At 38.4% G+C, this 62,614-nt stretch overlaps 3 protein-coding genes across 4 annotated transcripts; 2 read left to right on the top strand and 1 right to left on the bottom strand.

Moving 5' to 3' along the window:
- The first annotated feature begins 5,418 nt into the window (after positions 1–5,418).
- Positions 5,419–17,235, top strand: pcnx4 (pecanex 4). The gene is made up of 11 exons (XM_061743068.1): positions 5,419–5,559; positions 9,252–10,026; positions 10,148–10,327; positions 11,386–11,924; positions 12,035–12,135; positions 12,322–12,444; positions 12,670–13,030; positions 14,592–14,695; positions 14,780–15,870; positions 15,967–16,153; positions 16,324–17,235. Exons 2-11 carry the CDS (start codon positions 9,329–9,331, stop codon positions 16,573–16,575), a joined length of 3,636 nt encoding a protein of 1,211 aa, XP_061599052.1. The 5' UTR covers positions 5,419–5,559; positions 9,252–9,328; the 3' UTR covers positions 16,576–17,235.
- Positions 17,236–17,389: 154 nt separating this feature from the next.
- On the bottom strand, positions 17,390–21,930 carry dhrs7 (dehydrogenase/reductase (SDR family) member 7). Its single transcript, XM_061743069.1, has 7 exons — positions 21,745–21,930; positions 19,426–19,578; positions 19,076–19,182; positions 18,606–18,845; positions 18,398–18,520; positions 18,093–18,308; positions 17,390–17,531 (listed from the first exon to the last, which is right to left on the bottom strand). Exons 1-7 carry the CDS (start codon positions 21,872–21,874, stop codon positions 17,490–17,492), a joined length of 1,011 nt encoding a protein of 336 aa, XP_061599053.1. The 5' UTR covers positions 21,875–21,930; the 3' UTR covers positions 17,390–17,489.
- A 10,398-nt stretch (positions 21,931–32,328) lies between these two features.
- Positions 32,329–58,770, top strand: ppm1aa (protein phosphatase, Mg2+/Mn2+ dependent, 1Aa). Of its 2 annotated transcripts, none has more exons than XM_061744113.1 (6): positions 32,329–32,598; positions 34,754–35,607; positions 35,703–35,820; positions 38,431–38,542; positions 38,643–38,700; positions 57,664–58,770. In XM_061744113.1, exons 2-6 carry the CDS (start codon positions 34,771–34,773, stop codon positions 57,697–57,699), a joined length of 1,161 nt encoding a protein of 386 aa, XP_061600097.1. In that variant the 5' UTR covers positions 32,329–32,598; positions 34,754–34,770; the 3' UTR covers positions 57,700–58,770. The 2 variants fall into 2 exon arrangements, with proteins under 2 accessions (XP_061600097.1, XP_061600098.1); XM_061744114.1 differs by lacking the exon at positions 57,664–58,770 and adding an exon at positions 45,847–47,849.
- Positions 58,771–62,614: the final 3,844 nt, after the last annotated feature.

The following is a 62,614-nucleotide window of genomic DNA, read 5'->3' as shown; positions in this document are numbered from 1 at the left end:
TTAAGGTGAGCTTGACTATATAGCGAGTACCTCTCAACCTCACAGAAGTTAAGGCTCCATTCTCCACAGAGAAGTTACATTCCAGTCAGTGTGGAACCTGAGGATCAATACGTCAAGGCAATGCCTTCGGATGTTGCCCTATAGAGTGGTGAGCTCACAAGAGGGTGAACCCATGTTGCTCATTCAGACTGAGTCCAATTGGGCTCCACATGTAAAAGGCCAGGGGCCTCATTTATAAAGCTTGCTTGCGCACCAAACAGGGCTTGAAAGATGCGCACGCCACCTTCTACGCAAAGATTGGGATTTAAAAAAAAAAAAACTAACCGAAAAATGTGTGTATCTTTAAGCCAACCCTGACCCTCGCGCACGAACATTTGGAAGATATGGGGAACTGGCAACGCAGGCGGTGAGGTGGTGAAATGAAGCCAGATTCATGTCATACTTTTAATGTCATCACATATCAGACTTATAGATCCATGTACACTCAGGCCGAGGTAGGACAACTCGGCAGAAAATACTACCGTACGATCCCTGTTTCTTTTATCTCAGTTTCTTTTTTTGCAAAGGCTTTTTCATGCAAAAAGACGATTTACCAGCAGGAAGTCAGAATGTGCTTCACATAGATCTATGTGTACGGCGCTTTGGCGGAAGAAAAAAAAAGAAGTCAAATCACGCTTCCACATAGATAAATGCAGGTAGGATGATTTGACAGATGAAAATATCCCGTCAAATCACACTACCACATAGATAAATGTTGATTATGTGGAAGCGTGGTCTATGTGGAAGCGTGATCTGACGGGGTATTTTCATCTGTCAAATCATCCTACCGGCACGGCGTGTCCACGGTACAGGACACGCCGTGCCGGTGTCGTGCCAAAAAGAGATTACCTGCCAGAATCTGATTTCTCCCCTGAAAATGGGTCTTTTTACCTGCCAAAAATTGATTGAAGGCCAAATACAGTTAATGAAAAGTTGTTTTTGCCTAAATATGACTTGATCTCATTCTTGAGCTTCATAATCTGAAAATCTGACGTTTTAGCGCTATCGCTCAACGGGCTGCTATGCGCGCTCCCACGGCCAGAATTAGATTCTCGCAGGCAATCACTTTTTACTACTGTGACCACCAAATAATGTCGTTTTCCTGGCCTCCACCTCATCCACAACATCTCGATCTCAGTCTCCGTGAAATTTAGTGGCACGGTTGCCTGGCTCGACACGTCTCATTCATCCTGATGCACAGCAGAAACAGATTGCAGGCAGGCGCTGCGCATGCTCAGCAGGCTCATTAATATGCAAATACAGTCATGAAGTACTTTGCATTGCCCATTCATGGTAAAAAGTGGGCGTGTAGAGGGCGGGGTATGAGGCAAATTCACATGCGCAACCTTCCAGCTGGACTGTGATTTATAAAGCGAACATTGCGTGCAGATGTGCGTGCACACGGTTTTATAAATCAGGATTTTTTTGTGCGCACGCCATTTTCGGCTTTTGGGCGGACGTGCACTTTTAGTATGGATCCTACACACTCTTTTATAAATGAGGCCCCTGGCCACTAGTCACTCGCTGACGAGCCCCTCCCAGAGGCCTAGCGCCAGGGTGGGGCCCCAGTAACCTGAGTTTGGGCGACGCATATGTGGCTCCTTGATTTTTATCCTGCCATTTTATCCTGTTTGTCATAGAAATGCACTTAGTTTGACCTGTTCTCTAGGACAATTTTGACTTGGGGGATAACACTGGTCTTGGGATCATTCAGGCACACACACCCTCTCCACCACAAGAAAGTAGTGAGTCAAAGAGGATGGAGCCTTGTCAATTTTCACCCTAAAATTTGAACCAGATTGATATACAGACTGTTTAATGGATATTGTCATCTCCCTGATCTTTTACCTTACATGCAACACCATATCATCAGCAATTGTGGGAATGTGCTTGTTTTCTTCAGGCTGTCATTTTCATACAGTAGTCAACTTTCGAAATGGATCGAAACATACATGTTATATGTTATGTTATGTTAATATCTGTCCGTCTCTTAGGTAAACTTTGTTGAAATGCTTTGATCCTCTTCAAATGTTGACTCCTTGAGTTGGATCTGTATCAGATAAAGGTTCAGGCATCATCTCCATGCCAAATGCACATTTGTGATTCATTACTGAGCACCTCTTTCCTCTAATGAACAGCAGTCTGCTTCTTCTTAGCCCAGAGTAACCTCCTTTGTTGCCTTTTAGTGTTAATGTGTATTTACACTTTAGAAGTTTCCCTTCTAAAGTTACATTTTTGACACAGCTGATTGGGATCAACCAACTTATTTATGTAATTTATTTGAGCTATGTTTTACAATGATGTTAAGCTGTTCAGTATATTGTGTAACATTTTTAATTTTCTTTTACATTTTTAGTTTATTCATCCATTTTTTGATGTCTAGCAAATAGCAGAATTAACATAACCTGGGACTGGATATTTCATGTTTTTTTGGTTTTTAATGCTGAAAAGCTTTCTTCATTGTCACTATTTAGTTCTTGTCTGTACAACTTAATTGTTTCCCTTTTAATTCTTTCATTTCTAGAGGAGAGTATAACAGTTAGTCGGTTATTTTGAGTGTAAAGATATGCTCTTTGATCTAAAATATCAATGTAACAGTAGCCATAGGTGCATTTTACTGAAGAATATCACAACAGAGCCTAAGATTAGGGGAGTAAATATGACCACTAGGTGTCCTTAGAGCTCTGTTCAAACTCCCAATCAACAATGAATGAATCTTACTCTGTTTGTTGTGATTCATCAGTTTGAGGGTGATATGTGTACATCAGTTTTGTATCTCCTGTCTGTGCTTATCATCCGAGGCAACAGCCAGCTCTATGCAGCAAAAGTGAAAAGCTCTCCTCAAACAAGCTCCTCTAATGCATGTGCTTAACTTCACTTAATTTGTGTTAATTCCCAGCCTTAAGCGGGGCTAATGACTTCACAAGTGAGTGTACTGCCATTACCTTGCACTGCCTGACAGCAAATGGCAGCTGATGGACTCAGGACAGATTTGGTGGCTCAGTGTGAGTGCTCTAATGCATTGCAGAGGATAATTACACATTCCATATTTGTATGCAGCATGTGCTCAATGGATGTTACAAATATAACTATTTCTAATCCTATTGTGGGTGGTGTAAGCTTATAGGGAGCATACCACTTCACAAAGTATGTTGCATATCTGCATTTCTGTCAGTATTTCTAACATTAAAATGACATTAGCATAAAAATGTGAATAATTCATCACCTTTGAGTGAACCCAGATGCACTTCTCTCTGTGTCTCCCTTCCTCTCCTCACTCGTCCACGTGAGCAGACCACATGGTTTGTAGCTGGTTTAATGGGATGGAATGTGACAGGTTATGTTTTCATCGGCCTGATATGGAGCATGGCTCGGGCAGGAGGGACCGAGATAGAGAAGGAGAGGCAGCAAGAAGGGAGTAGAGGGGGAAGTGAGTCGGTCTCTACAGTTGTAATCCAGATTCATAATTAGAGATGTTTGCGCTTTTTGCAAATCAGTTATAGATGATGCCCCTCCCCTGGTAGAATCCCCAACACACAAACACACAGAAGCAAATGCTCTGTATGGGGCCATTAATTCTGGTCCACTAACCCCCTGCATTTGCTGTGTCTGTGCATTCAGAGCGCCATTAGTCCAAGACTCTGTGAATAATTTCTGAATGGAGCTTTCACTACTATCTACTTAGGTTCAAATTTTAGGAGTGAATAAAAGGGTTGACACCATTGATTGATGTCTCATGTCAAAGTTTAAGCTGCAGATTGTGAAATGCTCACCTAAGTGCTACATGTGAAATAGACTGACAACTTTAAACTCTACAAGCTTTGCACACTTATCAGCTTATATTAGCTTTGGAAGTGCTTTGAAAGAAACTGCAATTTTATCAACATCATGACTTGAGTTGGAATTGTTATTGTAAAAATGAGCTGTTTAACCACTGATGTCTCCCTTCTCCTAGTCATCTATAAAATCTAAATTGATTTGTCTTCAGAAGGTACATATTATGTTCCAAGTTTGGTTTTATCTGCAGACGCACTACCTGCCTTGGCATATTGCTTCATTTGAAGTCTCTCATTGAATTATTGCCATTGCTTGTCATTTTCCTGTAATTTGCTTCCTGTGAAATAAAGAGCGAATGGAGACTGACAAAAAGGATGAAAAAGAAAATGCTTCTATTTTGTGTAGACATTTGAGACAGGACCAAGCCTCACTCAAACATTAAATCTTAACTGCTTTTCATGTCTGGACTTGTGTGTCATTTATCGCATTATTGAACTTGTGTCTCATTCATCAAATTATTTCAATCACACACAGCATATTGCTTGTTTGAAATAATAGACAAATTTAAGAGAAAAGTCAAACAATAGAAAAATACGCAATTTATTTGTAAATTTAACAGAAATCAATTCTCTGCACTTTGTCAGGTCAGCTTTTGGGCAATTTGGTATAATCATTTCCTATTTAATGAAATTTGTATTATTTCTTCTTTTAGATTTAAGTGTTGATAATGTTCAATAAGCAAGACTTTGTCGGAATAACTCAATACATGTTATCATAACAGACAAACTTTTCTGTGGTTATGGTTTGATGTGTGCTTGCAGGAATGGCGCTTGTAAAATCACAAGGAAACACAACCTTGTACCAGCTCCTCACGCCAGTTCCCCCAACTCCAATGAGCAACAATAATAATTTAATCTCCTTTGCTCCAGATTTTTATTTTTATTTATTTTTATATTGCATTTACATAGCATTTATATGGCATTCAAAGAGATCACTTCATTAGCCTTATTTTTACCCTATTTCTTTGAGGTAAATTAAAACATTTTTGAAGGAAGGTACTAAACCAAAATCACTCTCACTCTATTGAAATAATAAATTACTTGCAGGAGGTCTTTTTGTGTTAAGAACATGATAACAAGGATTTGGAATGTAATCATTTTCCTCATCCTATGTGAGGTTATGGGGTCAACTAAGCGCATTAGTATAAAGCTTAAAACATACCGGCAGATGCATACGTAGAAAATTATTTAAGAAATGTAATTATCAATATAAATAGGAATACTCAGTCTATTTTTCAATTATAATAAATTGTTTCGTTAATTAGGTAGGGAAGATTTACATTTAAATTTGTTATCTATGCTAGAAGTGTGTATTTCCTTACTCTGTATTTCTACAACGTAAACAATAAATATGAGCAATAAACGATGAATATATATGAATATGCACCAGACAACAATAAGATGCACTTGTGTTGTTTAGTTTTGTGTGGGTTTTTGCAGAGGCGGGTTCGGTCGCTTAAAGGGGCGGGGCTATGTGATATTGACCAATCACAGCAGTCGCTCGTGTGTCCTCTCTTCTGTGATTGGCTACAAACCTCCCGTGTAAAATACCAATGTCGCTTAGCATTCTAGCCATTAGCCAGCATCTCATGTTTATCCATCCAGTTTCTCTTTAAAACAACTCAACAGCATTGTCCAAAAACAAAACAAAGACCATATTTTGTTGGTCATTCAGCAGTTGATGGTAAGTTTATCTTCCCTCCCACGTCTGCCAAACCGCTCGTATGTATATGTTATTAAAAGCAAGCTAACGGTCTAGCTGTCTTCGTTAGCCTACAACAATAGAGATAACGGAGCTAAAGAGGATAAAATAGTGGCCAGTTCACCATTTAATATTAATACTTGCTTTAGTTATCCGAGGTGGCCTTTTCCTGCCGCTAACCGAGAAGGCGAGCTCTCAAAAGAGCAACAAGCCGCTGTTGCTCTTGTAAACATAGACATGTTATGGTTTTACCAAGAATTAATAAAGTCTTGTTGAATATGAATTCCTTTTAAACATTATTTCAAGTGTGACAACTGATACAAGATGTCATATTCTTGAGTCGCCAAAAGTGTTTATCCAAATGATTGAAACAGAAAAATCAAAGGAGACGATGCTCTGGCTTTACACGTGTCATTGACTTAAACTGTACTGTAATATTACTGGAACAATCACAAATCAGCTGGTTCAGACAATGTTCCCTTCTTACAAGCTCTTATTTTAGATACAAATATGGACTTATAATGTGAATTTATTACGCAATCTTAGCTTGAAATTGTCATCACATCCAAATTCACTGTTGATGTTTTTAAAAAGAGGCTCAAGACCCATCTCTTTAATCAGGCTTTTAACTGACTCATTTAACTCTTTTAAATTTTTTATGCTCACCCTTATTTTTATTGGATCTTACTACTCTGTTTTATATTTAGTTTATCCTTTTTTTTATCATTTATTTTCATTGTTTTATCTTAATGTTTTATCTAAGTATTTTAGTCGTTATTTATGGTCCATTTTATACATTTTACTGTCTTATTCCTTTAGTTTTTAATGTCTTGCTTAATACATTTTATGTTTATGTTTTATGAAAAGCACTTTGTGTTAAATTTTTTGTATGAAAGGTGCTTTACAAATAAAGTTTGATTTGATTTGATTTTAAATTGGATGTAGGGATTTGAATATACAGGACTGTCTCAGAAAATTAGAATATTGTGATTTTCTGTAATGCAATTACAAAAACAAAAATATCATACATTCTGGATTCATTACAAATCAACTGAAATATTGCAAGCCTTTTATTATTTTAATATTGCTGATCATGGCTTACAGTTTAAGAAAACTCAAATATCCCATCTAAAAAAATTTGAATATTCTCGGGAATCTTAATCTTAAGCTGTAAGCCATAATCAGCAATATTAAAATAATAAAAGGCTTGTAATATTTCAGTTGATTTGTAATGAATCCAGAATGTATGACATTTTTTTTTTAATTGCATTACATTTTTTTCTTTTTTTTTTAAATTGTATTTATTAACATACAGTGCAAACAACGACAAAAGACGACATCAGTATGTGTATGTGTGTGTGTAAATAAGATGATGAAAGTAGATACATAAATTGAGTATTAATTTGAGAGTAAACAGATAAATAATTATCATATAGAGTGGTGTAGCACGATATCATATAAATATAGCATAATAATATAGTAATATCCTAATATAACATAATTTTTATAAAATATTATAACATATAACCAAATGATATCACCATACTATAATATATAACAATATAATAATACTATAGTTTAACATCCCATGAGATTTCATAACTTAATATAATTTTATTATTAATTGCATTACAGAAAATAAAGAACTTTATCACAATATTCTAATTTTCTGAGACAGTCCTGTACAATGAACACCCAAAACATTACTCAGAATTAGAATCAGAAAGAAGTTTCTTGCCAAGTAGTTTAACACACACAATTAATTTGTTGTGGTGATTGGTGCAATACGAAAGAACAAATAATATTAAAAGAAAAAATGTTGGTTTTACTATCACCTGCTTAACATTATCGTGGTCATCCTTGTATTCGGAAAAGAGTTCTGAGCCGTCAGGGTCTGGACAGAGAACAGAGAAGGTGCCCTGAAGGGTCTGGTACTGGGATGCTAGCGATAGATCTCTTATGGTTGTGGCCTGAGGTTTGGGATTCCTTCCGACAAATGCAATCTGGTCCCATCAGATTAATCTCCGGGGAGTTTGGCGATCGAATGCACACCTCAGACTCTTTGGTGTGTTTTATTGGGCACTCCCTAAAATAACTGTTGAGGACTCCATTGCTAACCTGCTGGGAGAGGCAACTACTTTGGGGTAATTATGTTGCTATGTTGGGGGGTAAAATTGGTCTGCAAACCTTTTAGGGAGATGGAAAGTAACATTCTTGTGAGTCCCAGGATCAGGTTTTCCCAGCAGAACATTGCATTGCAACAAGATGAGCATTGCTTACTCATGTTTTGGCTGATTGGTTCACATCTCCTTGATATCCAGGACCCCCTTTCAAAGAACCAAATAAAACTGCCTAATCCTATTATCATAAATAAGTTATTCTTTTCACACATTGTTTTTGTTATTCTTAATTTTGCTGAGAATCATTTGCAAACAGTGTGTGTCGAAAACCAGACTACGAATACTTTAGGATCCTATTGTCTTTATTATCACTCCATTCTTTCGGTGTTACATACTTATTTGTATTCAGTTGAGTTCATGCATTGATCTGTTGTACATAATCCAACTTTTAGAAGTGTGTAATAGCTAGTCTTGATCATTGAAAATGGTTCGGGAAGGGTTACAAGTGTATCTTGAGACTTTGGAAGCTTAACATTTTGTTTTGATTTACATTTTAGAATCAACACCCCTTGAAATAATTATGGATTAGCCCAATACTGTCCATAAAACTGTTTAGATCAACTGTTGAATTACATTTATTTAACTGAGGAAAGGTAGTTTTATATTTACTTGTAATAAGGAGTCATAATTCCTGAACCCTTCTTCCAACTTGGTTAGAAAAGGGGGGAGTTTGCTCCAATTAAAGACCGATATTCTTCATAACTGTAGATTGAAAATGCTTTTATAAACACTCATGTCGACAAAAAATTATATCACTGTCAAAATGTTTCCAGGCTAGGCATGGGACGATATGAAAATTTCATATCACGATATTAGTGGACAAAAATATCACGATTACGATATTATCACGATATTAGCGCGTCGCTTATAAAATTCTTAAAATGCAAGGAAAAACACTAACCGTGGATCCACTGGTTCCTTCAGAACATTTATTCTCAAATCATTCTCAACACAGTGACACTTGAGGTAGAGAACAAATAGTGTACTGTAAATGTTATGCATTACAAAGTGTAAACTATAGTACCGGTACTTATTTTAACTTTCTTTTTTTGTAAGAAAATACTTCCCTGAGAGTCGAAAGAAATAAGTGACAAATAGAAATAAGGTGACAAAGTAGAGCCAAATGCACACTGATTGTATTACTCTCTGAAACTTTAACAGTGGCTGGCTGCCTGCTACTTAGTACGGCTCTCTGGAAAAATAATAAAATAAAGGCACTGCTCTGTAGTATACAAAACAAAAGCTGCATGGCCAACACAAAGATTGAGTGAAAATAAAGTGCCACAGAAGTCAAATGCACACGGATTGTACTACTCTCTGAAAAACTATTAAATAAATAATAATAATAAATAATATTAATAAAATACATGAAAAAAATAACACTCGCTTCTACCTGGCTGGTAGCCTTGTGTGACCAAAAAAAAAAAATTGTTGTTTTTTTCATGTTACATTATTGACCCACCATTACCTAACAGATGTTATGTTTTATTGCAGAATCCTCCGATGTGCCTGAGATGATGAATGGAAACCTTTGCTCAGCTGCGTGGAGATGACCTGCCAGCCTTCTGGGAATGGTCAGAATGGGGCCAGATGTGCCCCTTCTTAATGAGTACAAGCAGGAGTTCTTCTGGAAGCGCTTTCCCCAAACAGTTTTGGGTGGTCCACGCTTCAAGTTGGGCTACTGTGCCCCACCATATGTATATGTCAATCAAGCAGTCTTGTTCTTGACACCATGGCTTTTTGGGGGCGTTGGCACCCTGCTCTGCCAGCTGCAGGTACTTCAGGAGTTCCATGCCGCTGTGCTTGCTGGTATGCTCATGTTCACGGCTGCCGCGGGTGTCCAGGCCCTGGCACAGTATGCAGTTCGAAAGAGTGGTACAGTGGAGAGACTTGGTGCCCCCAACATCCTGGCTGATGAAGAAGAAGTCGAATTTACCCATTGTGTCAGCCCGGAAACAGTTCGATTCATTGCTCCAGGGAAGCGTTTTGGTATCAATGTGGTGCTGCATACAGTACTGGCAGGAGTTCTCTGTGGCTTTGGGACATGGTATGTGTTCCTGGGTAGACTGACCGCTCTCTATGGCAGCATTGGCATATCTCTGGTCGTATTTGTCCTTAGTTGGGTAACTCTTTGCATAGCTGAGTATTCCTTGATTGTTAATACGGCTACAGAGACGGCCACATTCCAGGCACAGGACACTTATGAGATCACCCCACTCATCCGGCCTCTCTACATTTTTGTTTTCATCGCTGTGGACCTGGCTAATCGGTGAGTTTAGAAAAAAAAAGTTTAAAAAAAAATATTATTTTTTTCATCACCATTATTATTATTATTTAGAAGATGTGCTTTTTTAATGATATAATAATGTGAATAATTTCATGTGATGTAGGTTCTCAAACTCTGTCCCTGAGCTCCAACTGGCCAGCCAGACTCTCCATGTGCTGTTCCTCTTCCTACCTCTGCTGTGGGCACTAGGTATACTACCTCCCTTAGATGCCCTGCTTCTCTGGGGCATGGAGCAGGCTCTTGTGTTTGGCTTAGGAGGTTCACCTATGTCTAGCAACTTCAGGTACACATTATAATTATTTGATATTGTTAATGGTTTTATACTGATACTGACATAATGTGTTTAAATTTTAATTGTAGTGAACCACACATTAATATCTACATTAGGAATTTCAGTTATTTGGTATGTTGTATGTTCTTATTCTGGTAAAATACTTGAACTACAGCAATGTGCCTTTCGCCTGTAATGAGCTGGGATAGGCTCCATCAGACCCTCATAAGATAAGATTAGATAGTAAGATAAGATAGTCCTTTATTGATCCCCAGAGGGGAAATTCGGGTGTTACAGCAGCTCAAAGTCAAACCTGTTGACCCTGTATAGGATTAAGTGGGTATAGAAGCGGGTACAGAAGATGGATGAATGTAAAGCCAATAATAATCCATACTTTGACTTCTCAGTTGCAGCTTTAAGTGTTTAGCAACAAGTGTACTTTGTACTTTTCTCAGTCATCTAATTTATGGTCATTCACCATAAGGTTAGTTTGTAACATTGCTATTTTTAATTTTTTTCCAGTGTCAGATTAAAAGAGACAGTAATGTCCCATTAAACCCACCCCCCTTTTTTTCTTAAACCTGCAGCTTTTACATGTTATAATCATGCATTCTGTAATATCATGGTTTTATTTTGGAGAAAATGGTTTTTATGAAATTCCGCCATTTTCCCAATATAGATTGATGCATGAAAACGTCACAATTACTTAAAAATTATGCAAAAAAAGGATACAAATTGAAACTCGAATTTCAAAGATTAAAATAAAAATGTCTTACTTAAAATAATCACACATGGAATAACAACCAAATTTGTGGTCAAAAATTGAGGGACAAATTAACTGAAAGGACAAAAAAGTCCCTAATGACCTACAAGGGTTAATTTTAAGTAATATATATTGTTTAAGATGAAATCACAGTTAGTCCAACACCTGGATATTAACATTTTTATTAAGAAACATCATTATTTTTTTTACAGAAATATAAAAAAAACCGAAATTCATATGATGATTTCTTGTTCATTGTGACAGTGAACTGACAACTGACAATTTTTGTATGTCCATTGTTCCACAGGCTGCTGTTGATGTTTTGTTTATCCACCGGCGTAGCTGTATGTAATTACTTCATCCCCTCAACTCTGGGTGTGGTTCTGTTCTCCGTCTCTACGGGATTTCTGTTGAGTCTGGACCTTAGCCAGGTTGACACAGTCTGCAGAGGTTCCAACGCAGCCTTCAGGGACTTTGGACTGTACAGAGGAGGGTCACCACCCCCCCCTCCCAGTTCCTTTGGGTGGATTTTAGGTGGAAGGGAACTACTGGTGTATTCAAGTCTTCTACTTGTGGCAATGGCAGAGGCAGGACTTTTGCATCACTTCCTTGGTTCTGCTCAGTCCCAGAGCTTGGTTGCAGCACTCCAAAGTCCTTTAAGCTACCTTCTTCTTGTAGTCTTCTGCCTCTGCTGGGCTCTAAAGGAGATCCAGGGGGCGTATGTACTTGGAGGGGTGTTCCTAAATCCTCTTTACCCTAAAGGCATGTCCAGTGTGCAAACGTTCAAGCAAAAGAGCAAAGGATTGTACATGGCGGCCACAGTCAGAAGAGCCCTGCTTTATCTTGGTGAGTGACTTAAACCAAATGGTATTATTGGGTCTTTATTTCTTTAATGTTCACCTTTCTGCTGTGAAGGACACTGAGTAGAACCTGCTTTGTTTTTTTTTATATAACAGTTTCTCCATTTGCAATGACGGCTTTCCTCTCGATGGACAAATCTCTACAGTTGCTCGACAGGGTCTCGGTCAGCGTCGGATTCACACGAGCCTTTAGAGTGGTATGCTACATGTAGCTACATGAACATGATATTCAGAAAATATTTGATAGTAAACTTTCAAAATAACGAGGCAGATTAATAATGAGGCCGATACAGATCACAAATCTCACACATGCATATGAAAAACAGATCCTCTTGAGCTATTGAGCTGTAAATAATACGTGAATGCTCCCTGTGGTTTTGCAGGTGTGGCAGAGTTCAGAAGATGCCCTGCTCCAGATGGCAGTGGTGGTCTTAGTGCAGCTTGTTGCTGGAAACAATACACTACCAGGGTGGAGCCACTTGGGAACAGGCATTCAGCTTCTTCTGGTGAGTTCAGCATAAATGAACTATTTCAACCGACTTTCCATGGGCATTACATTTTAGACGTGTACTTTAACTAATCTTCATTGGAATTTTTTGTTTGGTTAGAAAATAGTACTATAATAAAATATATAATGTCAAAAACGGTTGAAATTCAGTTCATTGGACAGATGTAAATTGATGGCATTCGTTTAGCATATCAGTCATCCCATGCCTTTGTTTCTGATGCAGGTGGGCCTCTTAATTGACAGATTGAGCCAGTTTCTGGCCAAACTAAAGTTCACCCTTACCGTGTTGGTGACATCTTGGACAGAGAAGAAACAGCGTCGTCAGTCAGCCGGAACTCTCCTGGCCCTGAACGCATCACTGTCCCCGCTGCTGCTGGCAATGGTGACCCTTTCTGCCCTGCTCTCTGCCCCTTTGCTGCCCCTGTTCACTCTGCCTATCTTCCTTGTGGGGTTTCCCAGGCCTCAGCGTAGTTGGCCTGGCCCAGTGGGCACCGCCTGTCCCTGTCCAGATTCAATCTTCTATCAGCAAATGAGTGGAAGCCTGGCATCTGCACTGAGGATGGCCTTTGCAAGAGGGTCACTTGGTTAGTGCTTCATGCCTTGCATATCTCTCTCTCTTTCTCTCGTCTATAATGCTTTATATAAGTGAACTTTTTGTTTTGTAAACTTTATTCTATTGAGTTAGTGTCAGATTGGGAAATTTCAGATTAATCACTGGCTCATTCCTGATAAGAGCTTATCAAGTATAAAATCGATCAGTTAATGCATTTTTAAATGTCTTTTAAATATTTAGTTTTAGTTTATTCACATACAAATATGACCATAGGTCATGTATTTTTAGTTTTACATAGCAGCTGAAATAATACATTCTAACAAGCTTTCATGTTGTAAATCAATTTTTAATTCTTATGACAAACTGATATTCAAAAAAAAAAAGTAATCCAAAATTATATCCAATATCTGAGTGATTTCGGTGTTGATTTTTCCACGTTTGTTTACACCATGTGTAGTATTCCCCCTCTTTAAATGTTGTTTCTGACTTTGCGAGAGACCCTCTCAACGCAGACTTCTGTTTTCAACGTAGTGACAAAACTTTTCCATGGGTTAAGTTCACTCTATATGGAGATCAAAGAGCATTGAAGCATTGGGTCATACGTTTAAATAATACAAACAACACTGATGCAAGCAGTGATGTTTTTTTCCCCTTTACTGGCAGTAATGCTAGCTTACATCATCATCTTGAGCTTCCGGTGAAGTGACCCCACCCCCCAACAAAAAACCACCAACTCTGATCTGTATTCATTACATTGAAATGGACTGCATCATACTCCTAGGTCAAACTGCTGCCACTGGGATTTTGTTCAGAGGTAAATAGGGAGGGGTAAGTGTGGAAAGTGGTGCAAGTAGAAGCTTCATTTTTATTTCATTTTCAAATTCATGATTCAAAACTGAATAAAAAAACACCAAGGTGATGTAATCACTTGGTCTTATTGTAAGGTTTGGAAGCTGTAGCTGCATTATTTAAGAGTTTCTTGTTAGGTGGATGGCAATAGTTAAAAGATGGCAGTTGGTAGTGTTCCTTTGCTTACACTGGAGGCCATGGAGCAGTGAGCAGGAAAGGAATCTGCCCAATCTGTCACTTCATATCATGAGGTAGCGGCTGGAGCTATTCTGAGATGTCATTATGGGACATGACATTATCCTTGAGCCACGCAACCACGAGTCAACTTAAAACAAAAGCCTCCTTCACCTTGCCGTTCCTGTGCATCTGTGCTGAAATAAAGTCTGTCTTCTGTCACCAGAAATGAAATGCCCGAACTGTATATAAGGCATTCTGTTTTAGAGACTAATGGCAAGCAAAGAACAAAGACAGTTTTAATATTTAGACCGCTGTGCAGTGAGCCAGTTAAAATAGTACAGTGACCTTTCTCTACTGCTGCAATATTACACGTCTTCAAGCAATTCATACAGTAACTATGTCCTCCTCACAGTCAAAGGATGCGCAGCTGTTACAAAATTAAAAGGGTGTGTGTTAAATGGTGTATATAGCTCTTTTTTCCCCCCGTTTCTTCTCTTCAGTTTACATGTCACACTTCCTTGCATGTTAAATGCACTAATAACTCATGATTCGTTCTCCTTTTATAGGTTCTTTAGCCCCAGGCTCTCATTTTCTTGGGCGCTTTCAGGACCGTATGGTTTGGATAATGATCCTGGAGAGAGGATACGGCTACTGCACTGTCAACATCAAGGTACTGTGTCTTTCAGTCTCTCTATTAAGCTTGATCGCACACATTGTGCAGCAAGATTACACAATGTGATGTGCTCTGTTCCAGGGTCTAGAGCTGCAGGAGACATCTTGCCACACGGTGGAGGCACGGAGGGTGGATGAGGTCTTTGAGGCCGCCTTTGAGCGCCCCGAGAGGCTCGACTTTACTCAGGGCTTCAACCTATACTGGGCCAACGCCCTCACACCTTGTGCTGCGCTGGCTGTGCGAGCCTACTCTGACGCCCGCAACGTGCTCTCTGGTATCATTGACTCTCATGAAAACTTGAGGAAACTTCAGGATGACTTCATGAAAGCCCTGATCTGGTTGCTCCTTAAATATTGTGTCCAGAGGCATAAAGGATTTCATTGGAGCAATGAAGAGGGGTCTGGAATTGGAGGCATGAAATCCCAATCTTCCCAGTTAGCCCACACTACTTGTAACCATCCACCCGAGGCTGTCGTTGTAGAATCCAATGTCTCTTCTTTCAGGTTCAGACAGGACAGCTCCAGTTTGACTTCTTTTGGTGACTGGTCAGATGAAGATGACTTATTTGGACCACAAGCAACCAGACGGACTGTGGCGTTAGTGACCGCAGAAGTTCAACCTGGACACTCAGCACTGCAGACGGGGAACTCTCTGCCTGGCTCTGTTGAAATGGACAGTCTTTATGAAAACATGGCTCTCTCCGCCCTGCAGCCGCTGCAGCCTCTGGGACTGGGCATTGGGATGCCAGCTGTAGATAAAGGCCGAAACCCAGAGGTCTTCAAAGAGAGCCCTTATCTGAATTTCAGCTGCCCCCACTCTGAGGTATTTAACCTACCGCCAGGGTGGAGGTCAGCGCCATTCCTCCCATCCCGTTTGCTTTCACTTAGACCTTTATTTCCTGAAGAATGGTTTCAGTTTACCTTGGGCCAGTTTGGACTTGCTGTGCAAGGGGAAGCAGAGGACATAAACAAATCTCTGAAGGAGGATGAGGTTCTGAAAGAACTGCATGTAAAGGTTGCACTTTCATGTCTTATCTCACTTGGGGCAGAGTCGGCCTTCACCAGTCCTAGTTACATCTACAGGGTCTACTGTGGAGACATACCATGGACAGAAGGACTTGACTGGCTGGCCTCAAGTAAAGACCTTTACCAGCTCACACTTAAGGCATTCAGGTGATACTGGGATCTTTAGATTTTGATACATTTTATGAGTAAAACCTATGTGTGCCAGAAGATCCATGAGAGATCTTCCTGTTTTTATGTCCTCAGGTTCAGTTTCAAGCTGTTGTTTGATCAGGCAAGCCTTGGACCAATGGAGTCCCACGAGGAGTTGTTCAGCACTTTAGAGGACTATGAAAGGGACTGGTATATCGGCCTGGTGACGGAAAAAGGCTGGCGTGACAGTGTCCTTCAGGAGAAACCCTTCCTGTTCTCTCTAGGACATGACCTCACTATGGTAATATGAGCTTTCAGATTCCAGGTTACACAATTTTGAGTACATAATGTTGGTACCTAACCTTTCACCTATTATTCATTATTGGCACATTTAGGTCATTGTGATTTTGAGTTCAGTTAATTAGTTCTTGGTAAAAATGTTCCCACTTTTAACGATGTCTATGCCTGCAGGGTACCTACACAGGGCGTGTCCTCTCCCTTCAGGAGCAGCTGGTACAGGTGGGCCGTCTGAACGGAGAGGGGGTTCGTGGCCAGTGGGCAAACCTTTCCTGGGAACTCTTGTATGCTACAAACGATGATGAAGAGCGGTACAGCATCCAAGCTCATCCCTTCATGCTTCGAAACCTAACTGTTCAGGCAGCCGATCCCCCGCTAGGGTACCCCATTTACTCCTCTGCCCCCCTTCATTTCCCCTGCCTCTGACCTGTGGTCCCATCTCACTCCCCACTCTGAAGAGGGAAGCGTTTTACGGTGGGTCAGTTTTCAAGGTTTAAAAGCATATTTGTGTCAAAACCTGAGAACATTTTAAAGAAAGCCTGTCAGTTTTTGTTTTACTTCCTAAACCGTGGACCCAAAAGTAGTGCCAACTTGCTTTCTTTCACAGTAATTGAACTTCTCGGTGCTTCATTTCTCTTACCGTGGAGGAAGGAGTTGTGGCCTCCCCACTTTTAACCCATACAAAACTGTCAATGTGTACCTCTTGCTCAAACAAAACATGAAAAAAAAAACGTAACCAATAATGGGTCCCCATTCAAGTTTATTAATAATCGGGCTTAAACAAAAATTAAAAGTTAGCTACCTTCCCTCTAGAAAAAGAATATGTTGTATACCTCTGGTTTTATTGTACTTTTTAGACTTCATGATATTCGCGTAATGTTTTCTCCCTCCATATCTATTAAAAAAGGGATAAAGGATGTGCCTTTTGGTATGTTTTACTGGACGTATATGCTGTTTGTGGTATTGTTTTGTTTACAATCAACTTGTTTACTGTTTAGAAAAGAAATTGTTCAATTTATCCACAATTTTATTGTACATAATGTTCATTTTTATATGTGTTACTGGTTAAACTTGTAATAAAATAATTTGACAAAAATGTTACTTGTACTGTTCCATTACACTGAGGGTAAAAAATAGTAAGTAGCTTTTATAATGCAATTTCTAAAGTGCAAATGACATTAAGTCATGAAATCTTCGAGGCTTGTGTGTATTCAAAATGGCTGGGTACCAGAAATTGAACAATAAGCAATTATTGAGAGAAAAGTAAGAATCTTCTTTAGAAAATAAAACTCCCCACATTAGGTATATGATAAAAGGTTTTCCTCTTGATGGCGTGACTTTCAGGAGGTCTTTGGTTTTGTGAAGTATGCAGAGTCTGCATCCTGCAAAAGAAAAGGCTGGTTGTCATCTCAGATGTGTTTGGACTACAGGAAATACTTTTAATTTGAGGTTGACAACTGTCAAAGCTTTACGGCAGAGACTATGCAGCAGAATCACCTTTACCACCGCTCGCGCCTTGGACCCCTATGAAGCATATGACGCCACACTGGTGAGCTAGTTAGATAATGACCTTCCTGCATGGCCCTCAGCTGTCACTATCCGGCAGAGAGCACCAGACACTGGTCAGTCAGGACTGTGAGGAATGCTCCATGTCATCCCCTTGCCACCACCTTGTTAGACCCAAGCAAGGTCAACAACAGCTGACACCCCCAACCCCCCCTCGGCTGTTAAGTGACAGTTCCGCCTTTTTCAAGTATTTTGAGTGAACTTATAAAGCAACATTACCCATCTCCAGATTCATTTTAGGTCAGATCATCCCCCAAAATACATTCATATTAAAATCTGATGAAGAAAAAAATGATAATACTAATTTTTCGCTACTACCCTGACTCTCTCGGTTATTTGGCTCATTAACTTAGAGCAGAAAGAATGTATGCACCTACCAATCCAGCTTTGAAATTATGCACCCTTTTCCTGCCCAACAAGTTTGTGACAGTCCAGGCAAATGTGGGCGCGTACTGCCAGGCGTAGTAAAACAGTAGAAAGGGCTGCTGAGCGATCCACATTTCCTTGACACCATTGGCAATTCCCACCAGCATTAAATGCACACAGCGACTTGTTGGCATCTTGTGTTCCTGGTTACCAACTGTGGTCACAGACTTAAAAGGAAAACAATGGTTACTGAAGATGGAAGTTGCTATCATGGGATGTAATTAAAGTAAATCAAAAACCATTAAAAATGCATTACCTTGTTCAGTTCCTCCGTGAAGGCATTGTTGACGATGTGTGACTGCACCGGCCCTGGACACACTGTGCTGATAAGTATTTTTGGAAAGTCTGTCAGCTCAGTTCGAAGGGAATTGAAGAAACCCTGTAGACAATTAAACGTTACACTCAGCAATATGACATACACAGGTAAGACTGCTAATTACACCTGGGAAAAAACTTTTTTTTACCTGAAGAGCATGTTTACTAGCAGAGTATCCTGTTGCCAGGGGTGCCCCAGCGAGGCCAACTACACTGCTTACGGTTACAACACTCCCCCTGCCTCTCTCTGTCATGTGAGGCAGGACCTGCTTGGTTATTGAGACGGTACCAAGGAAGTTGAGCTCCATCAAAGCCTGGTACACGTCAAGCTTGGTCTCCAAGCACAGAGAGCGCTGGCTGCGGCCTCCATTGTTAATGAGGATGTCAATCTATTAATGCATAGAAAAAGAAAAAGAAAACCAGATTTGAAATCTTCATAGATTTGAAATTCCAGTCTCTTTCATTTACCCACCCAAAAACAAAAGAAAACCTTCTGTGTGTAATAAAATGAAATTAAAAATAATAAGTTAAGTACTTTGACTGAGATATTAAAATAGAGATCTTCATATTTTTGTTTTAAGGAATGTTTATGACACAAGAACAACTGCAATGCCCTTACATGCCCAAAGTACTCAATCACAGTTTTCGTTTTTTCCTCATGCAATGTCCTCTCCAACAAATCAAGTGGTAGCACAAGAATGTCCTCATCACCGAGGTTGGAGTTCTCTTGAAGGATAAATAGAAGAAAGAATTAAGCTGGTCACAGCTTAATCAAACTGAATGAAAATGTCATAAACTCACTTAATCCTACGGAGAGTAAATGTTGCTGTACTGTGTTATATTAACTGCACTTGAACTGGATGAAGAGTTGAAGATAAACAGTTTGTGACATGTAAGTAAGGTTTCTTTGGATTGAGCCCATGAATAAATTTGTAAATAACAATAACGAAAAAAAAAACTATTTCTTACCTAAACAATGACTTTTCACTCTCTTTAGTTCTTCCTCACGGCGAGCAGACAGGACTAGACGTGACCCACATCTCGCCAACTGATAGGCCAGCTCCTCTCCAATACCACTGGAGGCTCCAGTGACCCACACCACCAGCCCTTTCAGCTTGGTCTCTAGTCAAAACATTCACAGCAGTCAAGATGTCCTTTAAAATGCACATTTATAATGCTCCACTTTCACTAAGACAGCATATCAAAATTTGAAACTTGCATTTTTTCTGCCATTTGATAATTTCACTCGTCACTCCTACAAATCTAAGGACAGGGGCAAGAAAAGACTAGACTAGATGTTTAATAAGGGCACATTCTGCATGCAATAACCTTCAAAACCCTAAAGTCCCTAGATCTGAAGACGTTGGAAAGAGAATGCACGTACGAGCAAAATAGGCATAGGGTTCACAGAGTTAAAGTAGCAGGAGTCATGAATACATGTTTAACTTCGAAATGAAAAAAAAGCAATAAAAAAGCAATAAATGGTCTTTTATATTTTTTTGTGCAATGCATTCACACTCTTGATGAAATACATATATTTGACCAATATATAATTTCTTTAAATTATTTTCTCTCTGTTGAATGACTAACTTAAATTCCCTGAATACTGAAGATGTCCTGCAAGAAGTTCAACTAAATTAAATCAATCAATCAATCTACAAGATCAAGACACTATAGGTGTCTATAACACTATAGGTGCTGTAGTAAAAAAAAGAAAGTTATTAGTGTGTAAATAGTGTATTCACTGTCTGGGATATAAGTTAGTAAAAAGGCAGAAAAAAATTTATATAATTATAAAGTAGTATTTGTTTATATAACACAAATTATATCGTCATTGCAATTTTCAACATGGATATCACATATTTTCCCAATATTGTGCCGCCTTACATCTAAAACCTGACGTGACGATAAATACATTATTGAAATCGCTAACGATTGTTCATTAAAATTAATGTGGTTGGAACAATAAAATAATCCTGCTGCATCCTTCGCTGCTTCTACCTTCTACTACATTGTGGTGGCGTCAGCCATCTTTTATAGCGTGGTCTGCTGGGGGAGCATCATCTCGATGGCTAACGGGGAAAAAAACTGTTCAACTGCTCAAGAAGGCCAGCTCTGTCCTGGGGTGCCCCCGTGAACCAGTGGAGGTGGTAGGAGAGAGGAGGGTGATGTCTAAGCTGTCATCCATGATGGAGAGAGACTCCCACCCCCTGCAGGACACCTTAAAAGCACTGGAGAGCTCCTTCAGTTACAGACTGCTCCACCCAAAGTGTGTGAAATAAGTTATTGCAGGTCTTTCTTTCTTGCAGCTGTAAGACTCCACAACCAGCAGTGCTCCCAGGAGACCACACACTCACTCAAACAGGTATATCTTAAACATGTGCAATGATGTAAATTATACTGTTTTTTTTTTTTACACTATTTATATATTTTTATATCACTATGCTGGTATCCCTTTTTTCTTTTTTTTTTTCCTATACTGCTGTAATGACAGAAATGTCCCCATTGTGGGACTAATAAAGGAAATCGAATCCAATGTTATGTCAGAACTGAAATCATTTTGCAGAAAATATCCTCTTTGATATCTGAGGTTTTACTAAAACATACAGTATGTAGGTTTTCATCCAACAGACATGAACCACCTTTGACAGTAGTTTGCTTTCTTTTAATGGTACGTGATTTGTATTTCACCTTATTAATTCCAGAGCTGCCTATAGTATAGCTATAACCTTCATACATAAATATGTATTTAATATGCAATTTTGCTTTAATTTAAACATGCGATTACTGTGAATTTAATATCTTTATTCGTCACAGGGGTTTCAGTGCCAGTGATGTGGCTGCAGACTGGACTGGAACCATGGGGAGTCCAGACCATAACCTGACCAGAGCATAAACTCTTAAGGCTTATTTATGGTTCCGCGTTACACCAACGCAGGCCTACGCCGTAGGCTACGCCGTACCTACCCCGTACCTACGGCGTAGGCTCTGCGTAGATTTAAGGCTTTACCCACTAGGGAGGTCACGTGGTTCCGGTCTAGTGTGGAAATCTGTAAATAACAAGGGAGTTTTCAACGAAGTCTGCAGCCACATGCAGACAGGCGAAGAGTGCGAGAGATTAAAGGTCTGCAGCCTATGAAGCCCATGGATATTTACATTTCACAGAACAATAAGTAAACGTATGTGCATGTAAATGTATTTACTTTGCACGGTCCTAATATGTGTTAGACATATTTCTCTCTTTATAAATAAAAGTTTTGGAAGGTCGTTGAGGGCTCTGCAACTCACCTGGCCTGTGTCCCGCCAGACTCGCCCGCAGCAGAGTTAAATCTGCATCCGCGAAAATGAAACACAGGAAGTGAATCAGTAAAAAGAGTGCTGCAACGTACCACAGTGCAGATACAATGCACCAATCCATTTGAGAGAAATGTGTGGACTCTTTAAATCACGGAAAAAGGTGCAATGTGCGACCTACAATCAACAATCAGACAGACAGTGCCCAAACGTAACTTCCTTTGTAAGATTTTCAAAATAAAAGCTGTCCCGTCTGCCTTCCACCTACCTCATTGTCTTCCTGTCTGTCAATTCAACAGTGTGTTTCTTAATCATGTGAAAATGTGAAATTTTCATCTAAGATTAAGGCTTGTAGATGAACACAAATTAAACGTATAATAGACACACTGATGCATATTTCAAGCATGTGTTAAACAAAAAATCTCTCAAAGAAAAATGTACTAGATTTTTTTTCTTTAAATTTATTCGCTCAAAAAACTTTTCATGGCAAAAACTGCCTCCGTCACATATTTGGTGGTTTTTCCACAAATTATTCTGTTGATAACTGTTTTTGAGATGACTTGGTAGAATAATGCATAGCCCTTTTTTCAACACAATCAGGCCAGTAACACTTTCCACTCATACTGTCAAAGCTTTGTTGATCTTATCAGAAAGAAAGTAAAACATGACATGATCACTTACACTGATGCGCTTGAGAGTGGCTCCACAAAAAGATTCAGTTTCCATCAGAACTTATTCCAGAACTTGTTTTAGCTTATAAAGAGTGCCTAAAGACTGATGTCAATCAAAGGCCTTTATTTTAATATATTTTAATCATTTTATTTCCAAATTAAGACACACATGACACCCTGAACAGCACTCTGGATATTTTAGTGAGATTGTGAATCGTTATGGGTTTACTTTACTAATTGCTAATTTTTCTATTTTTCTATTGCTAATTTTCATAAATAATCATAAAACTTACAATCAACATTTTCTTGGCTTGTAAACAGATTAAAACCATCTAGATATTTTCAACATCAATATGTCATCTACTTCCTCGATGCACTATACATAATAAAAATTCATTATTCTGTTCATAATTTCTGAATCAAAGGACAGTTTATCTTTCCATCTGAGATTTCCCATCTCCCAACATTAATCCAACATGACCCGGCCATCATGTTAAAAATGAATTAATATTTTCATTAAATTGTTAAATAGTTAAATTCCTTGCACAGATGAGAGTCTGCTTCAGTACAAGGGCCAATCTCATTTAATTTATACATGCAGTCCTTCGGGAGTACAATATTAACCAGAACCCCAGCATCAATTTCCGTTGCTATGCTGATGATACGCAATTGTATTTGTCTATGAAACCAGGTGAAACTGAACTGCTAGCCAAACTTTAGGCATGACTTAAAGACATTAAAGTCTGGATGTCCACTAACTTTTTACTTCTGAATTCTTATAAAACAGAGGTTATTGTTTTCGGTTCCAAATACCTTGGGAACGGATTACATGATGTTAAAATGGCCTCCAGAACAACTGTGTGAAAACTTGGAGTTATTTTCAATCAGGATTTGTCATTTAAACAGAGCATTCATCAGGTTTGTAAGACAGTGCTTTTATTCATCTCTGTAATATTGCAAAGATTAGGAGCATCCTCTCCCAGAGTTATGCTGAAAAACTCATTCACGCGTTTGTATCTTCTAGACTAGATTACTGTAATCTATTATTAGCAGGATGTCCATGTAATTCTCTGAATATCCTCCAGCTGATCCAAAATGCTGCAGTGCGAGTGCTGACAGGAATCAACAAGAGAGACCACGTCTTTCCATTGTTAGCCTCCCTCCATTGGTTCCCAGTAAAAGTTAGAATCCAATTCAAAATTCTGTTATTTGCATATAAAGTCCTAAACGGCCAAGCTCTGCAAGACTTGATAGTGCCTTATGTTCCTACTAGAGGTCTCTGTTCTCTGAGTGCAGGTTTATTCGTAGTTCCTAGAGTATCCAAATGTAGATTTGTAGGATGCGCCTTCTGCTATCAGGCACCTTTAGTATGGAACTAACTTCCAATTTAGATTGAGGAGGCTGACACCACCTCCACCTTTAAAAACAAACTTAAAACACATTTGTTTAGTAAAGCCTATAGTTACCGTAGTCTGAACGGGCCAGTAGTCATAGCTGCAGCTAGGCGAGACTAAAACAGTTCCTTTTAAAGACAACTTCATCGTAGATATGCTGCTATTGGCCTACGCTGCCGGGGGACCCAACATGATCCACTAAGCGGTCCCCTTCAACCTTTTCCTCCCTTCTTCTTCTCTATCCTTTCTTCAGCTCAATCCACAGTTATTAATTAGAAATATCTCATAAGAATAATTGTGCTCCATTGTTCTTGTAGTTTATTTTGCTAGTGTGCCCTCTCTTTTTCTCTTCTGTACATGTTTACAGGCCAAAGCTTTGAGAGCTTTTGAGACCTGCAGTCCCGTCCTCTGACTATCTCAGTGTTTTACCTCCATCCGTCTATATAGATGTCTCTGTTGGATATCTACTTACATTTTGACCCTCAGTCCCACCGTCTGATCACCTCAATGTCTTCAGGTTTACACCATAGTTGTCTGTGCAGTACATCAACGAACCATGTATCAGTAATATGTACATAGAACTCTTAGTTCTCCAGCTAATGGATAATTAATACAAATATATCTTGTCTTTTGTACCATTGACAATATATCTGTGCCTCCCCTCTCACTGTTCTCCATTCTCTCTTTCCTATGTCCCTTTTCCTGTTCAGCCTGGCAGGCCTTCGGCAGGAGAGTACCCCCTTATGAGCTTGGTCTTGCTCAAGGTTATATTACCTTTTAAAGGGGAGTTTTTCCTTGCTGTACTTGTTTGGCTTCAGGTTTTTCTTTCACTAGGGAAGTGTATATTTGCTATTGTATATGTAATAATTGCTCACGGATCATGCTCTGGGTCTCTGGAAAGTGCATAGAGACAACTATACAATGTATAAATTGTTGTAATGGACATAAAATTGAATTGAATTCTAGTATCTATTTTAAATAAACTACAAGTTCCAACATTTTTGGCCTTGAAGGTAAAGTATATCTTAATACGCTGGCATGACTTATATAATATGCTATACACACAGTGAAACAAGAAAAGAGTGTATAAGGCAAAAGAATTTATTGCACTTTCTGTCTTTTTTTTGTTTTCTTTTACTGTGGTTGTGCTTCTGAAAACCCACATTTTAGTTTAGTGTACGTGTCGCCAAAAGCTCATTGAAGTGCATTGGTCTTTCCCTTTGACCTAACAAATTTCTTCAACCCGCTCTCTTTAACCTTGTTACATTTTGTTGTAAGACCAAAGAGAAATTCTTTAGAAAAGACCAGTGAAGAATTATTTTTTTGAATATTCAGTGTTACTTTCAGAGATAAAGGTATTGAATAAGTCAGTAAAATAGCCCATATTATGTCAAACAAAATGTCATCCAATATTACATCTATCTTCTTTTTATTTCTTTATTTTTATTTAGCCTTTATTTATCCAGGAAATGTCCCATTGAGATACAAGATCTCTTCTTCCAGTGAGTCCTGGCCAAGACAGCACATATACATTTCGTATATAAGACAATAAAACATACATATACGATGAAGAAATAAAATACATAAAATAAACAGTACAGGGCAATGTTAAATGAACATTGAGTTAAAAACAGCTACATGTTTCCTAAAGGGCTGATTTTAAAATACCTTTAAACACATTTACAGTAGGGAGTGCCTATAAGCTAATTTTATATTGCAATGCAACTCATTCCATAATGAAGGGGCATAAAAGGAAAATAAGGTTTGACCCAGATCTGACTGCATCTAAGGGGACATTTAAAAGCATCCCATTTGCTGCTTCTAGTTCTATAGGTGTCCGTATAAAAAGACAAAAGTCTGGAGATGTAAGATGGCAATTTAGCAACTAATGCTTTAAAGGTAAATGTCAACATGTGTGCTTTTCTCCTCTTTTCTCCAGCTTGTGTTCACTCTTCAAGCCAGCTGTAACATTGAAATATAAAGTTGTTTTTTAGAAACCAACTGTAAAGTATTTAATATCAGACAGAGTGGACTGTGGGGGAGAAAAAATATAAATGTGGTGTACATGCATCATGGTCCCATTAAAGTTTATACAATAAAGTAGTTGCTGCAACAATACAATTTCACTTTGAAAAATGATAAAGTTTTATTGAATTGAATTGAATTGAATTGAATTGAATTGAATTGAATTGAATTGAACATAGATTATGCGTTTGTTCACACTATGAAAATGTCTAATCTAATACAAAACTGATGACATTTTTGACTGATCAGATATGTTTGTGGGGACTTTCTGAATTTGTTGCTGTTTGTTATGGACCTTTTCCACAGTTGACATTTTGATTCATCACAGTAGGGAATACACAGGAGTAACATATGATGGCAGGTTCCATTTAAGTGTCCCACTAAGTCATGACAGTAAAGCAGCATGTACAAGCACAAATAAGTGGAACAGGGCAGACATTAATACCCATGTCCTTTCCCTGCTGTGACAAGCTCAGTACAATGGGAACTGAAGAAACCTGACAGAGAAAACAGTTATTTGACATACACAGGTGGGGTGGTATTCTATGTACAATAAATACAAATATAAATCCAGAACTTTTTGAACTTAATTAAGACAGAAAAAAGAGATGACTTGAAAATAAAATATAAAAAAATGAGCTGCTATCTAAAATCTTTTGCAGTTCAGAGCATGCTTACTGGTGGAGTATCCTGTCACCAGGGGTACTCCAGTGAAGCCAACAGGCTGCTGACACACACAATATTCCCTCTGCCAGAAAGCCAGAAATCTTGGTGTAATTATTGACTCAGACCTGAACTTCAACAGCCATCTAACGTTTGTCACTAAATCTGCCTATTACCACCGACAAAAAACTTCTGCTAGAGATAAGAGGATTCTGTCTAAACAAGACATGGAAAAACGTATTCATGCATTCATTTTCAGTAGGTTGGATTATTGCAATGGCATCTTTACAGGCCTTAACAAGAAATCTATCAGGCAGCTGCAGCTGATCCAGAACGCTGCCGCCAGAGTCCTTACAAACACCATGAAACTGGACCATATTACTACGGTCATGAGACAGCTACACTGGCTTCCAGTGAGTCAAAGGATAGAGGTTAAAATCTTCCTGCTGGTCTACAAAGCACTAAATGGTCTTGGACCAAAATACATGCTTGATCTGTTAGTTCCTATGAAGCTCCCAGACCCCTGAGGTTCATCTGGATCTGGTTTGTTGTGTCCCGAAAACAAGAACCAAGCAAGGTGAGGCAGCGTTCAGTTATTCTGCTCCTCACCGGTGGAACAAACTTCCTGTAGAGCTGAGGTCTGCTCCAACTGTCAGCTCCTTTAAATCAGGCCTAAAAACATTACTGTTTACTGAAGCATACTCTTAAATTAAATACTTGCCTGCTGTTCTCTACTGCCCTTACTTTTTAACAACTTGTGCCTTTTATTATTTTGCCTCTTTTCTTATAATTTTATTTCATTTATTTGGTATTTAAGCATACTCTTAAATTAAATACTTTCTGAAAACTGCGAATGAGATGTGTACCTGCGGTACTCTACTGCCCTTAGGTTTCAGCAACTTGTGCTTTTTATTATTTTACCTTCTTTTCTCATAATTTTATTTCATTTTATTTGTTATTTACTGATTAATTGTGTCTTGCCGCTTTTAATGTTGATGTAAAGCATTTTGAATTACCTTGTGTTGAATTGTGCTGTATAAATAAACTTGCTTTGCCTCTATCTCTTTTATAGTGTAAAGATGAGATATGAAGATGAGCTCTATCAAGGCTCAGTCAGTGTTATATACAGTGCTGGCTATAGCTTTCATTGTTAATATCTCATTGTAGACAAACTCATCTAGTAATCTGAGTTGTCGATCTTTCATGTAATGCAATATATTATACAAACACACACAAAATACACAGAGGCAGAACAGGGTCTGGGTGTACAAAAAAGATGAAAAACTACCCTTAAAGGTGACCTATTATGGCATTTAATGTATTTTATAAACAGGCCTTGAATGTCTTAAAAACAATCTAAAGCTTGTTTTTTCTACATAAATCAGAAATCCAGCCTGTGGGCCATGTCTATAGTTTTACCACTTCTAACCTCTTTTTCTGTGCCTCATTTTTAGGGAAGGGGGGGGTATGATAATGAGGCTCTGTGCTGATTGGCTCCCTGAATGACGTGTAGCAGGGGAGGAGCATAAACCTCGCTCCGCCAGAGCAGCCCGAGCCTGTAAATTATCACAACACTGAATTTTCACAAATGGAAACTTTATTGTTAAAAAAATAAAATATGAGTTGTATATAAATAACATTCATGCACTATTTCAGCCGGATCTGCCCGGCGGATTCTGAACGCTGGCCCCGGAGCCAAGCCAGGCGCCCGGCTGAAGCAGCGCGCATCACCGCGGCTTTAACCAGGGAATCTGACCGGTTCCGACCGGCCGGGACCGCAGGAACCTGCCTGGACTGGTAGCAGGGACTCCCGGGGACCGACCAGCGGAATTTCAGCCAGATCTGCCCGGCGGATTCTGCGCGACGAGCGCCGCAACTGCACGGCGGGCGCACAGATCGGCTCCGGGGCGCATCCTGTGAGCTCCGTTACCGGTGATCAAACCGATACATTTGCCTGAAAATCTCGGAGGGTGAAGCTGGTCCAGCCTGGGACAGACCCCCGAGGACCCAGCTCCCAAACCACCCGGGAACCTGGAGGATTTAACCCGGATCCGCTCCGCCGCGGCGCCGCGTCCGACTGGCTGAAGGAAGGACCGCTCCAGCAGCGGAGAGAGCTGGTTGTGGGCGTGGTTTCAGCAGCGGAGGCTGAACCTCTGGAAATCTGCTCCCGTCGTTACGTAACGACGGGAGCAGATTCTCATCGGCTCAAAAAAAACCACGTGACACTGGGGGACTCTGTCCGGCGGGGGTCAGAGAGCTTGCAGAAATTCATGGTATTTTGTCTCCCCTGTGCTGGCAGGGTGAGGGGAGACCACTTTATATATGTTAAAACAAGAAAAAACGTGTTTTTCATAATAGGTCCCCTTTAAGGAGGGAAGAAACCTTGAGCAGGGCCGGGCTGGTAAGGGGGGACACTCCTGCGAAGGCCAGCTGGGTAGAGTAGGAAAAGGGAGATCAGAACAGCCCTTCGCTATAGACTTAAACTAGTTATTGTGACATGACGCAACCGGTCTAAGTTAGTGATGAGTTCTCGAAGTAAATTTGTTTCGTGAAATTTGTTTCACCACCCGTGCTAGTTTGCATATTTCTGAGCCCACGTTGTTATCGGCCTGATCCGGGAGGGTGACAAGTCTGCGTACAGACAGGAGGTGGAACAGTTGGTCCACTGGTGCAGTCAGAACCACCTGGAGCTGAACCCGCTCAAGACTGTGGAGATGACGGTGGACTTCTGGAACCCCCTCCCCCCAGGAACCTGAGGTGACACCTCATGTTCCTGGGATCCACAACCTCTCGGGACATGAAGTGGTCCACCCACATTAACTCTGTCCAGAAGAAGAAGAAGGCTGAGCAGAGGTTGTACTTCCTGCGTCAGCTCAGGAAGTTTAACCTGCCACAGCATCTGCCGACCACCTTGTACACTGCCATCATACAGTCTGTTCTCTGCACTTCCATCACTGTCTGGTTCGGATCGGCCACCGAACAGACACAGACTGGAACAATGAGTCCCTTGAAAAACCGTCCCTTGAAAATCGGAATCGTCCCACATTTATAAACTAAAGTACGCATCCCGTATTGAGCTGAAAAGGGACGCACTTTGTCCCGTATTACTGTGAGAGTCAAAAAATAGTCCTAAAATGCCAATGGAAAATGGCATTCAGCTGTTGAGTTCACAAGTTATTTTTTTCTGTTTTACGACAACTGTAGCCTACAGTCATGGCCTTTGATGCACAAAAATGTTTTCTACAGACTTCCTGTTTGCAATTTTGTTATTGCACTAAAAATGTGCACTATTACAGAATCAATGTTCTGCTTTCTTCTATTGTTTTATATTCATTTATACAATTTTAAGTTGAGCAGGACGGGTTTCTGTTTCTGTTACTTATTTTGTTCAGTTCATTTTGTTATTTTGTATTAAAGTGAATTGCTTGATAATAATTTGTTTTCCATGTGTTCAGGGAATTCAATAGGCATCTAATTAAATTCCGGTTTGAGTCAAATAGTTAAAAAATCTTTTCACCCACAAAAAAAGAGGCCAAAAAAATTCACCACGCCAGGAAAGGTGAAGGCAATCGGGTTGGCCGGCCTTGCCGATGAGGTGACCCTTATTTAATTTTCAGGGAGTTGGCAACCCTATTCGTAAGTGGTTGACAGGTAGTTATTTTAGATTTCTTGCTAACCTCTCTTAAAAATGTAAGATACTGGACCTGGGTTGGTGGAAAATGTCCCTTTTTTAACACTATATTTATTGACATTTTTTCAATTATTACAAAAATACAGTTATATCTGTTAATAACATGTACAATAAAATAGAAAAAACAAAGAAAAAACACAGGCATAGCAGACATAAAGATACAGAGACAAAAACATAAAAAAACATAAAAAAACATTACACACAAAACTCAAAAAAAAAAAAAAAAAAAAAACAGAATCCTCCCTACATTATCATTCAACAGAATCCTCCAGTACAGGTCCCAATGGATTATTCCTCATGAAACGCATGAACTGTCCCCAGATTTCCCAAAAGTCATCAGATTTCCCTTTCATGGCATATGTCAATTTCTCTAATGCAAGACAATTTGAGAGTTCTTTATACCATTGCTTGATGTCTGGTTTGTCTGGGTTCTTGCAAAACAATGCTATTATGTTTAGCCTGGAGAAGAAAGTAAGTTATCGTGTTTTTCTTTTTACTGTTTATTTTGAAGTTATTAGGAAATATACCTAAGATACACAATTGTGGACAAATAGGAATATCTTCTGAGATAATCTGGGATAAGATACCAATTACTTCTTTCCAAAACTTTTCGATCTCTGGGCATTGCCATAAGCAGTGACATAATGTACCCCTCTCCACGTTGCACTTTACACATTGGTCCGGTATATTAGGATCAAAACGATTAAGTATAGAGAGAGTAATATACGTTTGGAAACCATTTGTATTGTAATAACTTTTATCTTGTATTAATCGTCTGTGTTTAGGCTTTGTAGCAAGCCCTCTCCCAAACTTCAGCACTTATTTCTATATTTACATCGTTGCACCAGGCCAATCTTCTACACTCTGAAGATTCCTCAGAATCTCACAAACATATCATAAACTACAGATACTTGACCACGACCTTTTTTTTAAGTTTAGTTTATTTTGTTTTGGTCATTTACATTTTAAGATGTTTGCATATACACACTGTATGTATACACACAGGTATATATAGGTATATAGGTATATATATATATATATATATATATATATATATATATATATATATATATATATATATATATATATATATATATATATAAGAAAACGTTGCATAATTCAGGCAGTTTCATATGAAGATAATTTATATTAGTGTTCTATATTTATCTATTATTTTAGATTTATAATTTTTTTAAATTTGTAAATTGAGCTACTTTTTTTTAGTTCATCATCCAGGCGGTTCCATAGTTTCACCCCTTCGACACTGATACACTGACATTTTTTTTGTTCTTGGCCATTTCTGCTCAAAAGTGCCATGCCCCTTAGGTTGTGCCTGCTTCCCTCACCTGGAACAACTCCAGGATATGTCAATGTCAATGTCAATTTTATTTATAAAGCACATTTAAAAACGACCGAGGTCGACCAAAGTGCTGTACAGCATACAAGAAAATAAAACAATATCAAAAGAAAAACACAGTACACAGTGTAGAAACAATAAAATCACTAACATACTAAAATGATCAATAAAATAGTAATAAAAAATAGACAATAGAGAATAGACGACAATGAACAGACACATAAAGTGCACAATCACTTCACACAGATGTAGGGAACTAATTTGTCACACACTAAAAGCCAAAGAAAATAAATAAGTTTTCAAAGAAGACTTAAAAACCACTAGGGTCTGAGCAGATCTAACATTTAGTGGCACATTTAGGATACACCTTCCGAATAGTTTACAATCATTTTGTCTAAAACTGATAGAGATGGTAGCTGGTTTGAATTTCCCTTATTTTTAAATCCAAAACTTGACAGGTATGAACCCTAGTGATGCCTCCTGCGCACATGCTCGCGGCCGCTCTTCGGGAATGACGTCATGTTTTCTAAAGGCTGATTTATGGTTCCGCGTTACACCGACGCAGAGCGTACGGCGTAGGGTACCGCGGCGACGCGCACGCTACGCCGTAACCCTACGGCGTACGCTCTGCGTCGATGTAACGCAGAACCATAATTCAGGCTTTAATGCGCAGCCTGGAACATCCGGGTCCCGCCGCGGAGGGAAGCTAGAGCTGTCAGGCTGCCAGAGGAGAGGCTGCCTGGGCAGACGTTCACTTTCCCCCTGGCTTGGCCGCACAAAGCTTCGCCCCCTCTCCCCCCCCCTTAAAAAAAAAAACGAAAAAAAAAAAAGCAACCCCAACATAAGAAGTTCGAGTAATCTGTGAGAATGTAACATCACGGATGTGCTGAAAGAGGGAGTTTCTCTGCACCGAGCTCTGAGGGACGCCTGCTCAGCTAACGGGGCTATCCGCTTCAGTTACCATCTCCTCGCTGTAAACCCGGACGGTTGGGTCCTGTCCCTCGTTGCAGATTGTGTTGCCTGTGAGCTGGTGTTTCTGGGGGTTTGGTAAGTGGTTTATTTTTCCTATGTAGCTCGGTGAGCCCGCTAAGGGCAGCTATGGCTAGGTTAGCACACCGATAACACAGCGAGGCCGACGGCAACAACACGGGAGGACAGGCCTGTCAAAGTTATAGCTGCCAGGGACAAGGGTCAAGGCTGGGGGGTTATCTGAGCACCGGGCTGGGCTTAAACACTTGACTTTCTCATTTAGAGCCTCCCAGGATGTGATTGAGCAGCGGGGAAGATGTAAACAATCCCATTTCCACCATAGCGTTGGTTTAGGATTTGAATAAACTGTGTTTTCATAGTGGATGTGGAGAATCTAGTCGATCAACTGCGTTAAATTGTTAAGAAATGCACGAGTTTTAGAGGTGTTTTTGATATGTGATGTTTTGTATCTCGAAGACTTGAGGTTAAACTTGAACAGGGCGTTTCAACTTGATCAACACCATCAGCGTTCCTAATAAGTAGCCAGAATGTGTACACAGGTCTACTATTTTTAGACCTGAGCAGGAGCCTGAACCCAGCTCTAAGATGCTCATCTAATGCCATACGTTTAACACATTTGATTTGTAAGGCCAAATGTTCTCTTTCGATTCTGTTTTTTATTTTTTGTTAGGCAAGGCGAGGCAAATTTATTTATATAGCACAATTCAATACAAGGTAATTCAAAGTGCTTTACATTGACATTAAAAGCAGCAAGACATAATTAGACAGTAAATAACAAATAAGATTGAAAAAATTAAGAATAAGATGATAAGAAAAGAAGTAAAATAATAAAAAGCACAAGCTGTTAAAAATAAGGGCAGTAGAGTACAGCAGGTAAGTTTAATTTAGGAGTACGCTTGAGTAAACAGTAATGTTTTTAGTGAAGAGAAAATCCGAAGTGCTCAGGGAATTGTTCAGAAAAAATCTTGAAGGTGCTCTTTGGTGTTGGGGAAAAAAACAATATCTTGTCAAAAAAAGGGAGTCCAAGGCACTCTTCTTGTGGAAAAATATTAAAAAGCCTTTATTGAAACATGGCTAATACGTTTAAAAACATGGGAGCAGAGACCACACAATCTGGTCTCTGCTCCCATGTTTTTAAACTTATTAGCCATGTTTCAATAAAGGCTTTTTAATATTTTTCCACAAGAAGAGTGCCTTGGACTCCCTTTTTTGACAAGTAATGTTTTTAGCCCTGATTTAAAGGAGCTGACAGTTGGAGCAGACCTCAGGTCTACAGGAAGTTTGTTTCACCGGTGAGGAGCAGAATAACTGAACGCTGCCTCACCTTGATTGGTTCTGGTTCTTGGGACACACAACAAACCAGATCCAGATGAACCTCAGGGGTCTGGGAGCTTCATAGGAACTAACAGATCAACCATGTATTTTGGTCCAAGACCATTCAGGTCTTTGTAGACCAGCAGTAAGATTTTAAACTCTATCTTTTGACTAACTGGAAGCCAGTGTAGTGATTTCATGATCGGTGTAATATGGTCCAGTTTTCTGGTGTTTGTAAGGATGTAGAATCTTTGCTAGTAAAATATTATTGTGACGAAAATTTTAACTTTATGTTCATAGTTTATTTGTTAGGAATAAGTATTTCTCCAAAACTGCACCGGGTGACAGAACCTTCTCTTAGTTTCTCAATACAGAAGATTACAGTGTCTTCATTTCAGAACTGTACTTTGTCCCTGTACACTTGTGTCTGGCAATACAGGAATACCAATTTATATTCTTCATATCAGATGGTGGCTTGTTTCAATGAACAATTATGTTCTTTGTTAACTACAATATTTTAATGAATTTAAATGTTTATTCAATTTGAACTCACTGTTAGGACGTTTCTATGCTTGCAGATATTCTATTTGTTGTGTGACTGATATTACTGTCTGTGCTGCACAGCAGATCAACCATCCTGTTTGTTGTGTGCAAATGTGACCGGCATAGAATGAAAGATCCCAGTGATTTGTCAGTCACAGGTCAAGTCTGTTAATATTGGAAATAACCAAAGCATTTTCTTTTTTTTTGTAGAGAAAACAACTTAGATGTATTCTTTGTATACCAGGATCAAATACCAAGCATTGGCTTGGAGTTTTTTCAAATGACTAACTTTGATAAAATTGCCTAAATGCTACAATTTCTCATCACTGCATTTGTCTTTGAATTTGTGTTACAGGTTGTTAAAGGGACAAAATGGGTGCATTTCTGGATAAACCAAAGATGGAGAAATACAATTCCCGTGGTGCGGGTAACAACCTGAGGTTTGGGCTTAGCAGCATGCAGGGTTGGCGGGTCGAGATGGAAGATGCACACACAGCAGTAATTGGTCTCCCTCATAGTCTCGACCTCTGGTCCTTCTTTGCTGTTTATGATGGGCATGCCGGCTCTCAGGTGGCCAAGTACTGCTGTGAGCACTTGCTGGAGCACATCACCAGCAACCCAGACTTCCAGAGTGCTCTGCAGGAAGACACCTCCGTTGAGAGCGTCAAGACTGGGATCCGCACAGGATTCTTGCAGATTGATGAACACATGCGAACCATCTCTGAGAAGAAGCATGGTGTGGACCGCAGTGGCTCCACTGCAGTAGGGGTTATGCTTTCTCCAAGCCATATCTACTTTATCAACTGTGGTGATTCACGGGGGCTTCTAAGCAGGGCCGGAGCTGTACACTTCTTCACGCAAGATCACAAACCAAGCAACCCGCTGGAGAAGGAAAGGATCCAGAACGCCGGTGGCTCAGTCATGATCCAGCGAGTTAATGGGTCTCTGGCCGTGTCTAGAGCTTTGGGAGATTTTGACTACAAGTGTGTGCATGGAAAAGGGCCGACAGAGCAGCTTGTTTCTCCAGAGCCTGAAGTTTATGCAATAGAGAGATGTGAGGGGGAAGATGAATTCATTATATTAGCTTGTGATGGCATCTGGGATGTTATGGCCAATGAGGAACTGTGTGACTTTGTCAGGTCAAGACTAGAAGTTACAGATGATCTTGAAAAAGTCAGCAATGAAATTGTTGACACCTGCTTGTACAAGGTATGACATGTTCACAGAACTTATGCTGACATATTTTTGTTCTGTTTGGTGTAATCATTGATTTAATCCTTTATTTGTTCTTTATTTTCCCCCAGGGAAGCCGAGATAATATGAGTGTTGTGTTAATCTGCTTTCCTGGGGCCCCAAAAGTATCTCCAGAAGCAGTAAAGAGGGAGGCTGAGCTGGACAAATACCTGGAGGCCAGAGTAGAAGGTAGGGGAAGATTAATTCATTTTTTGTCAGAGGAAAACATTTTTCTTTTAATTAACAACTTAGATAATGGGAAAAACAACTGTGCAGATGCTTATAGTATATGCAACATCTCTGTGTATGAGAACAGCAACCATCAACATTTGCAGACATGGATAAATTTGTTGGTATACTTGAGGAAAAACCCACAGTGGTCACTAGGGCTGGGCGATTTGACCTCAAATCAATATCACGATAAATTGGGCAGTTTTACCTCGATAATGATAAATGCAAGATAACCCCCCCCCCCTTTTTCACCCCCCCAAAATTAAATAAAGAAAAGCACATTAGGCCCCAAATGGGCCCCTTGATCATGTGTGTGGGTGTGTGTGTCAGTGTGTGTGTGTGTGTAACTTAGGTTACCTCTGCTATGCATTCATGGAACGCTTGAAGCTGAAACTCAGACCTTAGCCGGCAACAAAAACGCCACAGACCAAGCAGCACATATACCATCTCCTCCATGTTCTACATCTTTAGTGTTGTTTTCTTCTTCTTCCTTTGTGTCACACAATCAAGTACCTCACAGCAGCCTCGCTCCAACCCCGCCTACTTCTGCTCCGGGTACTGGGTTGTTATGGAATAGAAAACTAGGCTAAGTTGAGTCGAGCCGTGTAGGTACTAGTGGAAAAGCGCCATTAGGTTACCTCCGCTACGCATTCATGGAACGCTTGAAGCTGAAACTCAGACCTTAGCCGGCTATAAAAAAATCTATTTTCTGATTGGCTGATAGGTCAGTAACTCTGGACAGCTGCTCTGAGCTGCTCGCTCACAGTAGCGTACCGTGACTCGTTTGTAGGATAGGTTGTTGGAGTTACTGTTACTGTTACTTCTCAGCGTGAGAGTGTGTGAACTTGTTGAAATGCGTGAGTCTCACACTAGACAGCCTTGTTATGTCAGCTGCTTCTTCGTTTGAACCATCAACCATTTTCTTGGGTTTCCCTTCTCGTTCAGACTGGATGGGTGATGTCATGTGATTACACACACGCTGTACACCGTCTTAATGGGGAATGAAAATAGCTCACAGTCAAAATGGGAAAAAAAATATGTTTCTTTTCTTTTTTTCTTTTTTCAAAACAAAGAATTTACCTACATGCGAAAATTGATGTCGGTCATTGCAGTGAATGTTGATAATGGTACATTTTTAGTTTATCGCCCAGGCCTAGTGGTCACTGAAATAACCCGAAACTGACACAAGTAATTGATAATAAGATCACAATAGCTTGTTAAACTAATAGGTGCTCTGTAATTGTCAAAAAGGGAACCTTCAGTCTTACAGTCAGTCTGACTATTTAAAAAGATGAAAAAAAGTAACTACTTTTTGGTACATCATGGACAACATGGACCTGAGAAATCAAAGGAGTGGTTTGACTGAGCAGATCAGAAAGAAAATTATAGACAAGCATGTTAAAGGTAAAGACAAGAAGACTATTTTCAAGCAGCTTGATATTCCTGTGACTACAGATGTAAATTTCATTTAGAAGTTTAGCATTCACAGGACTGTAGCCAACCTCCCTGGATGTGGACAGAAGAGGAAAATTGATGACAAATTGAAGGAATGGATAATGTGAAAGATAAACAAAGAGTCCAGAACAATTTCCAAAGAAATTCAAGCTGAACTCCAAGGTCAAGGTATTTGAGTGTGAGATTTCACCATCTATCACTGCTTAAACCAAAGTGAACAATGAAGTAGGACTCCTGTTAAAAGCAAAGAATAAAAAAAACAGACCGGAAATGCATCTGAAGATAATCTTTTGGGAGAATGTCCTTTTTACAGATGAGGAAAAACTGGAGTCACACCAGCTTTGTGGTGCAAAAATAAAGCATAAAAAAAAAAATCGTACTAAAGCTATGTTTGTTGTGCTGTGTCTGACACAATGATAATAGGGTGAAATGTGCCGCCCAGTGTCAGAAACCTCAGTTGCAGTCGTAGTTCATGGGTCATCCAACAAGGAAATGACTCAAAACGCACAGTTAAAAACACTCAGGAATGACTAAGAACAAAACATAGGACGATTCTGAAGTGGCCTTCCATCAGACCTCATACAAGTCCATTGAACATCTGTGTAATGCTAAAACATGCAGTCTTGACAAGAAATCCTTCAAACCCGAGACAGCTGGATCAGTGTGCTCATGTGGAGTGGACCAAAATACCTGTTGACGGGTGCAAAAGTCTCATTGAGAGATGCAGAATTCACTGCAGTAGTGATGGCCTTGAAAGATTTTATAAAAAAATATTCATTTTAGAATACCAAATTTGTGAAGTCCAGTTTCATCAGTTTAAAAAAAAAATAAAATAAAATACTGTTGAATCAGAATTCACAACCAATGTTTGATTTTCATTTGTCATTTTTCAGTAAATTATTATTTTTATTTTAGTCGTGTTCAAGTTATTTCAGTGACCATTCTGGATTTTTCTTTCTTTATTGGAGGGGTACCAACACATTTATTTATTTGTGTAAATTAACCCTGGTTAATGTTTTTAATTTTTCAACCAATGCTTTATGTTTTAAATTGCAATTAAAATTACGTACTTGATGCCCATAAATTGTAAAATAAATCTGTCCGTCTCAATAGAGATCCTCAAAAAGCAAGGTGATGAAGGTGTCCCAGAATTGGTCCATGTTATGCGGACATTAGCATCTGAGAGCATACCGAATCTTCCTCCAGGTGGAGAGCTGGCAAGCAAGTAAGTTTTGTTTCTGATTAGAATGGATGATCTCATGATACTGGCAAACTAATACTAACATGAATCTTTTTTGTGCTTTTAAACCTTCTCTTCTGCTCAGGCGAAGTGTTATTGAAGCGGTGTATAACAAACTTAACCCATACCGAAGTGATGACACAGTAAGTATCCACCTAGTTTTTAATGATTTGTGGCTAGATTTATTTTTGATATGCATGGTTTGAACGTGTGACAAGCAAAATATACTAATCTTGTTCATGCTATTTTTATAGAGAAAGATAACATGTTGGCATTAAAATGTTTTATAAAGTGGGGGGGAAAGGACTAGTTAAACTTTCAGCCTAATTGTGTTGGAAGTTTTAACTTCATTCATATTATGAACTCGTGAGTAACATCTAGAACTTATTTTCTCATGTTATTGTTTTATTTTATCTCTATTTATTTATTTTTTATATATATATATATATGTGTGTGTGTGTGTATGTATGTGTGTGTATGTATATATATATATATATATATATATATATATATAATACTTGTGCATTTCTTAATATATATGAATCACTATAGGTTTATTACTTCTATCCACTGATCTTCATCTCTGTGGAAAGCCACTGATGAGTGGACTGAGAGGAAAATAACCTTTTTATAGTATGCATAAAAAGAAAACGGAGGAAATTACGTGAACCCATTTGACTTTTTATTGACATGTATTTAGCTTTGACGAACATGTAGTATTTACTGGTGGATAGAAATGTAAATGTAAAACTCCAACTTCAAAAAGCTGTAACAATGTATAAAATATAAATAGAATGCAATTTGCATATTTTGTTCACAATATACGGTATGTCAAAGAAACATGCCAAATATTTAAAATGAAGAAATTCATCTTCTCAAGGAAAATATAAGGTCATTTTAAATATGATGCTAACAACATACTCAAAACTAGGAACAAGGTGATGTTTACAACTGTAAGATCACCTCTTCTTTAAACAGCAGGTCATATACATCGGGGAGTTGGGGAAACCTATTGTTGGAGTTTTGAGTGAGCAACGCTGTCCCATTCTTGTCTTACAAGATTCTAGCTGCTCCACAATCCTGGGTTGACTTCATAATATTTTTTGATTAATGATGATCCAAATGTTTTTAGTTGGTGAAAAGTTTGGATGGTAGGCAAGCCAGATCAGCATATGCACTCTCTACTGTAACGGATTGAGGCCTTCCCTGAAAAAGACATCTGAATGGGAGCCTATGTTGCTCTATAGCCTGTATGTATCTCAGCTGTGATGTTTCCCTCAGATGTGTGAGGTGTCTCTTCCATAAGCACTGATAAACTCCCATACATTCAGAGCTGCAGGCATTTGAACTAAGCATTGATTTAAAAAGTCAGAAGGTTCCTTTCCTCTTTAGTTTGGCAGACACAGCATCCATGGTTTCCAAAAATATCAAATTTTGATTTAACTGACCCCTGAACAATTTTCTACTTGGCTTCTGTATATTTTAAATGAACTGTGACCCAGAAAAGATGGGCATTAGATCATGTTCACATAACTTCTTTTTTCGTCTATAGTAAAGCTTTAAGGGCCTTTTACGTTCAACATTTGCTCCATCCATTTCCATATCATTGGGGCAGTATTGAATCAATTGTTAAACTACGCAGGAGAAAACAGCAAAGAAGAACATTTTGGGAAAATTATGTTTAGTTAATTTTGTGTATGGATAATAGAAAGGAGCTCTTTTATATTTCAGCATTTATTCACTGGTTTGTTTGCGCTGCTGTTTTTTGTTTCCTCTGACTCAGAATTAGTCTAAAACACTCTCGTTAAAAGACGCAAATTGTTTGATATCAGCATTTGACTCATCACAGCCTTTGGTTGATGTGTTGCTTAACATTCACACAAAATACTTAGAGGTATGAGGGGCAGTGAAGGAAGTGTATGGAACGGGGAGAGATATGAAAGTATGACTCACATTGAATGTAACTTCTGTATTATTCATCACTTAAGGAAATGTATGCATCTATTTTGAACCAGTGACACGTGTTCGCCCCAGCCGTTACCTCTGCCAGCCTAATATGTACTGCGTTGGTTCAATGTGGGCCATCGACAGGGAAGCTAAATTGCTCCTATATGCTCCTTTATGAGTATCCTAGAGTTTTTGTGGGATCACATTATATGCTCTGGTGCTGTATGATGCACTGCCTAAAGTCTTGCAGGATCAGTGCTGAATGTGATGGCATTTGCTAAAAAAACAAGATGCACTATTGAAGCGAGGGAGAAGTCTGATTAATGCTCTATGTTTCAAAGCTTATGGATGTAACAAATACTTCGAATTTTCACAAAGTTGTGACACAAAAATATATATCAAGGATTTTTTTGATCTGTAAATTTATTTCTGTTTTGAATCAATGTTCTTTGAAAGTTTTGGGGTAGAAACCTGTGAGCGCCTTGTTTTAATCTTAACTGTCCTGCCATTTACTACCATAGCTGTGCTCATCCTGCAAAAGCTGGTGTTGCTTTGGCGTTTCTGTAATGTTATTTGTCATGGTCAAAATAGGCATCCATGAAGGTGTGATCTCACTATAGGTGATCAATAATGGGCAGGTCAGTGCACCTCTTAGCTATCAAAAACATCAGTGAGCAGAAATAAACTTGCCAAAGAGGGCCCAACTGCACCCACATGTTTGGAGTGGTCTGCATTTCTTATTGTGTGTAGCTGATTTTTGCTAGCCTGATAGACGGCCTTTGCACGCAGTTGCCGAGCGCTAGGACCAATCAGAGCAATGGAGGCTTCTGAGTGCTGCCTTTTCAGTTGGATTAATGAGTTTAGTTTCAAATCCATGTGGGAATTACATGATAATCTGCTCACCATGTCTTGTCCTTTTTGATTTTGTTTATATATATGTGTGTATATATATATACACACACACAGTGGGTATGGAAAGTATTCAGACCTCTTTAAATGTTTCCCTATTTGTTTCATTGCACCCATTTGCTGTGAAAAAAAAAATGGAATATCACATGATCATAAGTATTCAGACCCTTTGCTCAGTATTGAGTAGGGCTGTTCGATTTTGCCCAAAAATAAAATCTCGATTTTTTTTTTCTCTCAAAATCCAATTTTCGATTACGATTACGATTATTTTGTGAATTGACAAAAGGCAAAGAAATGATTTCAAATATGCTGTTTTTTTATTGAACATTTGCCCCATTGGGCTTTAAGTGCAAACTTTGCTCTTATTAAACCAAAAATGAATGAATAAAGTGCAAAACTCTGTAAAATAAGTTGAAAAAAAGTTTTAAAAAATATAATAAAATATAAAGTTTTATCTCTGAAAAAAAAATCAGCAAATCAGCACTTGCAAACATACAGTAAGTTATATTTCCAATTAAATAAAACAAGACATTTTCTAATTAAACGAAACTGGGTCTTTGCATGCTAAATAATAATGCAACCCATGAAGGAGGTAGAGGTGTGTAATGTCAGTCATTACATTTGCTATTCACATTTGCAAGTTTTTTGCAAGGAACACGAGCCGGTCTACCGCATCTGTCTTGAGGGATGCCCGGTGGCATGTTACAACGCCCCCTCCTACACTAAAGAGCCTCTCCGATGGGGCACTTGTCGCAGGTATTGAGAGGTATTTCCATCAATCATTAATATGGTATCAATCATTAACATGTGTGCAGACAAGGTAAAAAAAAACATTTTTAAAAAGTGAAAAATCGATTTTACGATTTTCTCGTTTTAACATCGTTCTAATTACATAATCGCGATTACGATTTAAAATCGATTAATCGAACAGCCCTAGTATTGAGTAGAAACACCTTTTGATTACAGCCCTGAGTCTTCATGGGAATGATGCAACAAGTTTTTCACACCTGGATTTGGGGATCCTCTGTCATTCTTCCTTGGAGATCCTCTCCAGTTCTGTCAGGTTGGATGGTGAATGTTTGCAGACAGTCATTTTCAAATTTCTCCAGAGATGCTCAATTGGGTGTAGGTCAGGTATATATTCTTGACCGGCTGGGCCAGTCAAGAATACTCACAGAGTTGTTCTGAAGCCACTCCTTTGTTATTTTAGCTGTGTGCTTAGGGTCGTTGTCTTGTTGGAAGGTGAACCTTCGGCCAACCTGAGGTCCTGAGCACTCTGGAAGAGGATTTCTGCCAGGATATCTCTGTACATGGCCGCATTCATCTTTCCTTCATTTGCAACCAATCGTCCTGTCCCTGCAGCTGAAAAACACCCCTATAGCATGATGCTGCCACCACCATGTTTCACTGTTGGGGTTGTACTGGGCAGGTGATGAGCAGTGCCTGCTTTTCTCCACACATACCGTTTAGGATTAACGCCAAAAAGTTAAATCTTGATGTCATCAGACCAGAGAATCTTATTTCTCGTATAGTCTGGGAGTCATTCATGTGTTTTTTGGGAAACTCTATGCAGGCTATGTCTTGCATAGAGGAAAGGCTTCCGTCGGGCCACTCTGCCATAAAGCACAGAGTGATAGAGGGCTGCAGTGATAGTTGACTTTGAGCTCCAGAGATGCAGTAGGGAGATGGGATAACGATCCCCAACCACAGTGATCTTTGGGTTCTTCTTTACCTCAGTTTGTCTGTACGGCCAGGTCTAGGAAGAGTTCTGATCGTCCCAAACTTCTTCCATTTAAGGATTATGGAGGCCACTGTGCTCTAAGGAACCTTGAGTGCTGCAGATATTCTTTTGTAACCATGGACAGATCTGTGCCTTGCCACAATTCTGTCTCTGAGCTCCTTGGGCAGTTCCTTCGACCTAATGATTCTCATTTGCTCCGACATGCACTGTGAGCTGTAAGGTCTTATATAGACAGGTGTGTGCCTTTCCTAATCAAGTCCAATCAGTTTAATTAAACTGATCTGAACTCCAATGAAGGAGCAGAACCATCTCAAGGAGGATCAGAAGAAATGGACAGCGTGTGAGTTAAATGTGTCACAGTAAAGGGTCTGAATACTTATGACCATGTGATATTTCAGTTTTTCTTTTTTAATAAATTAGCAAAAATGTTTGTTTATTTCTGTTTTTTTCTGTCAAAATGGGGTGCTGAGTGTACATTAATGAGGAATAAAATGAACTTTTTTGATCTTAGCAAATGGCTGCAATGAAACAAAGAAGGAAACATTTACATTTTTCTTACCCACTTTATGTATGTGTGTATGAAAAAGGGGGGATAGGTCAAATATAATGTTCCTTTTGACTTTTAAAGTTAACTTCTCCTTGTATATGGTTGAAATCTTTTCTCAGGCCTCAGGATTGCTTGTAGCCTCCATTGTTTAATGTAAAGTTGATTCACAAGTCTGAGCCTGCTTGTGTTTTATTTTTTCAAAATTGATTAGATTCTCAAATGCGTTCCTTTGTCTGACTTCCTGCAAACTCAATGTGTCGTGTACACACGATGTTGATCTGCCCTGGCTGAATTTCAAAATATACCTAGCGTGTATCTTTATTGGAGTAAAGTGTGGATGGTCGGTAGGAAACGTCGCTTCTGAAATTTGCCATGGCGTTTCACTCTCACTGACTTGGGTTAAGGATATCTGTTTAGTTTTTTGGGTTTTTTTCATGGTGGAACTAGTCTTTTAGTCAGTTATACTCTCATTCTTGGTCTGAAACTCATTTTTAAATACTCTCCATTGTATTTAAATCATTTTTGGTGATCATGTGTCTTATAAAACTTTTCTTAGATTCTTTTCTGGTTCTTTCCCTTGAGGTCATTATATCTTATAATTCTTCAGAAACAAAATAAGTTACCATTTTATTGGCTCTGCAGCTTACAAAGATTAGTGAGTGAGAACACTGAACCTTGCACTGTTTATTTAAAAGGGAAATATCCTCATTGAAACTGGATGTCCACCTAATGAACAAATATCAGAGTAGTCAGGTTGAGCTCTACTCATCATTTTGCAATATTTGACTTTAATAATACAATTATATTCAAAGTTCAATGGCTAAGCCTTATGAAGAAGGATATGTCCACTTGCGAAAAACCTTATCGGCCCACAATGGACTCCATGAACACAAAACAGAGGGAGAGGTCAATTTATGGAGTTTTAGTTTTCTGATGGACGTCGGTTTGATGTAAAAGAGTATAATTTAGTTAACTATAAAAAATGGAAACGCATAGTCGAAACATAGAAATACTGACGATTTTTTAACTCAGCTGAATATATGTTTCTTTGTGTGTAATCTTTGACTAACCTTCTTGAACGTTTTTTTTTTCTTTTTTTTCCTGTTTCTCTGAGGAAAGTGATATCTGAACTTGAAATAATTAGTGTGTGCAGTAACTGCCTGTACCCTTTTTTCTTTTAGTACTTCATGGCAGTTTTGACCTGTTATAGCCCACAAAAAAGATTTAGTAGTATAGTAAAGAAGGTGTAGCGCAGTGGTTGGATCATGTGAGCAGTTTTTTTTTTAAATTGCCACACTTCACAACAATAATATATCAGAAAAACAACAAGAGACTTGGTTTCTCTTGCTGTGTTTGTCGTCCCACAGGCTTATTACTGCTGTTCAACAAATCTCTCTAGACATCAGCATCACACAAATACACATTCAGTAGTTTTTTGATTTGCGTAAAACACTAGTCAGCAGGCTTTGGTGGTAATACTAATAACACCTAGTCTTGTTATTTTATCATAATTTAAAAGATCAAATTTATTTTTTGAGTTCCTTTTATTATGAAAACTAACATTTCTTTTTATATATAAAAAAAAAGCCCAATTGGTCAACATCATGATAATGTACAAAAAGTAAAATTACACAATGTGCAAAACAAAATGACCTTTCAAGCAACAATCAATATTTAATGGGACCTCTTTCACAACTAAGCACATTTTTAAGTCTTTTTAAGGAAACTGTCCAACACAGATATTGTCTGTGATATTAATTAGGATTTATTCTATTTAGGTTTAAGAGAGCCAGGTTTTTGTATGAAAGATAGGAGATAGATCTATCCTTACACTGATTTTTCTACAGAACTAGAGGTTGCTCTTTAAATTTATCAGCCGGTAAGAAGTGAGAATTATTTGGCCATATCATGATTAAATTGTATGAATGATGAGAGGTAATCTGGTAAATTTATTATGAAAGTTTATATTTTATGAATTACTGTAGAATTTACAGTATCATCGAAGATATGACTATTCACCCTCGGGAGACTTTTATCAGAAATCAGTTTGTATCATAGATCCTGAAACCTGTGCAGCTCTTGGAGAACGTATGGAAGTATAACCAGAGTCTGAAGGGTTTTTCCTTCCTTTCGTCTCTCATTAAGGACTCAGCATCCACAGACGACATGTGGTAACACAACCTCCTACCACTAACACAGCATAGAGTTTACAAACCACCATCCTCTCAAGACCCACAGCAGCTCAGCTCAGCAGTCTCTCTCCGTCACTGAGCTTTTGGTTTCAAAGAAGGGAATTTCATGGGAGGAGGAAGAGGAAGAGGAGGAGGAGGAGGAGGAGGAGGAGGAGTTGTTGCATGCACGTAAACCTGGGATAGTGCGGCACCAGTCCACTCTGGAGTTCAGGATCCTCACCGTCATGTCCCCCCTTTATGTTCACCCTCCTTAATATTCTCCTCTAAACTAATCCACAACAAGTGAGTCCACAAATTTTTCTTTTTGTCAAATAATCGGCTTAAGTAGTAATTCTTTTCCTGTTTTTTTTCTTTTTTTTTCTTTTTTGTTGTTGCTGTAATTAATTCGATTTACATTTCCTTGTGTGTGTTTGTATATTTCTGTTTTTTGTGAAGTGCAATTGTCCTGTACAAACAGCCTGTATTTAATGCAGCTTGATTTTAAGTTAAAAAAAATGAAAGAAATGGAAAAAAGAGAACCTTTTATGCACTATCTGCCTTTTCCTGCTCTTCTGGAATTCTAACAATAACTTTTCAGTGAATATTACTGCTTGTCCACCAGGCACAATGTCTCTGCGCGTTTACTTTTCTTTATGTCTTCACAGTCAGTCTATGCTCCTTTCAGAAACGGGTAAATTGTATAGTTGACAGCACAGTAAGCTCTCTATATCAAACAATTAAACCTAATTATTTTTTTCCCAGTTCCTTTTTTTAATTGTATTTTACGTTTGTTACTGGTTTTCTGTAAATGCTCCAATAATAATGGCAATTTGTAAGTATGAAGTGGAAAAATCTTTTTTTTTTCTTTATTTCCCATTTTTACAAGCTATTTGAGTCCCATGTTAATATGTTTGTCTCTGCGATTAGATACTTGCAAGCATGTGTGGGTGTTTTGTGTAAGTATCAGTGGAAAGCAGATCTGTTTGTGCAACACTGAATTCAATTTACAAAAGGTGATGCAAACAAACCATGCTGGAGTTAAAGGGAATCGCCCTCCCTATACTTACCATTGTTTTCCCCGTATATATAGATATATTTAATTAGCCTTCCATATTGGTTTGCTTTACGACTCACTTGAAACACGTTTGGGTAAGGAAATGTAAACTTACTGTTATTCTGTTAGAAAATTAAATTAACCTGAGTTGACAGTTAGTTGAATTAAAGAATCGTGTACAATGACTTGCAGCTAGTCGGGCAGTGATTAGCTTTTACATCTATTGTGTCATATTTAAATTTCAAAATGTACAGTACAAGGATACCACTTTAGGTGCCATGTGGGTGTTGTTTCTCTTTTTTGAAATCATGACATTTTCAGCTTTATGACACCCTATGCCAATTTTCTTTAACAGATTTCATTTTTTTTGTATGTACTGCAAATAGATTTTAAGTTCTGCATTTGATGATTTGACATGAAAAGATTAAGCACTGAATATTTTTTTGACAAAAATTTCACATTAATATCCTGAATTAGTTGAAACTATAGGCTTCGACACTTTTTTCCTTTTTTAAAAAAAAAACCCAACAAACATGATCTTTATGTGAACTTTAAATTAAGAACAAATGTGCTAACTACAAGGAGTTTTCATGGTTGTTGAGCACCTTTTTATTCCCATCAGGTTTCCTTTCACTTAATACTCTCCCTCGCCGCACTTCAAACCCCAGCAGCTGCTTCAGTGTCTGACCTGTGGGTTATTTTTTTAAATTTAATTTCCCCCCATAGAAAAGATTATCACTGAAAACCTGTATTTAACAAACACAATAGATGTTTTTTTTAATTATTATTATTTTGAAAAGAAATGGTTTTATGAGATTTATTTCTCCCTTTTATTTGTTTTACATTGTTATAAAATGTGGGTGTGTGTGTGTGTCTATTACTTTTTTCTTCTTTTTTTTTGATTAATAAATAACATCACTTGATTTAGTTTTTTTGCTGTGGAAAAAACGTGATTCGGGTTTGTTCGGAGAAGTTGTAGTTAAAATTTTATGTTTTGAGAAATGCGTTTCCCTCTAATCACTTTTTAGCTGTTTCATTTATTCAACATAAAAATAAGATACTAAGTATATGATTAAGTTCTCACAAAGACAATCCTAAGTATTTTACTGAATTACATGTGTAGCTTGTTAAATCTTAATTAAAAAAAAAAAAAACGAAAATAAAAAACCAACATACAAAGAAAAGACAAGATTAAAAACAGCCTAACTTGGAATGTAATCCTAAAATAGCTGCTTTCTAATATGCTTTTGTGGCAAAGATGCCAAAGATCCCTCATATTTGGAAAATAGTCGGAGAGATTAATATGCTGTAATCCTGAAAACGATCAATTTAAACTAATGTTATTTAGAATTTTTTTGTTTTCTGGCTTGTAAAGGTGCTCTGTGGGGTTGTTTTTGACTAGAGGTTGCATAGTGGAGAAATATTTTGATGGAGAGGTCCTTTATCAGCATACACAAAGATACACATGCAACTTGCTTTGCTGACTGCAGGGGGCACAAGTATGGATATGGACAGGTGTTGTCCTGGTTACATAGCCATGAGTGCTGAAGTACCGTTAAACTGAGACTGGAAGATGTCCCAGTTCCTGCTTTAAAAAGAAACAAAAGACACCTGTGAACATTTTTCATGATTTTCTTTTTGTCTTTTTTGGGGTTGGGGGGGTTGATGGGCATTAAAGCAACAAACATTTTGGTTAGAAATGTTGAATGTAACTGTTATTATAGTAAAGACACCACAGAATACCTTTAACAAGCCAGCCTACAAACCATGAACATCAGTAACTTGCTTAAGTGTTTGCTGTCTTCAGGCTGGGAACATGTACTCCCGGTTTTTTACTCGTCAAGATGAACCATAATGTTTATAAATTCCCAACTTCTGGTTTAAGAATCACAGTATTCTGTTTCTTTTACAGCACTTTATTTATACATACTTTTCTCATGTAAAACACTTCAAGTCATTTTATTCACTGTGCTTAAAAAAAGAAAACTATTGTAATCATGTTTTTCTTGTCATCTTTAGTTGAGTAGGAATTTATTTTGCTCTGCAGAACTTGTATTTCAGTGAATCAAGTGATTGTCCTAACTTTCTTTTTTGGCATTAAGCTGCTCGCTGCAAAGCTGGTATGAATGTCACTGGGAACAGCATTTCCTGTTGTAATTTTGGATCACGTAACCCTAACCTCTCTCGGTGAAGTACCCGATTTTACAATACACTTATTCCAGAGAATCAGAATTGTCAAAATAATCATTGTGATGCTCGATGTTCTTTAAACTGAAATGTTAGCAAATGCAGACAGTGGGTTTGCTGTAATTTATTCTAATATGGGTCTTCTATTGAAATTGTGTTTTATAATAACAATACTGCATAGCTCATCCTTGATAGCTTATTTTCTAAACTTTAACGAAGAATGATTCCAGGCTTATATTTAGTTTCCCATTAACTGAAATACCTCAGACTTTATAGGAAGTGCTTATTTCATTAGGTACTTGACTATAAAGCTGTTTCTTATAGTTTCGTCCCTACAAACTATATTTTAACAAAGATTTATTTGAAGGCCTTAAGGTTATCCTCAATGAAGTGTTTGACTTAGTCGTGTGGAAAAGAAAACAGTTTCACTCCTAAGGTATTAAGCATAAAAATACAGTAAATCATTTGATCCTTACTAAGTCTTGAAATTAACCATAAGATCAAATGAACAACATGAGGCAAGATGTATGATATCACCATTGTGTATTTAACATAAACCAAGCCAAGCTGTAGAAGCAGTATGTGAAAAGCTTAAGTACACCCAGTAATTCAGTTTGTGAAAGCACCTTTTAGATGAAATAACTAATTGTTTTCTATATCATGTCATCAGTTTCACACATTGTTTTAGAGGAATGTTTGGGCCACTTCACTCCACTAGGACAAATGGCGTCACATTTGCCTCTTGAATAATTGGGAAACAGAGAAGTTCATGATTGACTCCGTGACTACAAGGTACCCATGGCTGCAGAACACGGCCAAATCAGCATTCCTCCACCACCGTGCTTAACAGTTGGTATGAGGTCTTACTGCTATTATGGAAGGTATTTTTCTGACATCTGGTGTATCTGTCCAAAGGAAGATGCATAAATCAATACATACTTGGTTTGTTTGGATGAAAATTTGCAAACTTAAGCCATGCTGTTGATCTTGAGATTTTTGCAGTTTCTCTGAGGATTGCTCTGTCAGACCTTTCAGTGACCTTGCACTTCAGCAAACTCGGCAACTCTCTTGAATGTTTTCCACCTGAATAATGAACTTAAATGGTTTGGAAATTACCTTATAACCCTTCCCTGAGAGATTGGCAGCAACAGTTGCTTCTTTGAGATTATTATTGATGTCTTCTCTCTTAGGCATTGTGTTACATGCATTTGAATGCTTCAGATCAGGAAATGGTCAGAATTTGCTCGTTGATCAAATGCATTTGGTTTGCAGATACTGGCTGCTACTTTTATTTCATATTGTAAAAGTAAGGCTGCTGTTAGTTTTTTTCCCACACACTGCTTCTTTAATTTGGCTAAAGTTTTTGATAAATAATAAGAGGTTATTCAGGAAGGGATAGCAAATTACAGCTAACTTTATGAATTAGGAGTTCTCAGAAGTTCCCATTTATCTACCCTATGACTTCATACACTATCCCTGATCATTAACCAAACTGTTTTCTCCTACTTGTTCACTTGTAAGATGCTCATTTATTTCAAATCTGCAATTGTATAGAGAGTTCAGGATTGTAGAAATGTAAATTGTTTCAGGCGAATTCACCTGTCTGCCACAAGATTAACAGTCTGCCTGATAACATCCTCACTCATTCAGCCAGTGAACATGTGGTGTCTGGGATCGGGACATTAGCAGAGGATCCTTTGGGTGCTGTGAACTATATTGGGAGCTGAGGAATTTTAAAGATGGGTCAGTGTCTTGACCCCCCTGCCATGTTCCTCAAGCTGATCCTGAGCACTTTTTAGACATCCAGAAAGACCATTGTTCTGTGTCAAAGAGCACCATTGCCAGATGCAGGCGTGCTCAGACAAAAGTAATATTTAGGTGGGTGGTACATACCAAAGTAACATCCACATAAATGCCAGGGCCCAAAGTTTCCCAAAAGAAACATTGTGTTAACAACAGAATAATAAATGTTCCTCACTTGACACGTTTGTGGTTTTATTGTTGTGGATGATGTGGTTAAGTGTGGCTAAATGACTAGAGTCATATGCACTGATCATCTGTATAATCAGCCTTTTTTTTCTAGAAAATTGTTAATGTAGATAAAAGATTATAAAGTTACCTAGACTTACCCTTGGTTGCCTGAAAAGCATCCTGTATATTCTTGTACGAAGGACTACCTAGAAGAAGTTGAAGAGATTTTACATGCTTGCGCCCTCATGTACATATTGATGTACCTCAGTTGTGGCGTGTACTGTGTGACCCCTAGCAGTGGTGGTTTATTTGTCCCCTTGCAGGGTGACCTGAGCCTCACTCTGCTGACCTTATTCAGCTCATAAATAAGCTCACCGATTTGCCTTACCCAATCTCATGTTGCCCTGTAAAGTAAACTACTTGCCCAACAAAACACTATTAGTACTAATGCTGCTGGCATTATGCTGAAATCAATTGAAAACTTTGTCTATTTTAAGGTACTTAAGTTATTGACAGTGACTTTGTCATGAGGTACAACTTTTTCCCCACTCATGTCACCGTATATAATCTCTGTCTTGAAAGCTTATTTAATTTCCACTGCAAATGATGTCATGCGTTTTAACAAATGCGAGTGTTTTGACATGGTAACCTTGTAAGCATTCAAAATGTGCACACACATATTGTCTGCTCTATTTATAATTACATTCAAGAATAGCTTTAGAGTGCTGTAGTTAAATATTGTCAGTGTTGATTCAAATGCTTCTCGGAGGCCTCTGTGAGTGATTTTTCAAAGTTCAATAACGGCTTATTTTGTATTATGTTCTTGCTCCAAAAGAATGGCAGAAGAAAAGAGAAATGTTTAAGGAAGAAAAAGAAAAAAAAAAAAAGCTTTGTTCCCTAAACTAAATTGTACTATTTGTGTTGTCGATTGAACAAATTGCATTCCTTGCTTGTGAATAGATGCATTTTTCTCCCTGGTCTTTAAAATTTCTCCCTTTCCTTCCTTTCTTTCTTTTTTTTTTTTTTTTTTTTTTTTTAGCCATTGAAGTTTGAATAAAATTTCTAGTTTGCAGAATGTATTACTAAATAAATGGGTTGTCATCTTGTACCTCTCATTTCATCACTTTTTATCTTCTTCAAGTGAAACTTTCAGTGTGACAGGTAGACTAGTTTTACAAGGCTGGATTCAGTTACAACAGTTGTGCAATCCTGAATAGAAGACCATGCATAATAATCCGAGCACACGGTTGATAGTATTTCTCGGTATAAGAACTTGCTTTGCACCATCCTGGCACCTTGAATACGAGGAGGGAAAGGAAAGTGTTTTCTCATCAAGATGTTAGTATTGGGGGATCATTTCCTTCAGAACAGTGGTACATGTAACAAGACTCTGGGCTCTTAAAAATCATCTGGTACTTTAAAAATATATACTATATATATATTTTATTCATTTTTTGGCAGGAGTAAATGATGCTAAACTCTACCCTTGTGATATATTTTTAGTCTCAGAGGATAACTGTCTCATAGTTTGGGAAATACAGTTACCAAACCTTTTCTTGTGAGCAGCCCCAGGATCTCTCTAAAGGGGTGTATCCTGGTCCGGCTATCAGAGCTGTGTTTTCCTCCCTGTCTTTTCTGCTAGTGTGTGGTGAGCGTTTGTAAGGGGCTGGAGCTCAGGAGGGGTCAGGATAGTCTACGGCCACTGGGATTAAGAACCATGGGAGGGATTACTTTAAATGTCAACATTAATGTCATGAGCTCGGCCAGAGGGTCAAATGTTCAAATGGTGCTCAGTGGCAAGCAGTTAAAGATCGAGTACAATTTGGATTGTTTTGGTCTCTGTGATGAGTTTGCTTTTAGGCTGAAATAAATTATTTTCTGCCCATGAAGTTGACGAATTCTCTATTTATTGTTAATGCGATTTGATAAAAATGAAATACAATACTTACATTTTACTTTGATTTATTAAACTATTTAATAGGAAAGTTGCATTATTTTTTACTTCAAATTGGCCTCTGCACTAATGTCTAACTGATTAATGGAAAAAAAAAACTATCCTGAGATAGCAGCCAGCTAGCCAGAGGGGGGCAGTATTAATAACCACAAGTAATTAGAAACGCTATCAGAAGCAATCATTGTGGAAATTAGATCACTGAAAACTTTAAGAAAAAAAGCTTTGCATATTCAGTAGTTCAATTATAAAAAAAAAAAAAAAAAAAAAAGATGACCATGATGTTAGCCATGATGTTCTGATATAAAATATATCCCAGTGCTGTGACAGATTTGTAATCCCTATCCAGACTGGTTGATCGATAGCCATCATCACTTATAGTTCATGTCAATACTGATAACTCATCAACTATAGATTCTTGATGGGAAATCTACCTCTTTGTTGTTTGGGAACATTTTTTTTTTTAAGTTAGTATTGTATTTCAATTAATATCGAAATAAAAGCCCGCCAAACACAGAGACACAGAATCAGAACCAGTATCCAAAACAAGCTTGCTTGTAAAGTGCATACATACCTCTCTGAGGCATTTGAATGTTACAAACATAATAAATGCGACTCATTAGATCTCAGGCCACCTGTGCACCCATAATGAATCATGCTGCCCTCATATTCCTCTACATCAAAAAAGAGGCCGCGTCGGCAGAGGCTATCATCAGATGGAGCTGGCTCGTCATCTGCCTGCCATTGTTGAGCGCATGTCATGCTCTGCTTCTCATGGCGGAAAAACCCATTTGAGCTTGACTAATGCAGCCATGCAGACGCAGCAGTAAGAGGTGGGGGTGGAAGGGCACACTGCTTACTCTGTGTGGATGGTCTCTACGCTGAGGTCACTGAGCTCCACATTTGCTAATATGCTTTACAGTGCACCAGGAGCCATGTTTTTTTTTCTTTCTTTTTTTCAGGGTTGCGAGAAAAAAATGAATTTTTTGAGCAAGAGAAGTAATGTGATTGATACATTTTCATGGACAAGGTATTTCTTGATTCAGATCTAATCCAGCCATATTTTCCGTGTAAAGCGGCTTCTTATCCCCACCTGTCATGATTTCCCTCCATTTTCTCTTTCTTTGAGTGCTCTTGTTGCCCGAGGTCAGTTTGTCATAGAGAACACAAGCTTTTCTCACTTGGACGCAGTGATTCAATGATTTGGTGTGTACAAACAATAATATCAAGCAGAGTTGACATATACCCTCCTCCCTCACACCCTCCTCCTCTTCTACACACACAGAATATGTCCCTTCTGTTACTGCTTCTCACACTGGTCGGGATTAAGTGCACCCCCGTGTGAGATGGGTTACACAAGCTGCTGCCCTGGGAATCCCTGTCCAGCTCATTATCCTGCACCCCTGAGACACAGCTCATTGTAAATTAGGACATCAAATGATGCAGGCTCGTTAAAGAGCCACAGATTTGCTCATTAGCATCAGCACCTTTGCTTGTTAGAGCCTGTATCAGCATTCTCTCACACCGCCACGCTACATCCCGTCATTCCATCGCACTGACTGGAAGATTTAGGATTAATGTCAGTTCTAGCCAGCGGGTCAGTGCTGGTGAGGTTCAGATATGGCACTGATTGATCAGTGGTGGCGGGAAGCTGTGGAAGTTGTTGACAGCTGCCTACTATGCCCAACACTCTTCCATATTTCATTGTGCAGGAGGGGAAACGAGAAACAAACTAACAAAAAAAAAGCTCTCAGAATAACTCTTGTCTGGCAAGTGGCTGACTAGCTGTTTGTCTGCTACAGGGGATTTGCAAAATAAATTAAACATCTTTCATTACAATATCTTGGACTTTGTCCCAGTGTTACTCTGTTTTTCCTTTCCTTTCCAAAATCATTTTTGCTGTTTTTAAGATAATGAACTTACATGTATGCATGCACTTTAACCCATTGATGCCTGTTGTTGCATATTTGATGCATTCCTGTCTGAGACCCCTGCACCACCCCAAGAATCAAAACTATTAAAAAAAAAAAAGGAAAAAAAAGTAAAGACAATACATAGAAAAAAAAAATTCAATATATTGATATACAGTACAGACCAAAAGTTTGGACACATTTCCCTATTTGTTTGAATGAGAAAGTGTGTCCAAACCTTTGGTCTGTACTGTAGATACAAAAAATATACAAATGAGCAAACTGTTAAAGACCGAATTAGGAGTGCTTTTAATTTCAATAAGTAATAAACACAGAAAATGTGTAACTTTCTTTGTATCATTTCATCAGGCATCAAGTTAAGGCAGACCTTTATTAATAGGTCACTTTAAAGCCATGGTCACCTCTCTGACCATCTGAATCAATTGTTCATGAAACACGTGGGCAATTGTTTAGTTCTTAATTCAAGCATTTGCATAAGTGCCGTAAGCTCAGCTCCCAACATGCACTTGGTGGTGCTTACACATCACCAACATGTTTGTGCCCGTCATGCTTAATAAATACTACATTATGGTGAGTAATTGTGTTCATTATAAAAGTACCTCTAGTTTACCATCAATCCTTTATTTTCAGAATCTGTATAATATTGATCTTGTTTGGGAATCTTCATATTGTGCTTAATCCTTAATAATTTAAGAGTATAGTTTCTCTTGTAAGTGTCCCCAGTTTGAAGTGCAGCACCGAAGCATCAGAGCGATCCTGTGCACGGATCTGTCGTTTTTCTATCCACGCTTCATCCCAGGGAGACCTGGAACCTGTCTCAGTGAAAGACTGCAAGAGCACAGCAATGCAGGATTTATGGTTGATTCACAATTTACAGGTTTTGGACTGTGGCTGGAGTATCTGGAGAACCTGTGCAGAAACAGATTCTAACAAAGATACCTTCACCCTCTTCTGCTGGCAACGGTGCCAACAACCGCTCCACCATATTTCAGTTTATGTGTTGATCTCTTGAAGTTGGTCCTTAATGTACAGAGATTTATGCTTTAATTTAAATGGATAGACCATTTTAGTCTCGATATACATGATGAGATGTAAGAAGATGGATAACTTGTTCACAACATGGACTGTATAAAAAGGTTTACCAGTAAATGTTGAGACTGAAACACTTGGTCATATGAAAAAGAAGGACACTTTGACAGGTGTAAGGTTTTTATGCACCAGGGTCTAATAAAAAGTAATCTTCTTCATCCTTATGAGATCATAAAACTGAACAAATGTGACATCAGCTGTTGAATGTACACCAGATTGGACCACATACTTTTTCAGTGCAAAAAACAATGTCCAAATGTAGAAGCAGTGAATGGAAAACATGATCTCTGTGTCCACTTAACTTAAAAAGGTAAGTAGCATCTGGGTGCTGCTGATCAAGTATTTGATTAATATATCATCAGCAAATGTTATCACCACTGGAAAAACGGTATATTTTTGGCCATCAGCTGGGTTTCAGGATTCAGGTGTGTGTTAACATCTTGCCACAAAGGAAGTACATTGGCAGCGACATCAGAGAAGCAATTGCTGCTGCTTATTGATCTGGTGAGGTTTATAAGACCATTTACAAAGAATTTTGAGTCTAACTTTTTCACAAATCAAGGTTCTTTATTCAGACTTCAACCCCAGTTGAAATGCTGTGGTATGACCTTAAAAAACTGTGGATCATTAATTGTCTGCAAGCTGAAATGTTTTTTTTGAAAGAAAGAAAGAAAGAAAGAAAGAAAGAAAGAAAGAAAGAAAGAAAGAAAGAAAGAAAGAAAGAAAGAAAGAAAGAAAGAAAGAAAGAAAGAAAGAAAGAAAGAAAGAAAGAAAGAAAGAAAGAAAGAAAGAAAGAAAGAAAGAAAGAAAGAAAGAAAGAAAGAAAGAAAGAAAGAAAGAAAGAAAGAAAGAAAGAAAGAAAGAAAGAAAGAAAAGGGGGTGGGGTGCATATTATACCAAAACAATGTGAGAGACTGATAATGCCATCAAAAAAAGAAGGTTACTTTAAGTTGCTACGGGTTAATCTGCAAGTTACTGAATCCCGGGGTGTGCTAAAGTTTTTACTTATTGCTTCGGCATTTTGGATTTGGAGACTTAAAAAAAAAAGAACATGCAACACCTTAAATATCTAAATAAAGACGGGCTATTTTCTTTATCAAATGACTATAAGAGCTGACTCGGACATGAGTAAGATACTAAACTTGTACATGTTTTCAAGTGTAGTTTCATAATTAACATGTGCTGTTGAAGCTAAACATTTTATCGCTTTTATTGCTGTCTTCTATCGATCCATACCAGCATTTTTCTTTATTGAACCATTTGCTGTGGAAATATTTTAATTCAAGTCATAGTAAATGGTTTTTGTTATCCTAACTGTAGGTTTTGCTTGCATGCTTGCTCGCCTCTCATTGGACTGCTGTGACATGGAGATGTTTATGAATGAATGAGGGTTTCTGTGGACCCTCAACCACTATTGGATTTCAAAAAATAATATCAAAAGGTGTTGCTTTCTCTTTCATGCTGGTCTTTTTTTATCTTCTCTGCATGCTGTCTGACATCTAGAAGCATGCAGCCAGATTAAGCCATTCCTCTTGAATGCTCTCTTTTTACTTAATCTCTATCTGCACACTCCACCTCATCTTCATCCCACTCTTCTCCCTCCATCAGGACCCAGAAATCGTCTTCTTCCGTGGTTTCAGCTAAAACAAGAACTAATCCAAGGAAATCAAGAGAGCATTTGTTGCTCCATATCTGTAATTGTGAGCTGTATCATTTATAGTTTACATCTACATATACATACTCAAACATTTGACTTCACATACATCAATTGATACCTGTTGTAGTTATCACATCATTCCAAGCATTTGCTTTGGTACTGATATAAACAGGTTTTGATACTTTGCAGGGATACGTCTGACCATAGTAGTATAAAGTATACAAGGTGAAGGAGTTTTAAGCAAAGAGGATGCTCCAAATAGATGCATCAGTGGCAGTATTATATATCTGCAGCCTCAGAAAAATTGTAAAACATTATTAATAAAGGCTTGCAATAGGTCTTAATGTATCAATGTATCAAGATAGATTCATTCTTGATAAGAAGGAACAGCAAAAAAGCTTAAAATAGTTGATCAAAATGTTCATCATTTTTGGTGGTCATACACCTAAGGTGAACATGAAAACAGTGACTTAACTTTAACATGCACTTGGTTATTTGCTATAGTCTAGTGAAGCATTTTCTTCCTTGAAAATTAGAGAATCAACAATTTATTTTACACGTTTAAGCAGATGCACTTTCAGCTTCTGAAGTTGCACTTTTGGAATTTTCAGATGAGGATTTTTCTGTGAATTTTTAAAATCACATTGCCATGGTTTTAAAGCCAAAATGGTTTTCTTAAAGGTGTCTGGACCCTTAATGTCTTTAAACTCTAAACCTCATCTGAAATTCTTTCTCTGAGTTTTGTTTTTAGTTATAGCACTTGCATTGTCAATTTTATCACTTAAACTCCAATGTAAAGAATTTAAAGAAAACGATGGTGCTATGCTAAATTGCTGGTTTCTATGGTGAATCTCTCCTCCTGTCCTGAATGACCAGAGGTCATGTAACCAGCCTTTTGATCAGCACTTTAGCACAAAGGTCAACCTGGAACTGAAATGTAATTTACTGTATATGTTCAAGCTGTGACCTATCCTCACAGGATTGATGAGATCAATTCTTGTTTGTGAAATACATAACTGTTCTGTATGAAATATGTGCTCACAAATAAAAGTCTAAGAAACGTATACGTTGTGTTATATGAAGGTTTATAGATATTTATATATATATATATATATATATATATATATATATATATATATATATATATATATATATATACATAGCTGTGTTTCATTCATGAGTAAAAAATGATAATCATTTGTAGAAATTGTTACAGATTTAAAAAAAAAAATCTATTTCTATGATCTGATCATAGTACTCTATCTAGTATGTAGAAATCCTTCAAAAGGTCAGTCTGAGGTCTGGATTTTGACTCAGCTTCTCCACAAAACCTGATTCTTTCTATTTTTCAGCCGTTCTGATGGATTTTCTGACAGCTTTTGATCATTATTGCATGACCCAGTTTTGACCCAGCCTTTGCTGTAGGACAGATGGCCTTACATTTACCTCTTGAATACTTGGGTATACAGAGGGGTTCATAGTTGACTCAATGGCTGCAAGGAATTGGTGACTTGTGGCTGAAAAACAAGCAAAAAGTGTCACCCCTCAACCACTATGCTTGACAGTTTGTGTGATAAGTTTTTGCTAATTTATTGTGTATACAACAAGATGATGAAAACACCTGCACTGTGGTCCCATCTGTTCAGATGATATTGTTTCAGAAGTCTTGGGCTTGATTTGTATTTAATCACTTTTTTTCTCTCAGCGTTGTACTATCTAACCTCAGGATGAACTTGCTGGGATGTCCACCCCTGAGAAGACTGACAGCTGTCCCAAATGTCTGTCTCCCTGTAAAATGATGGACTCCAAATTGTCTAGAAAAGGTCATAAAACACTTCTCAAATTGATGGACAGCAACAATTGTCTCTGTAAGATCAGTGCTGACCGGTTTACAACCCGGCATTGTGTTGTGACATTATGAAGACAATGAAGACACATCTGGATGCTCCAGGATGATCCAGACCAGCAAAGTTTTAAAACATTTGCTTTTACAGAGGTGCTCAACAAAACAAGTGAATTTAATTAGCAGCAACAGTCTGCTTACTCTCTTCAATCCTATTAAACAACTGAGACTGTTCTTCCTTTTTCCACCCACTGCCTTTGCACTTCGGTGTTCTTTTTCCAGAATACAAATTGACACCTTGTATTATGCTAATTTTCTCATTACATGTGAAAAACAAAACTAATCAGATCTTCAGAAATATGAGATCAGTCAGTCAAGTGTCAGGTTGAGGGCTGGTTCTACAGACTTCTGCCAGTCCCGATTTCAGCTCTGTTTCTGTCCATACCCAGATTCAGAATGAATGCAAGGTCATCATAGTTATCATCGCAGAGTTAAAGCAAACAAAAATACCTAAACTGCTGTAACTGAGTTGAAGTGGGCGTGTTCCAGGTGGCATCCAGCCTTCCTAGTTTCTCCCATGTGTCTATTGTTGGATTAACCGGCATTGGGGAGTCTCTATACGGTGCCATCCTTATTAGCAGGTGCTATCCAGAGATACAGGGAAGAAAAGAAGGAGTTAAAACTGACTTTTCACTAAACCTATCGATCATATCACAAGATATTTGTCCAGTTCTTTTTGAATTTAGTCTATGATCCCCCTTCAGTAGGGGGATCTTACAGTAAGACAATAGTTCCAAGAACATCGGCAGAATCTGCAACTAAATGGCTGTAAATGAAAAGCATCAAGGCTTTGAAATAGCTTGGTCAAAGTCAAAAATGCACTGTAAAAAAAACATGTGGTAATGTGATTGGACCTTAGACAGTATACATCAACAAGTGCCCACAAACCTCCATGACCTAAATTTAGAATGCAGCTACATCTAAATGCTTTGGCATTGTGTCTTCTCCAGCTGAGGGACACATTCTCATGTAACACATTTCCATTTGCTAACATTAACTTAAGCAGAAGACAAGAATTGAAAGGTCAGGCACCAGGCAGTTTTGATCTAACATTGAGTTTTTTTGTATGCTTTGATTGTGCACCACCAGTGTCAAGTGAATCATGTGCAGTACTCGATGTCAGCCTGACAGAAGGATGTCTGCATATCAGAGTACTGTGGCACTAGTGGCCTTCATTGGGAAAGTAGGTGGACAGGAAACAGGTAGACTGAGAGGAAGACACGCTGCAAAAAGTGCCAGGCCGGGACTCAAACCAACACCGCCTGCATGAGAGTGACGGCGTCCACTCAACTCACTGAACTATCCCACATATCAGTGGACTTTTAACAGCTTTCTTTTACATTCCTCTTTGAAATTCAGTGTTCTTGCAGTTGGCATTACTAAGTCTCTTGTAAACACTATTCCCACTCCTATTAACTCTGGCTTTACAGTAATGTACAATATTCAGGGTCGATAAAGTCTCTGTCTTGTTTAGTCATACAATGCAGGTTTGGGCTCTAATTTGCCTAAATAAACGAATAACCTGTTTGTCATTCTATGCTTTATACTTTGTAATGAATGAAATGAATGAAATGAATTTCTTTTATACCTAAAAGAACATAAAGCCTTTTTTTGTGAGGCCAAGCTCTAGTCAAGCTTTTGATATCAGAAAATGAAAATTTGTTGAGGTTAAATAGGTTCAAAGATAGAGAAGAGAAAGAATGCAAGATGAAAGAATTTCTAATAACACAGAAATGTAGCATGTATATGATTTTTCTATGTCATATGACTGCATGTCAGCATGGTTTATCTCAGCAATGAGGTCAGATCTTAGTGTTTAGTCTTCAGCCTTGCAATCAAAAGAACTTAGCAAAAGGGTTGTGCGGAGAAGAATTTAATTCACTTTTATTCACTTAAAACTGTATAACAGCCATTGTTCGATTGCAATAGTTGGTTAAGAAACATATCCCATCATACAAACATGAAACTTTCTGCAGAAAACAAGTGTCTTCTCTTTCTCTAATATACCAACACACACAGACAAAAAACCAACTAACTTTTCTTTGACTTTGTTCAGAAGAAACATTGAGGTTACATGTGTCTCTATGTTTCATTTGAAAACAGCCCCGGTGGAGTTTGAGGTTCTTTTGTAAATGATGAGACATTCACTGTCCACAAAGAAGAATCTTTGTTTCTACTGATATCCTTAAGAAAAAGCCCTTTTCCCCTCTGTAAAAACAGCAAAAGCAGCAGCCATTAAGGCATCTTATCACTTTCTTGCCCAAAATGAGAATTGTTTTGTTTGCCAGCGACAATTAGGCTACACTAATTTGCCCTCCAGCCTCCTTGCTTTTTATGTGAAAAGGGTTTCTCCATTCACCACTAGCTATCTATGGAAACTGCTATTTTGGGTCCATCGTTGTATAACAAAATACACATCATTGCCCTGTCTGAGGCCTGAACACAAACACACCAACAGGTCGGGGAGATTTTTGTATTTCTCCACAGAAAGATGTTATGATCGGAGAGTGTGGGGTAAAGGGAAGTATAACAGAACAGAAACCACTGACAGTGAGCGTTAAGACTGCTGGAGGACTTCCTCAACCTGCAGCCAGAAACAAGAAAGGGGCATGGTTGAATATGTGCAGTCGTTTCGAGACCAGAATTAATCACCCATGTCATTTGAACTTCAATATCTTCCATTAACATCAGACAATGATTAGTAAAGCTTAAAACCAGTTGTAAGGCTACCGTCTGTGTGAATTAGCTTCTATTAATATTCACCTTCACAGCCTGTTTTTATGTAAGAAAACTACAGATGGAGAACAAGTCCATTTTGACTTTTCTAAACAGCACTTAGCCTATTGTAAGCTGCTTCTTAAAATCTGCCTAACTTGTCTTTCATTATGAACAGTGGTTACAAAAGCTGAAAACATTAAAGTACTGCATATGCAGTGATAACCTGTTCATGTAAAATCTTAGAATGTACTTTGAGAAAGGATTAAAGTTGCAGCTTTGTA

This window comes from Cololabis saira, chromosome 16 (genome assembly GCF_033807715.1).
Source record: "Cololabis saira isolate AMF1-May2022 chromosome 16, fColSai1.1, whole genome shotgun sequence".
Classification (NCBI taxonomy): Eukaryota; Metazoa; Chordata; class Actinopteri; order Beloniformes; family Belonidae; genus Cololabis; species Cololabis saira.
This window is presented reverse-complemented; position numbering and strand designations above follow the sequence as displayed.

Bases quoted from the DNA above. Each gene is read 5' to 3' on its own strand.
- pcnx4 (XM_061743068.1), top strand. From the start codon at position 9,329: ATGGTCAGAATGGGGCCAGATGTGCCCCTTCTTAATGAGTACAAGCAG. The intron at 11,925-12,034 runs GTGAGTGACTTA...TTTATATAACAG, and splicing joins AAGAGCCCTGCTTTATCTTG to TTTCTCCATTTGCAATGACG. The intron at 14,696-14,779 runs GTACTGTGTCTT...GCTCTGTTCCAG, and splicing joins ACTGCACTGTCAACATCAAG to GGTCTAGAGCTGCAGGAGAC.
- dhrs7 (XM_061743069.1), bottom strand. From the start codon at position 21,874: ATGGATTGGTGCATTGTATCTGCACTGTGGTACGTTGCAGCACTCTTT. The intron at 18,846-19,075 runs GTAAGGGCATTG...ATGCATTAATAG, and splicing joins TGATTGAGTACTTTGGGCAT to ATTGACATCCTCATTAACAA. The intron at 17,532-18,092 runs GTAGGTGCATAC...TTTCTTTTGCAG, and splicing joins ATAATTTCAAAGCTGGATTG to GATGCAGACTCTGCATACTT.
- ppm1aa (XM_061744113.1), top strand. From the start codon at position 34,771: ATGGGTGCATTTCTGGATAAACCAAAGATGGAGAAATACAATTCCCGT. The intron at 35,821-38,430 runs GTAGGGGAAGAT...CCGTCTCAATAG, and splicing joins CCTGGAGGCCAGAGTAGAAG to AGATCCTCAAAAAGCAAGGT. The intron at 38,701-57,663 runs GTAAGTATCCAC...TCCCTCCATCAG, and splicing joins CATACCGAAGTGATGACACA to GACCCAGAAATCGTCTTCTT.